This window comes from Henckelia pumila, chromosome 3, assembly GCF_033568475.1.
Source record: "Henckelia pumila isolate YLH828 chromosome 3, ASM3356847v2, whole genome shotgun sequence".
In the NCBI taxonomy this organism is placed as follows: Eukaryota; Viridiplantae; Streptophyta; class Magnoliopsida; order Lamiales; family Gesneriaceae; genus Henckelia; species Henckelia pumila.
In genome coordinates, this window is record NC_133122.1 from 137064769 (window position 1) to 137136857 (window position 72089).

Here is a 72089-nt window from a genome sequence, read left to right on the forward strand (position 1 = left end):
TGACACGTATTGTTTTTTTCCAATTAAAAAATCATATAAAAAAATGCCATTTGCATTGTGATTACACCGTTGAAATATTCAAGGTTGTTAGTTAATCACATATTCAATGGCTTCTTTTCGATTATGACTTTATGTCAAATTTTTATCTTGGTCTGTCAGTTTTTAACTTTATATTTTCTTTCAAGTTTTATTATTGTTTCGACTTAGCATTGATGTGGTGACAACATAGTGTTAACCCAACGACAACGTGACATTACATATAATCTAGTGACACAACATTACCTGCCACATAAAAAAAAAACTAAAATCGACAAAAATACAATGAGATGGAAATTTAATAACACAAAGTAAACATGTAAACATGCATGCATAACAAAAATATTGGCCAATTCTCCTTGAAATTACAAGTGACTTATCATTTCTTAATATAACAAAATGGTCAAAATTTATTAATTTGTGTTCATTATTAATAAAATTGTCTTTAATTTCATGGTGTATTAGACAACGTGGAGGAAGAAATTACATACCTTCCTGGAATTGAGGCCATAAACACAAAAGACTTGATGCCTTATTTAAAAGAATCTGAAAAAACAACAAAAGCCAACTTTGTTTCCATCAAGGCATATGAAGAGGTGAAGAAGGCGGATTTTATCTTATGCAACACAGTGCAAGAACTCGAATTTCAAGCCCTCTCAGCTCTCAACCTGAAACAACCAACTTATGCGGTTGGCCCTGTAAATTTCATCAGAGATTCTACAGTATCACCTCCAATCACCAAGAGTTTATGGGCCGAATCCGACTGCGGAAAATGGCTCGAATCGAAGCGTCCGGGCTCGGTTTTGTACGTCTCATTCGGCAGCCTGGCTCAGATAAGTGCGCAAGAGATTCAAGAAATAGCATACGGGCTTCTACTAAGTGAAGTAAACTTTATATGGATAGTGCGAGCGGATATTGTGAGCTTTGATAAAGCGCATGCTTTACCGGATGGATTCGAAGATGATGCTAAAGATAAAGGGTTGATTGTTCCATGGTGTGATCAAATTAAAGTTCTTTCGAATCCTGCAGTTGGGGTGTTCTTGACTCATTGTGGCTGGAATTCGATAGTCGAGAGTATTTGGTGCGGCGTTCCGATGATTTGTCTTCCGTTTATATATGATCAACCTACGAATAGGAAGTTGATAGTTGAAGATCTTAATGTTGGAATAAATCTTTTAGATGGAGTTTCAGTTCATAGGGAAGAAGTTGCGGAAAAGATCAAGAATTTGATGAGTGAACCTGTTGGAATGAGGCTGAGGCAGCAAGTGGATAAAGCAAAGATAATATTGCACAATGCAATAGAAGTGAATGGATCATCTGACAGAAATTTGGAGCAATTCATTCAGGATTTGAAGAACAAAATTGGTTCATGAAATAAGCTAAGGTGGCTATCTATTGGCAAGAGTCCAATTTTAATTTAAAAGTTAGGTGCTGCGTACAATTATTACAGATAAATTATGGACAAGTAATGTTGGTTATATTTACTAGCTGATTCTCAATTAAATTCTTGTTTTTAATCACAAGTGTAATATCAATCATTTGGGTGTGTTCATATGCTTTTCTTCATTTTTTAGGTTTTTCGAAACTAATAAATCTATTAGATTAGGCGCAAATATAATATATAACTAGCCACAAATGCGCATGTAAAATAAGGCACATGTAAAACTAATCACGAAGTTAATCTCATTAACTAAATCCGTTTGTAAAGTTTGTAGTTTGACTTCGATATTAATTTGGTTACGGTTCACATTTTTTTTACTATGAATTAAATTATAATTTAGCATTATTAAATAAATTCAAGATATATTATAAGACACGTTAATCATCTTCCGAGGATAGAGATTGTGCTTCTCCCACGGCATTTGGTGCTGTGGGAGTTATTTATGGACCTTTCTTGATTTTAGTCATTTAAAAAATTAATTATGTTAATTTACGTAATTTTAAATTCATGTTAAATTCAAATGTTAAATAATAATTATCTATTACTATTATTATGCAAGAAAACTTTAGTTGGTCTTTTGATATGTTAAAATATTTTAAAAAAACACACACACACACTATAACTGTTTCTCTTCACTATCTCTATTTTTTTATTTTTTATTTAAATATTTTTATTTAATATATAATACAATCATTTTATTTATCTATTTTCAAATTCCAAATTATTTGAAAAAAAACTAATGAAATAAAAAATACCTAATAGAAAAGATGATGTTTTAACTATTTAGGGTGACCATTCTTAACCAAAAATTATTTTTATTGCTATAAATTTATTAAATTTTTTATTGAAATTAAGTATAAAAAAAAATTTCGTCACACACTGTAGCGCAAAATTCTTTATTTCTTGAAATTAAGAAATAGAAAATTAATACAAAATGAATTTGAGATATTAAATAAAGATTAGTGGATGCAATCTCTAAATAATCCCTTGATTTTCCTCTTCAATGACAATTTCTTGATGTATTTGAATTTCTTGAGTATTTGATATTCTTTGGAGATGATTTGATGTCTTAAGATTTGATTTGATGTCTTGATAAAGTTAATTCGATGGGTTAACACCTTTATATCGAATTAAACTTCAAAATTTTGGAAGAACTCGATGAACTCCTTGAATCACGCCTTGAAATTTGTTATCTTGAATTTGATGAAGAACACGATCTTCTTGAATTTGATGAAGAACACGGTCTTCTTGAATTTGATTTATTTAATTAAAAACACGAACTTCTTGAATTCGATGAAGAACACGAACTTTTTGAATTTGATTTATTTGATGAAGAACACGAACTTCTTGAATTTGATGAAGAACACGAACTTCTTGAATTTGATGAAGAACACGATCTTTTTGAATTTGATTTATTTTATGAAGAACACGAACTTCTTGAATTTGATGAAAAACACGAACTTCTTGAATATGATTTGTTTGATGAAGAACAGGAACTTCTTGAATTGCGTCTTGAACTTCTTGAATATGACTTGAGAGAAAAACTCTTGAATTCTTCAACTCATTTGCTTCAGTTTTCTGTGTTATGTGTTTTTTGTTGGTCATCTGCCCCTATTTATAGCTGAAGAATGCAGATTCCTACCATTTTTATTTGATGAGGTTTCGCAATTTGATTGAATCCTCATGATTCATTTGGTGATTGATTATCTTCCATTAATCACAAGATTTGATTTTAAATACTAAAAATATTAGTATTTTCTTCTATTTGATGCAAGATTTGATCTCAAATACTAAAAATATTAGTATTCTCTTCCAATTTGTGCAAGATGCAATCTTGATTTAAAAATCTTGATTTGATCACAAAATATATTAAAATATCAATTAATTAACTATTTATTTTTTAGGAATTTAATATTCTCAAAAATAGCTAGTTATTTTATTGATATTTAATTATTTTGTACTTGCCATATTTGAAGGTTGACAAATTTAATTGTCTACAAATGACCCCTCGAGACTTATTCACAAATTAATGATTTTTTTGAGTGAATGAGTCACGATAATTTAGTTTTTGAAATTTGATATTTGAGATTGCACCAATCTTCAATCCAAAATTTAATTCTCTTTTAATTTTCTTTCATCCATATTTTCTTCTTCCGGCATCCAACCTCTGGTGATATTTGATGATGAGAGTCAACCTCCAAAATAAAAACAACACTATCTTGTTTGTTGATGAACTCGTAGCCGATCGTTATGAAAAGTCATGGCCGCGGTTGACAAATTCACTTTATACTTCTGTGATCTATCGAGACTTCTTTCGAAAAGACTTTCAAAGTTTGGGCTTCATCTTCCATAATTACAAGAGCATGTTCTATTATTATCGTTGGATCGACGGATCATTGAAGAGAAGGAAAAATGAGACAGTACACTTCAATTAATTGGCGAATTTCATTACATTAAATGATATTGAAAGTGAACTGAAGGCATTCTTTGCCGGGGTGGTCATAGGTTTCCAGCGGTGCAAATATACGACCCCGTGTATGCTTCATTATTCACATTCGATTGAGATTCCAATATTATGAAGGCATTTTGCGAGGCATGGTGTTCACTCAACAATAAACTATTAAATTTCACACTATGAACCATTTACATATTTGTATGATTTGCATTCTTTCTTGGGCCTTTTCATCGCCGGACATATATATGATGAAGTCGTTCATAGTGCCAAAGAACTCACCAGCATTGATGAAGCGGACATTTGAATTTTTTTCTCAATATTGCGATTGCACATCACATATTTCGAGATATTTTGAAATGTGGATCAATTTCAATCAACTCAAGATGGTGGAAGCGCATAATTTGAAGGACTTGGTGATTTGAAGAAGTGAAAAAAAATCTCATCCACTTTTTTGAAGAGACAATGAAAAATGTTTTACAGTGCTCCACTACTTCACAAGATTGAAGAAGAAAAATAAACTATGATTGAAAATATTTCTCTTATCGATGATGATGTTATCAAAAAATTTGAACACGTCAACGATCCATCTTGAAAGATTTTTTTTTTGGTGATATTTTGATTGTGTTTAACTTTCATTGAAAATATAAGGCATATTAATATTTCATGTGAAAAGAAAACAACAAATTCATGACTATACTCAGAATATATCTAAATTGTATACGTATCCAATACAGGGATCAAGTCATAACGTAGTTCAAAAATTTGATTGTTTGAGATGAGTGTGCCATGCACAGTTTATACTCATGCGGGCCAGGAGTATCTATTTCTTAACCACCCTAGAATAGGTGGAGATTTAATATTTTAACCACATAAAATACCATAAGTGGGAGAAATACAGTTTAACCACATGAATTCACTATTGGTGGGGACATAACAGTTTAACTACGTGTAATACCTTTGGTGGAGCATATAACATTTTAACCACATGCAATACCTTTGGTGGAGCACATAACAGTTTAACCACATGTAAGACTTTTGTGGATACCGTTCACAGTTTATACTCTTGTGGGTCAGGAGTATTGGTGAAATACTCATCCTCTTTCTGGGAAATTTCTGTTTCTCTTGCTCTATGATATTCTTGAGTTGGAGGCCCTTTCGCTCCACTTGTAGTTATGCTCAACTCCATGTCATGGGCTCGAGTAGCTAATTCTTCAAATGTCTTTGGCTGGATTCCTTGAAGGATATATCAAAGTCCCCAATGCATACCTTGGATGCACATCTCAATTGCAGAAGATTTGGACAATCGATCTTTGCAGTTAAGGCTCAAATTTCTCCATCGATTGATAAAGTCAATTACGGTTTCTTCTTTCCATTTTCATGAGTTTGTTAGCTCAATCGTCATGCTAACTACTCGTCGAGTACTGTAGAAGCGATTGAGAAATTCTTGTTCTAGTTGTTTCCAACTATCAATTGAGCATGGCTCCAGATCAGTGTACCAATCAAATGCGTTCCCTTTTAGTGAACGAACAAATTGCTTGACTAGGTAATTTTCGTATGTCCCAGCATTGTTACACGTTTCAATGAAATGAGCCACATGTTGCTTTGGGTTTCCTTTGCCATCAAATTGCTGAAACTTTGGAGGTTGAAAGTCATTTGACATTCTTAAGTTATCAATACTTTGTGAATATGGCTTGACATAGGTGAGAGATGGCTTAGAGCTTCCGTCAAGTTTTTCTTTGATAGTACCCATGATGAAGTCTTTTAACTAGTCCATGGAAACTGACCCATCAGATGAAAAATGTAAGTCTTTAGTTTGTTCATTTTGTTTTTTTCTTCAATGATGACTCAGTTCCTTCATTAGTTTCATCTTTTTTGTCCATGTAACTTGTATCAGTATGGTTTATCTTGTCCATCAACTTCATAATTTGGGAGTCCTGTTCTTGAACATGTCTTGAGAGTCCCTCAATGGCCTTTGTCAAATTTTTTATTCGATCTTCTAAAGTTGTGGCATTTGTCACCATCACGCTTTCTATATAAGAGTTTTGATGGGTCTCAAGAAAATAGGTTTGCTCAGAAGATTCTTGTAATTTCTTAGACATGCTTCTTGTGATGACTCCAAGACTTTCAGTTGACTTTGTAGTAAAAATCTTCATGTTAGTGATCTTTTCATTGGTGGACATGATGGCTTAAAAATTTTGATGAAGAGAAAAGATGAAGGGTAGAGATGGTCCCACTGGGCGTGCCAAAATTTGTAGCGCAAAATTCTTTATTTCTTGAAATTAAGAAATAGAAAATTAATACAAAGTGAATTTGAGAAATTAAATAAAGATTAGTGGATGAAATCTCTAAATAATCCCTTGATTTTCCTCTTTAATGACAATTTCTTGATGGATTTGAATTTCTTGAGTATTTGATATTCTTTGAAGATGATTTGATGTCTTGAGATTTGATTTGATGTCTTGATAAAGTTAATTCGATGGGTTAACATCTTGATATCGAATTAAACTTCAAAATTTGGGAAGAACGCGATGAACTCCTTGAATCACGCCTTGAAATTTGTTATCTTGAATTTGATGAAGAACACGATCTTCTTGAATTTGATGAAAAACACGATCTTTTTGAATTTGATTTATTTGATGAAGAACACGAACTTCTTGAATTTGATGAAGAACACGATCTTCTTAAATTTGATTTATTTGATGAAGAACAAGAACTTCTTGAATTGTGTCATGAACTTCTTGAATATGACTTGAGAGAAAAACTCTTGAATTCTTCTACTCATTTGCTTCAGTTTTCTGTGTTGTGTGTTTTTTGTTGGTCATCTTCCTCCTATTTATTGCTGAAGGATGCAAATTTCTACCATTTTTATTTGATGAGGTGTCGCAATTTGATTGGCTCCTCATGATTCATTTGGTGATTATCTTCCATTAATAACAAAATTTGATTTTAAATACTAAAAATATTAGTATTTTCTTCTATTTGATGCAAGATTTGATCTCAAATACTAAAAATATTAATATTCTCTTCCAATTTGTGCAATATGCAATCTTGATTTAAAAATCTTGACTTGATCACAAAATATATTAAAATATAAATTAATTAACTATTTATTTTTTAAGAATTTAATATTTCCAAAAATAGCTAATTGATTTATTGATATTTAATTATTTCGTACTTGTCATATTTGAAGGTTGACAAATTTAATTGTCTACACACACATCTATCGTGTGTGCAAATATGCTAATCGGTAAAGTTTTTAAATATATCAAATTATTTTTAACATAATTAATTTTCTAAATGACTAAAATAAAGAAAGGTCCATAAATAACGTCTCCCAACTATGTGGGAAGAGCACATTAGAGGATCTCTATACTTCACGGACAAAGTACAAACAGTAATTATTTCCTTACCATTCATTATAATTTCATTTACATGAAATTAAAGCCTTCACTATTACATATATATCTACTTAATTCTTATCATGCTCTCCAATCTTTGCCTTCAAATCTGTAATAAACTGATTCAAATTCACTTCCGAAGATCCATCGATTCCCATTGCATTCTCCAACAAGCTCTTCACCTTCTTCACTTGCTTCCGAACCGCCCCGGATTCATCTGCATGCATCAAATATTTTATCTTCTCAGAAACCCTATTTCTTGATAATTTCATGTTGTCATCACGTAGATTGAACCCGATCTTCAGATCGTCCACAGCCAACTTTCTGTTCGTGAATTGATCCGTCAGCAAAGGGTAACAAATCAACGGGACGCCGCAGTATAAGCTTTCCAGTATCGAGTTCCATCCACAGTGAGTCAAGAATCCTCCCACAGACCCATCTGTAAGGACCTGGATTTGATTGCACCACGGAACGATCAATCCCCGCCCCCGGATCCGGTCCTCGAACCCGTCCGGCAAGAAATCGGGTTCATCCGAGCTGACGATATCGGGCCGGAGCACCCAAATGAAGTCCACCCCACTAAGCATGAGGCCATGAGCAATCTCCTCGATGTCACGTTTGCTAGTGTGTGCATAGCTACCGAATGAGACGTACAGTACCGAGCCTGGCGGCTTCGTTCGGACCCATTGGCTGCAGTCCGACTCGGGCCACAGGCTGGTGGATATGTTGCCTTTGGCGAAACCCGGAGGGAAAACGGGCCCGATGGAAAAGAAAGGCTGCTTCTCTTGTAAAGCTGAGATGGTGTCTTGTTCGAGTTCTTGAATTGTGTTGCAGATTATGAAGTCTGCTTTTCTCACATCTTCGAAAGCTTTGTAAATGATTTGATGGATTGTGGTGTAAATGTCATCTTTGGCTTGTAAATAGGACATCAAATCCGCGGGGAAAATGGATTTTACTCCAGGAATGTAGTCGATTGCATCTGTCCTGTTCTCTGTTCAAGATTTCGGTGCATGACAACAAGTATAAATAGAATTAATTAAGTATATTGGTGTCAAAGTTATAAATAATGCATCCAATTTTTTTTAGTTGTTACAATAACGTCTACCTCGTCTCAAATTTGAAATCTTGATATTAGATGAGCTACAAGTAATCAAAATTAGATCTTAGTGCAATAACTTGACTCCTTTTATATTTTCAGGCCTTCATATGAAGAAATGCTGATATATATATATATGTTATGATAACAACATGGTACCAGATATAGCTCACTCAGAATGTTAGTTAAACAGTGACTATATTATTTCTCAAAGATTTAAAATTATGCCACAGACAAATTATCTACACACAATTAGTTCATTCACAAACAAAACATATAAATTTTAATTAGGATGGTTTTTAGCTACATAAAACACTTAAATTTCCAAATTCTTTCACTCATCATTCTATGAGATTATACCGCAAAATTAAAGAAAGTGATCATCTATCTGCAGCTCTCCCCTATTTTATCAACTTTGAAAACTGATCATATCCAAATTCCAAATTGCATGTCGTGCAAGTTTTCAACAAAAGATTTAAAATTAGGATCCAATTCCTTCTCAAGTTAAGAGTTAATATTAAAATCAGGGCACGTACAAATGAGTTGTCTCAACAAATGAATGTGGGCTAGCTACGCGGCCCTATATCGAAACAATTATATATATATAACTACAATATTCACAAAACAATTACATACTAAAATAACATGAATTGATTTCACTCCATAATACCATATATTAAATGTCTTTAATTACTATATTATAAAACATAAACCTCATAGAAAAACTATATTTGATTATTTTAATATATTTATAAATTTACCATTTATCATTCTTCTAAGATCTTTAATAATAAAGGTCCAAAAAATGTAAATATTTAAAAATTTCTCACATTTTGTTCCACTATCCATTATCCTAACTACTATAACATTATCCCAAAAAAAAATTATAATTAAATTCAAGTTTATAAAATAATATTTAATTTCAAATAAAATATATTTTATGCACATGCAACGCATGTGTTGCGTGTACTAATATATATTTGTTACTCGTATCCTAGAGTAGAGGGGAACCATGAATGTCAGATGAGCCGATGCCCAACTTGCAGGCTTGTATTTTATTTTTTAAAATTTCTTCTCGGATGTTTACGTGAAATCTGAAAACAATAAAACATTGCAAGTTGGACGCCAATTAATCTTACGCACAATTTGTTTTTCGTTTTTTTCATATTATAAAAAGGTTTTTTAATATCTTGAAAAAACTTTAAAAATATATATATAAAAAAAATTGCAACACAGACGCTGGCTGATGAATCCTTTATACTAAGGTAGTGTTTGAGAGAGCTTCTAAAAAGCACTTCTCAGCTTTTCGTTCACAAAATTTCAAATCATCAGCCGTTATACTGAGGTAGTGTACGTTTGGGAGAGCTTCTAAGAAGCACTTATCATCTTTTCGTTCACAAAATTTCAAATTTTTGTTAACTGAAAAACTGTGAAGTACATCTAAGGGCTTCTCCAACCGTTCGAAAATATGAAGAATTCCTCCAGTTTGGAGAATGACTTGAGCTCCAACCATGCTCCAAAGTCATCCTCGAAAATGGAGGATGCTACCGTGGTTCTCTAAATATGGAGAACCACCGTAGCTTTGTCAAATTATTTTTGAGGATGGCATTAATATTATTTTTGGTCCTTATTTCAAATTATTTTTTATTTCAATCCTTATATTAATTTATCTTTGATTGTTTACTCCACTTTTTATTAATTTGATTGTTTTATTTTAATTTATTGTAGTTGTAATATTTGGATCAAATCAAATACAAATAATAAACAATATCATTAAACCATATATTATATATTTTGATACGGAAACATCAAATTACTTAATTTAAGATCAAATATATAATGGTTAAATTGAGAATTTGGTATAATTTAGAGAATATGAGTTGAAGAAGATTTTTAAAATGAAGAATGTGGTTCTTTATTTTAGAGGATGGATAATGAAAATATGAAGAATGTGGGTTGGAGATGGCCTAAGAAGCTCTCACAAGCACTAACTGAATTGGCGCCCAGTGCACCCTGATGTGTCGAGAATAAATTTTGTATATTATATATAAACACGCATGCGAATGTAACCGAAAAATGATTGTGCATATATACAATGTTCATAACCCAAAAAAAAAGGGGAAACTCCAAATAAATCCATAACGACAATTTATAATTCAGTCCCCAAACTTAAAGTTAAATCAATGATCAGTTCCTGTTAGAAAATTTTTTGTTTAAACTCTCTGGGCCCACATATTTTGTTTCGGATGAAATTTGGTACAAAACATGAAAAATATGGTACAAGTACATGATATTTGAGTATCGACTATTTCAAATCTTGGTACTAATTTATGATTTTTGAGTACTCAAATATGTAAGCAAATATTGATATAATGACACATTTATTTATTTAGATGACCATCGGTACAAAATATTAGAAATAATGTACTAATATATGAGATTTTGAGTATCAAATGTGTTAAATCTGGTATAAATATGTGATTTTTGAGTACTAAGAAAATATTGATATTAATAACACATTTATCATATGTGATATTTGAGTACTCAATGTGTTAGATTTGATGCAAATATATGATTTTTGAGTACTCAAACGTATGTTGCAAGTTCACATTAATAAAGATGTTTAGATTTTATACTCAAAATCTTATTTTTTATACTCGATCTTGTACAATTAGTGCTCAAATATCATGTACTTGTACCATATTTTCAATGTTTTGTACTCAATTGTATCCAAGAAAAATAATGTGGGCCCAGTGAGTGCAAACAACTTTTTTCTGACAAGAGACTAATTTTTAATTTGACTTTTAGTTTAGGAACTGAACACCAATTCATCCAATCCCTAAAGCCTATTTTCAATTATGATTCAATCCCTACGTTAGATTTTTGTAGTTAGGGCTCTTTACTTTTCATGGTTTTTAGTCTCCACTCCCTAATCAAGCAAAATATCAAAAATAACCTCAGCTTACTCTCACATTCTCTCTCACAAAAAAATCAATCATGTTTCTCTTTTTTTTTTTTTTTTTTTTTTTTTTAGGAATCACGTTTCTGTTTTAAACAAGTACACTTGCATCACAAATTGATTTTTGCTCTTGATTCATAGATTTCCTTTTTTTAATTACTTGAAAATTTACCATCTATGTTTGTCAATCAAATATATGAAATCTATTATTGTTCTTATGAAATTTCTTCTTGTTCTTCTGGACCTTTCCTCCCAAAATCATAATTTATTTGATCAAAATATGATTCACATTTCCGTCAAGTTACGGTAAGAGTGTGTGTTTCATTTTCATCATCACAATGGATTTGTGAGTTGGAAGAGGCGTAGACAAAATAACAATATGAATTGAAGTTCTGAAATTTGAGACTTTTAAATTACAGTGGTTTATTGCTTTCACTTGTATTTTTTATGTGTGACATTGTGTAATTGAATCTTAAACTTCAATTAGGAAAATTTATTTTATTAATGGTCATTTGAATGAGAATTTGTATGTTTGAATTTGGTATTGTTATATGTTAAATGTGGATATCGTATTTTATGTTTCGGTACTTTTCTAGAATTTGGCTTTTAGGATATATTTAGGGATAATAATGTATTTTGAATTCAAGAGGAAGTTCAAACTAAAAAAATAGATGCAGTGGGGGCTGAATAAAGCTAAAACCTGAGACGGGACTGAACAATAATTGAAAGATGTGTTACTTTTCTTGAATTTGCCGAAAAAAAAGTGTAAAAAATAAAGAAAAATAAATTTCATTAAATTTTTAAAATAGAAAAAATAAATATTATTTAAAAATATAAATAATAACCAAAAAACTAATTAATATATATCTATTTTATATAAGCATGTATCATCAAATCACACACCAAAATTTGTTGTTAATACTCTTTTCTTATATAAAACATTATTTTTTGTAACAAAAATATAATAAATTTGGAAAAGAAAACATCAATTTTGTTTAATTAATATTAAAATTTTAACAATAGACACGTCCAGTTTATAATAGTTTATTTTATTAACTAGCTGACATATATGTTAACTCGCCCCCATATAAATTCTACACGTGGTAGTACAGCCTGCACAATTTTTAAATCACGTACACGTTGTGGTCCGACCTTGTCCCACGTGCATTCTTGTATTGGGAAACGTGTACCAATCCATGAGGAATAAATTGGAAGGTTATCGTCTAATTAATTTCATTACTTTTTTAATTTATTATATAAATTCGTAACATTAATAACCCAATCCAAATTCTGATGGGCCCAAATTTAATGGAATTTTATGTTTCAGAAATTGCGATTATTAGTTAAATTTTAACGATAAAAATATTTGGTTTAAGTAATTTTCTGTTCAACATATTTTGTTGTGATTCAGGTACAACGTAACCTATATCATGTGGCAAAATTAACATCTTAAATTTTGGTCATGATGATACAAATTCCAATTAGTCAAATTTGGTTTCATGTAGTAAGTTGGTCTTCTTTCAAACTTTTTTCTCGTCTTTTTTAATATGGAGTCAAACATCATCGGCGTCGCACCGAATATGACAAAACATATTAAATTAAAACTTATATAAAAGGAAAATTGTTTTTTTTTTTTTTTAGTTTTAGTTTATTATCTTTATTTTTTGACAATTTTAATCATTTTTTGATGTAACAGCAATGCAATATTGATGTGAAGTTGCCGTACGTTACGTTTTCGAAAAATAGACTGAAATTGCCAAAAATCAAAATATTCAAGACTAAAACTAAAATATTAAAACACAAAAAGCTGAAATCGCAAAAGAACAAACATAAATAATCAAAATTATAATTTTTCCCTTATACAAAATACAAAACTGACTGAAACTACATAAAACAAATAAAGTAACTTGTTGATTTTAAAAAATAACTTGCTGCTCTAAAAATTTCATGCATTTCCTATAAAATATGGTTGGGTAATTTCTCTGTCTCGGGCCATGACAAATCGATGCAACAAAAATTTATGTAACACGAACAATTTTGATGTGTTAAGTTTTTTATTTATTTTTTATCTATAAAATGCTAATTTTTCCGACAAAAAATTGGGTTTCATTATAGAAATGATATGATCAATCTGTCGCGTCCCACTAATATCATAAAAAAAACCTACTCTTAATTTAATTTTACAAACGAGATCTTCTCTGGATCAAAATTTTATGAAATACTATATTGGAATAAATAAAATTTTCTATGAAAGTTTTTTTTTTAAAAAAAAATAATTAATAATTAAGAAAAAGAAAAAGAAATAATTAAATAGAAATCAGCAGCTAGCTTACCCACACAAGCGAAATGGCCATGCTTCCTCAAGAGTTCCACATGATAATAGAGTGAAAGAACAAGCGCGGGTTCCGTGAAGAACGATATATTCACCAGCCTATACTTGTCGGCGATCATCGACGGCCACACGTAGAACGTGTCGACGATGAGGCTATTGACCGTCGGATCATCCCTCACCAGATTTCCGACAAGTTCATCCACCAGTGCGGGGAAGTCATGCATGATCCCTTCAAAGAACTGGTCGTGATTCAGGGAACGATCAAACCCTAATGGGAAACCGTCCGAAACGGTGACGTATCGGACGTCGAGGCCCGATTTAGCGAAGATGTCTGAAGCTTGGTGGGTTGTAGTTGTGGATTTGGTGATGTGGTGGTGGATGGAGTGGGTGTTGACGAAGGTGATCTTGAAGCCTTTAGAGGCGAGTTTGATGGCTAGGTTTACGAATGGGATCACATGGCCTTGGAGAGGATATGGGAACATTAGTGCATGAGGTTGCACTACTTTTTCTTCTTTGTTTGACATTTTTTTTAAAATTTTTAAAATGATGATATGATTTAATGGTTTACTTGTGATGTGCGTGCTTGGGAGATAGGATATATATATATATATATGAAGTGTGATATATATATTCGAATTAAAAAAATGATTTAGTGAGTTGATCAATATAATATTGGTTTCTAGTACTTATGAAAGATTGTATTTTTTCTAGTACAATTTCGGTCTTTCTTTTTCAAGTGACACAAAAAAATTAAATTAAAATTATAAAAATGTTAGAAAAATACATGATTATAAAGGTTTAAATTTAATAATATAAAAGATCAAAATAATAAAGAAATAAATATAGGGAACAAAGTATGAAATTTAATTTCCCTTGGTTTATGGTTCTGTAATTGGTTAAATATCGGTGTAATTTAATAACTTGACTTTTTTTTCAGTTATTTATTTATTCTCTATAAGAGATAGAGTTGTAAATGAATCGAGCCGATTCACAAGTTTTTCGAGTCAACTCGATAAATATTTGATTCGTATTTTAATTTATCGAACTCAAGCCGAATCCAAACATGTTCGAATTTTTTTTCGAGTCGAGCTCGAGCCAAAATTATTTTGTACGATAGTTCGCAAATAGTTCGCGAATCTTAATATTTTATTAATATAACATAATAAATATATACATATATCAAATCTTTTCGGATATTTCGAGTTTTTCAAACCATAATATCCGAGTAATAGTTCGAATGGTTCACATATTTCGAGCCAAACTCGAACTCGAACTGAACCGAGCTCAACCCAAAATATTTATAATTTTCGAGTTTTGAATCGAGCTCGAACTCGAATATATTTAAATCGAGCCGAATTCAAACCTTAAATTTTTATCATTATTCAACTCGATTTGATTCGTTTACATCCCTAATCAGTGGTATTGATGCGGTGCTGATTGGACATATTAATGCATGCCGACAATTCCTTAATAAAAAAAGATTAAAAAATGTTAAAGAAACTAAGGTACGTAGTGTTTGGGAGAGTTTTTTAGAAGCACTTCTCAGCTTTTTCGTTAACAAAAATTTGAAATTTTGTGAAATTTTATTAATGAAAATGTGAGAAGTTCTTAGAAGCTCTCCCAAACACAACTTAAGTGGAGCATATTCATTACCGGCTTCTATAGAATCCCACGTAATTGCCCCTAAGATTCAGTGTAGATTTAATTTGGAAGCTTTTTCCTATACATCTATAAAACAAAAATGTTATATATATCTATGAGAAATTTATAGTTTAATATCTTATATCTATAAATGCAAAGTGAGTACGTTAAAATAATTTTAATTAGCACCATTTTTCAAAATTGTTATTTTTCTAGCTATAATATATGCATAAGTTATATATTGTACTTGCCTTCAAATATATATATATAGCATATATATAATATATATATATTATACTTAGTTTAAGATTTGGAGTAATATTTAACTAATTATAAGATCGAAACACACCAATCTCGCAAATTTTCTGGTCATACGGTCTACGTTGTTTGATTCGTCATGTTACTGTGACAGAATCATTAAATTGAATGTGACTATATTGTTTGATTCCTCACCAATAAATTAAATTGAATGTGACTATATTGTTTGATTCCTCACCAATAATGTTGTTTGATTAATGTGCCGTTGGAACTAGGGGTGTAAACGAACCGAACCTGTTCGTGAGCTTTACAAGCCCGCTTGATAAATATTTGATTCGTATTCGAGCTTATCGAACTCGAGCCGAATTCGAACATGTTCGAACTTTTTTTCGAGCCGAGCTCGAGACGAAATTACTCTATTCGATAGTTCGCGAATAGTTCGCGAGTCTTAATATTTAATTAATATAATATAATTGTATAATAATATATATACATTTCGAGCTTTTGAACAATAATATCCGAATAGTTCACGAATATGTTCGAATATTTCGAACCGAACTCGAACTTCATTTCGAGCAGAACTCGAACCAAAATATTTGAAATTATCGAACTTCGAATCGAGCTCGAACTCGAATATACTCTTATCGAGCCGAATTCGAACCTTAAAATTTTACCATTATTCGGCTCGATTCGGTTCGTTTGCACCCCTAGTTGGAACTTGGAATAGAATTTAAGCCACAAGTTAATATTATATATTTTTTTATTTTCTTTATAAATCGTCGTTTAAATTATTTCTACATACAACAAATATTTATTATTTTATTTTCTTTATTCATTATTTAAATTAACTTTACATCAGTGACGCTAAGAACAATATTGAGATATAATAATTATCTTAGTCAGACTAGCCTGTTTTGTATGACAATCGAGTTGAAATGAATTGTATTATCACTATCGGCTCTAAATTACGGTAAAACTATAAGCGCTAGATTATACATACATATATAACATATGTCTTTTAACACATTGATATTTGAATTTTTAATGTATCACTGACACAAATTAAAAATTATTGGACAGATCAGCGACAGACAACATCAACCTAACAGTGACCAGATTCCCAATTATGCTTCTAGACAAACAAGGGGTATGTTTGTGGAGTGGAAAGTTTTATTATTTTTTTTAAAAAGAATTTTATTAATTTTGAAAATGTGCACACATGCGTTTTCTAGAAACAATTGGTGTTGTAACTTATCAAATTCTATTGGAATACTGTTACTCAAATATACATATTTACAATTTTCGTGGAAATTAAAAAAAATTACGAAAGCAACATCTTTTTTATTAAATAAAAATATTAAAAAGTGCATAAAATAATGAAATAAACTTTCATAAAGACTTTGCCAACATGGCCATCCAACATAGTAACGATGAAGGTATCGATATCCTCGTTACATGCATCATTCAAGTATAGTGAGTTTAAAGATTCAGCAACAATAATGTATAAAAAGAATTTTACTAAAACTTTAAATGAGAAAAACATCAACATAAACTTTCATGCCAAATTTAACATGAACGCATCTTGATGTAACCATAACATAAAATATTTGGGGGTGATGTAGTATGTGTATTGTGGTAATCGTTGTTAGATTATATTAGATTATATTATTATTATTAGGTTTTTCTATTTATTAGTTAATAAAGATAGAGTAGTCTTTTTATTGTTTTTGATATTTAACCTAACTATATAAACATCTTGTTGTGTAACTTTTACATACACTTTTAATGATATAGTAAAACCTAGTTTTTCTATCCTTCAATTTCTACATGGTATATCATAGCCTCCATCTCTATGGATTTCGATCGTTTGATTGAAGAACTGTTAATCTCGTCCACAGCTTTTGCGGATCCAACTTGGTTTTCTGTTTCCTGTTTGGTTGTTCGTGCTCACTATTTGTTGTCACCATGACTGGTCGTAAAGATGATTCGCTTCAATCAATTAGTGTCCAATTGGATGGAAAAAAATATTCGTATTGAAGCTATGTTATGAAAAATTTCTTGCGGGGAAAATCTATGTGGGTTTATGTTACTGGTGTGCATGTTAAACCTACTGACACAAAAGCTGCTGATTATGTAAAGTCATTGGATATTTAGGAGGCCGAAAATACGAAGACACAAAAGCTGCTGATTATGTAAAGTCGTTGGATATTTGGGAGGTCGATAATGCGAAGATTATAACGTGGATCAATAATTTTGTTACGCACTCCATTGTTGCTCAGCTGGCCAAGTATGAGACTGCTAAACAGGTTTGGGATCATCTGTCAAAATTGTACACACAGCCTAACTTTTCCAAACAATATCAATTGGAGGCAGATATCCGTGCACTTTGGAAAAAAGATATGGGCATCCAAGATTTTTATTCTGCCATGTCCGAACTATGGGACCAGTTGGCACTCAAAGAATCCTCTGAATTGCGAGCATTTTCCCGACTTACGTCACTCATAGAGAAGAAAAACGTTTGGTACAATTCTTGATTGCCCCTTGTGATGATTTTGAAGGATTGCATGGAACAATCTTGCATCGTAGCCCTATTACTTCAATTTATTCGGTGGTACATGAATTTCTTACTGAGGAGATTCACTTTAAGTCTCAAGATGATAAAGGAAACTCCTGTACCGTCTACGCCATCTGTTTTTGCCTCACCACAATGGCCTCTGCCTCATAACCAAAATCGGTCCAATTTGAAAGTTTCTACTTGCGAGTGTGCTTATTGCAAAGAAAAGGGACATTGGAAGTCACAATGTCCACTATTGTTTAACAGAGGTAAACCACAACAATAGCAACAGAAACTCCCACCGCAACAACGACCTCAGCAGATGTCCTTGCTGCCTCAGAATGCTTCATGAAAACCTGGTAATCAACCACAACAGTTTCCATATTAACCACCACATTCCAGTAATGCAGTGGCTGCCCCCCCTTTGGATCCGTATATGTTTGAGAAGTTTCAGCAGTTCCTTGCTTCACAGCCCTCTGCCCAGCCATTTTCCATGTAAGTCTCCTCTCATATAAGTTTGTCGTCATCTGCTCCTTCAGATATACCCTCATCTTTGTGGGTCTTGGATTCTGGTGTCTCCCATCACATGTCACCCCATTTGTCCTCTTTTGTATCTTTTTCTCTCAGTTCATCTATATCTGTTGTGACTGCTGATGGTACTGCTATGCCATTAGTAGGTGTTGGTTCAATTTTTAATTATTATTTGTCTCTTACAGATGTTTACAATATTCCTAATCTTGGTTTAATTCTTGTTTCTGTTAGTCAATTATGTGAGTCTGGATACTTCGTCTCCTTTTCTTCCTCCAATTTTTATGTTTAGAACCCACAATCTGAGAGGCTGATTGGGACAGGCCGTAGGCAAGGAGGACTCTATGTCTTGGATTATCTCAAAGTACCAGATGTTGCATCTTCGAGTGTGGATTTATCATCTTTTCGTTTGAGTCAGTCATCTTCTGATTATTATTTGTGGCATTTTGTTTAGGTCATGTTTCAGCATCTCGTTTGCAGTTTTTAGCCTCTACAGGAGTATTAGGACCTTTAAAAATTTATGATATTTTTTATTGTAGTGGTTGTAAACTGGAAATTTTTTTTGCATTACCGTTTAATAAAAGTATTTATTATTCTTCTGCTCCATTTGAACTTATTCATTTTGGTGTGTGAGGACCTTCTCCTGTTTCTACAAAAGGGGGGGAGGGGGGGGGGGGATTTCAAGATACTATGTTTTATTTATTGATGATTTCACTCGTTACTTTTGGGTTTATCTTATGAAACATCGGTCTGATTACCTTAATATTTTTAATAACTTTAGAGCTCTTGTGAAAACTCATCAAACCTCTTGTACGGATACTCCTAAACAGAATGGTGTCGCTGAAAAGAAACATAGACATCTTGTTGAAACAACCCGTTCATTTTTGTTGTCTGTTGGTGTTCTAATGCCTTTTGGGGGGAAACAGTCCTTACCGCTGCTTACGTGATAAATAAAATTCCAACCTCACACAATTCAGGATTGTCACATTTTGAAAAATTATATGGGCATGCTCCTGACTATTCCTCTTTGCATGTATGAGGATTTGGTGGACCGTTATCGCCAGGCTGAGGACAGTATTCGGAGGAACAGGGGACTTTACTCTTCTTCTTCCAGGTCAGCGAGTGCCAGTGCTTTGGGCCCTAGGGGTAAGTCTTTCAAGAAGCCAGGAGGTACTTCTTCTTCTTCCTCTGGATTTGGTGGAGTGCATAACTTTGGCGGTCAGAGGCCAAACCATTGTCGTCAGTGTAGATGCAGACATCCGCCAGGGCAGTGTGGTCGATCGACCAGTGCTTGTTTCCAGTGTGGCCAGGAGGGTCACATAAAGAGGGATTATCCTATGCTGATTGGGGCAGCGAGTGGTTCCGGAGGTTCTCAGGCATCTGTTCAGCCACCTCAGTATCAGCAGCCACCTTTCCAGCAGCAGTTTTCGCAGCAGCGCCAGCAGCCGCAGCAGTCTCAGCGACAGCCTACTCAGACTCCTTCTCGGGGTCATTTTTCTTTGAGGCCACGTGCCCAGGGTCAGTTCTTTGCGGTTAACCAGGAACATGCAGAGGCTGACAATGATCGGATGATTGTAGGTATCTGTAGTTTATGTGGTTTTCCTGCATATGTTTTAATTGATACCGGTGCATCGCATTCTTTCGTTTCAGCACGTTTTGCTAAGAAATATAAGTTGTCATATATTCCTCTAGATGTGTTATTAATGGTTTCTACTCCTATGGGTAGCGAGGTTTTAGCCAAGCGTCTAGTTGTGGGTTGTATTTTGGATTTCGAGGGGCATAAGCTTAGTGCTAACTTGATGGTTCTAGCGATGGAGGATTTCGATTGCATCATTGGGATAGATCTCTTGACTACCTACCGAGCGATAGTGGATTGCTATCAGAGGTTTGTTCAGTTCCGACCGAAGGATGACGAGTCATGGTATTTCTATGGTGAGGGAGCGCGACCCCCGATGCCACTGGTTTCTGCTCTGAAGGCCCGACGTCCTTTAGAGTCTGGCGGGGAAGGCTACCTTATCGACGCCATTGACGCATCCTTGGGAGAGCCAGATATCCAAGAGATACCAGTGGTTCGTGACTTTCCAGATGTATTTTCGGGGGAGATTCCAGGTTTGCCACCAGTGAGGAAGATCAAGTTTGGCATTGAGTTAGTGTTAGGGACTGCACCGATTTCCAGAACTCCTTATCGTTTAGCGCCATCAGAGATGAAAGAGCTGTAGAAGCAATTACAAGATCTTCTTGATAAGAGATATATTTGACCTAGTGTTTCGTTGTGGGGAGCCCCAGTGCTGTTTGTCAAGAAGAAGGATGGTTCAATGCGGTTGTGTATTGATTACCGTCAGTTGAATCAAGCGACAGTGAAGAATAAGTATCCTCTTCCGCGGATAGATGATCTCTTTGATCAGTTACAGGGTACTTCTGTCTATTCGAAGATTGATCTTCGGTCTGGGTATTATCAGTTGCGAGTTCGGCAGGAGGATGTTCCTAAGACAGCATTTCGTACACGGTATGGGCAATATGAGTTTCTAGTGATGCCGTTTGTTCTGACGAATGCTCCAGCTGTTTTTATGGATATGATGAACAGAGTTTTCCGCGATTTTCTGGATAAGTTCGTGGTAGTGTTCATCGATGATATTTTGGTGTATTCTCGCAGCATGGATGAGCATGCCTATCATCTCTATACTGTATTGCAGGTCTTGAGGGAGAGACAGTTGTACACGAAGTTGAGCAAGTGTGATTTTTGGATTGACCGAGTTGTGTTCCTTGGTCATGTCATTTCTCAGGAGGGCATATCTGTTGACCCTAGTAAGACAGAGGCTATTCTAAATTGGTCGCGTCCGACTACAGCTTCTGAGATTCATAGTTTCCTTGGTTTGGCAGGGTACTATCGAAGTTTTGTGGAGAACTTCTCTCAGATAGCTAAGCCTTTGACTCAGTTGACGAAGAAAGATGTTTCTTTCGTGTGGTCTGATGCTTGTGAAGACAGTTTCCGTGAGTTGAGACATCGTTTGACGACAGCTCCAGTTTTTGCTTTGCCGTCTGGATCAGGTGGTTTTGTAGTCTTCACCGATGCTTCTCTCCAGGGTTTGGGGTGCGTGTTGACTCAGAATGGTCATGTGATCGCTTATGCTTCTAGACAGCTGAAGACTCACGAGGAGAACTATCCCGTTCATGATCTAGAGCTTACAACCATTGTCTTTGCCTTGAAGATATGGCATCACTATTTGTACGGAGAACGATTTGAGATCTTCACCGATCATAAGAGTTTAAAATATCTGTTCACTCAAGCTGAGTTGAACATGCGGCAACGTCGTTGGATGGATCTGTTGAAAGATTATGACTGTAAGATTAAGTACCATCTAGTTTCTTCTAACCCCATTGCTGATGCGCTTAGTCGCAAGGTCTATGTGAGTTCCCTTCGTACCAGTTCAGTTTCGAAGGTAGTTGAGGAGTGTTGTTCTTTAGGATTCACATTCCGTCATAAGAAAGAACAGCAAGGGATTCGTGTTTCTTCTGTGCTTGCAGAGCCAGCGTTGTATCGACGAATCCACGAAACTCAGAGTTCTGATCTGAAGGCGCAGAAGTTGGCCCGTTTGGCTGAAGGTGATAATACTTCTGGTTTTCATCTACAAGGAGACGGTCTGTTGTGTCTTTCTGGTCAAGTTGTGGTACCCGAGGATTCTACTTTGAGGAATGAGATCTTATCGCAAGCTCATCGTAGTCGATTCTCTGTACATCCAGGCAGCATGAAGATGTATAAGGATCTTCGCACTTGATTTTGGTGGAAAGGAATGAAGCGCAGTGTTTATCAGTTCGTATCCCGATGCCTTGTGTGTCAGCAGGTCAAGGCAGAGTTTAGACGACCCGGAGGGTTACTTCACAGCTTAGAGATTCCTGAGTGGAAGTGGGAGCATGTGACGATGGACTTTTTCGCCCACTTGCCTATGTCTTCCAGGAATTATGACTCTATTTGGGTTGTCGTGGATCGATTATCGAAGTCAGCGCATTTTCTTCCCTATAACCGCGATTATACCTTTGATAGGATGGCACAATTGAATGTGCGGGAGATTGTTCGATTGCATGGGATTCCGTTGAGCATTTTCAGCGATAGAGATCCGAGATTTACCTCGAGATTTTGGGGTAGTTTCCAGCGAGCCCTTGGTACTAGTTTGAGCCTGAGTACGGCTTATCATCCAGAGAAGGATGGAAAATCCGAGCGTACTATTCGCACTTTAGAGGATATGCTTCGCGCGGCGGTGATGGATTTTAGCCCAGCGTGGTATGATCATTTACCCTTGGTGGAGTTCGCTTATAACAATAGTTTCCATCGCAGCATTGGCATGGCACCATTTGAGGCTCTTTATGGACGCCGCTGTCGTACACCTTTGTTTTGGGACGAGGTTGGCGAGCGTCAGGTTGAGGGTCCTCAGATGATTCAACAGATGACTAATGTAGTAGAGTTGATCCGACGCAGGATTACGGCGGCCCAGGATCGACAAGCTAGCTACGCAAACACTCACCGGAGACCGTTACACTTCGAGGTGGGAGAGCATGTGTTCTTGCGTGTGTCACCTTTTCGGAAGGTGATGAGATTTGGTTGCAAGGGTAAGCTGACACCGAGATTTATTGGTCCTTTTGAGATTCTCGAGAAGGTTGGGGATGTGGCTTATCATTTGGCCTTGCCACCTGATCTTTCGGAGATTCACGATGTGTTCCACGTGTCCTTGTTGAGGCAGTACGTGGCGGACGAGTCGCATATTTTGCATCCGACCGAGGTAAAGGTAGATCGGGATCTATCATATATGGAGAAACCCCTGCGGATTCTAGACAGGAAGGACAAGGTACTTTGTAACAAGCGTATACTGTTGGTGATGGTACAGTGACAGCGCAGAGGTACAGAGGAAGCTACTTGGGAGTTGGAGAGTCGGATGTTAGCCGAGCACCCCGAGTTATTTTGAGATTTTATACTTCCTTGTGTAGAGTTTGTACTTGTTCAATTGTAATAAAGAACATTCGTGTTAAGTTTCGTACTTTTTACCTGACTCTAATTTCGAGAACGAAATTTTTTAAGTGGGGGAGAATGTAGTAACCCGCATCTCGAATTAGCAATTAATGAGTAATTAATCTCATGATCATGTTCTTGATTGTTAATACATGATTAGGGAATTCCTCTTGGACTAACGGACTCCAGAAATAGATCCAGGATACTCGAAATGGTGGGCATGGCTCGGGAGGTTCGGACGCTCCGAACTGGTGTTCGGAGGACCCGAACGTGATCGGAGTCATGATTGGAGGCCCGAGGAGTTCGGACGATCCGAAGAGGGGTTCGGAGGATCCAAACCAGGATCGGAGGCTCCGTCGGTGGAATCGGAGGACCCGAACAGGGTTAGGCTTATGTCATCAATTACGTCAGCAAGGTTACGTCATGGATGACATCACTGATGGGACTTCGGAGGACCCGAAGTTAGGATCGGATGATCCGATCGTGTTCGGACGATCCGAAGTCATGATCGGAGGATCCGAACCAGTTCGGAGGGTCCGAAGCCGAGTTCGGACGGCCCGAACTTCGTCTATAAATAGGGGAGCCGAGGTTCATTTGTGACTCGCTTATTTCCTCTCTTCTCTCTCTATTCCTAAACCTTCTAACTCAGATCTAGGGAAATCTAGGTGTTCTACGGGAAATCCGGAAGTGGCTTAGTGATCTAGACGTCGTCGCGGAGCTGTGGCCTAGTTTTGAGGCTATCTACAGCAAAGGGCTAACGACGAACGTAGGTATAGCTTTGGCATCCTAAAAATATTTAGGAGTATGCATTAGCTTAGTTAAGGCTTTTAGAACTTTATTGTTGATGCATGGATATTTGCATTGTAGTAGCAGTAGACTGGACTATAGGCTTGGAGTATAGGCCAGTGGAGCTAGGTTTGACCAGCAGTGTTAGAGGTACGTAAGTACTGACCGAGATAGCCGGCATGATATATTTGTATGTATGTTGCATGAGTATGTGCTATATGTCTTATCATGTTTTAGCATGTTTTACCGTCTTAGCACATACATGATTTTACGTGTGACTGCATCCGAAGAGATGTGAGTCATTGACAGTCTCCATAGGGAACAGTGATCTCATATTGGACTCGAGTCAGGTATGACAGTTTCCATATGAGACTTGTATCCTATTTTGGATTCGGGTCAGGATGGGGTTGGCTCAGCCCTGATATGGAATATACGAGTACCCCGCGGAGTAGCTCTCTAGCCGGTACTGTATATTCTCGGCGCCATGAGCAAGTGTTTTCACTTGAGTTTTAAATCATATTGTGTGCGCATATTTGTATTTATATCATTGCTTTCGTATTGAGCGTTGTCGCTCACGCCCCTGTGTTTGGGTATCGTGGTGTAACTTGTGGCGGGACAGGTTTGAGGCTGGATGGTCCAAGCGGCTCTCAACAGGATTGATCTTTGGAGAGTGCGAGGTTGTAGAGGGTAGTGATTTGTTTACCCTGAACCTTCGATTTGGTTGTATAATAATATTTATACATGATTGTTATCATCGGTTGTATTCTGCCGATTGAATTTGTTGTATTTTAATTATCTGCTCTTTACGCTTTAAGTTTTAATTGCATGCACTTTTATCGTAACTCTGATTAGTTAGTGGATCCGGGTTGGGTCGCTACAGATAGTCTGATATTACAAAAGTATATGAAACAGTTGAATGTTCTAGCACAAATGTGATCCTCAACGATCAAATATCTAACTTGAATACGTGTGTTTTTGAATTGTCTAGATTATGAGACTTTGAAAAGTCGACTGAAATCTTGATCACAATATTAGCTTTTTGAGTTCCAAGTGTTCGAGAGGCCTTCTCAACTGATATCCATCCTTATTTATAAGAACGATTTGCAATGGTCAAAATTACATACAAATTATCTGTTCCTCACATTAAATTCTGTTGCTTGAGTTGTAAGTCTTAGAGACAATTTCTGATGAATAGTATAACCCCCGCACCAAAGCTGTTCAGAGTCTGTTTTGTTTTTTTGTATCTTAGTCTTCAAAAATGTTCTGCTCTCGTTTAAGTCTTTAGATTAGTTGTATAAAATATACAATAAGCTCAATGTTGAAAGTGTTTATGTCAATTTGCCCGTTTATTACTTGGATAGGGCCTAACACATTGGGCTAACAACTAAAGTGATTGGGCCAAGTTACAAAGTTTGAGCCAAGATAGAAATCAAATCTATCGGGTTATGTTTCTGTAGTGACCCGCACCGTAATCACCTACTAATCAAGAGCTTACGCATTCATTTAACTTAATTAAATAATAATCAGAATTAAACAGCGGAAAACATAACCAGATACAATTCCAAATAAAATAATCTGTAAATACTTAAGTTATACAACCATATTGAGGTAATGTATAAACCCAAATAACATAAATACTGAAAGCTTAGACAGAATCACAAACATCTTCAACTGTTGTCAACCTGCAACCTAAGCTCTCCTGGAACCACCCGCCTCATCCAGTCGCAAACCTGCCTCATGGAATAGGGTGTCCCAAAAACAGTACAAAGACGTGAGCATAAAACTCTCAATACGAAAGTATGAGTATACAATATTGTTGGAACCTAATTTTGGGGGGGGGGGGGAGGGAAATTAGGTTCTATTGGCAACTTTAGCAATTTAGAATAATTTTGTAAAAACGCAAGCAGAAGACTTAAGCAATCAAAAATAAATGCGGAAATTAAATGACGTAAAGTAAATAAAGCAGTAAAAGAGTAGGATATGTTTATGAAAGTTCGACGATAAATCATTTACATCTCTCCTTCTTGGTTAAGATCGATTAACCAAGGTATCACTAGCACTCCTTTTTGGCGTTGGTGGCTCCAAGTAACCGATACAACAATAATATGATTGTCGTGTCTCTTAGCCTTGAGGGCTCCAAGGATAGCCTTACAACTCGAAACAACTTGGCCTTAAGGGATCCAAGGATAGCCGCAACAATACGAACAACTCGAGCTTCACACTCGACTTTACAACTACAATTTTTCAAGCACTTATACAACTCGATATATAAATATATTTGAGGGACTTTGAATTGGGCTTGAATGCTTGAAAAATTGCTTGAATATTGTTGTAGTGACCCATACCGTGATCACCTACTAATCAAAATTTAAGCATGCAATTAAAACATTAAAAAATCTTAATCAGAGTAAAAGCAGAACTTAAAATAAGTCAAATACCAGGTGAGTATAAACTTAGTGGTCAACCCTGCCATCCGGCCTTGGTCACCACCAATCCTCCCTATCCTTAGGGAAACCATCTAAAAGTGCCCCATGGAATAGGGCATCCAGCCAACAGAAAACAACCGGAAGTGAGCCTAACATGCTCAGTACGAGAGTATGAGTATACACTATTATATGTGTATGTATGAACATGAACTGGGTACCAAGACACTCAGGTCAACAACAAGCTCATATACTGGGCCCAGGGTATATAGCACGTTGCGTCGTCGCATCAGGAGGTGGCTCATATACCCAGTGGATAATGGTGATCTGATACTAGTACAAGTGTCCAACCATTATGGTGACCTGACACAAGACTTACGAATCCAACTATCCACAAACTCGTAGGGTAAGCGCCCTACTACAGGATACCTCTAAGGTAAGGCTCAATATTCTCATCTATGCAACATACAGTCATGACATGTTGTACTGATAAAGCATATAAAACATGCAATCACATAAAACATGCAAACACATAATACATGACACTCAATCTGGATATCTCAAATAATACTTTTGTACCTTACTAAGGCAGATCCTAGAAGCTCCCCCTAGGTCCAAGCCTACCATGCAACACTACAATACATAAATACCATGAATTATCTAGCATGCCAAACATTACCCATCATTCTCTAAAATCCTTAATTAAACTATAGCCTACCCCCTATTTACTATAGGAAACTAGAGCCATACTTTTGGCCGTCGTCAGCCCGCTGATGATGCATGCCCCAGAGACTGGGCATAGCCTAGCTATGATCCCTAGATGCCTCGCCAGAGCTCTGCCGTCTGGCTACTACTGCGGACACTGTACACTATAAAAATACTATTTCCTACTTCTCTTAAATAAAGAGTGTTGAAGCCCTTGAAATAAAGGCATAACGGGAGAGAAGAGGAATCGAACGCTTTTAAAATGAGCCATCATCGGCCCTATTTATAGGCCTCGATCGGACGGTCCGATCCCCGGTTCGGATGGTCCGATCTATGCATGGTGTACATGTTGCATTCATGCATCTTCGGACGGTCCGACCCCCTCTTCGGATTGTCCGATCCCACTCGTCCGAAACACTTGTAAATTCCCCCTTGCCAGTTGTTCTGGTGACAAATCGGACGATCCAATCCTCCACATTGGATCGCCCGATCCGGCTATGTGATGTCAGCAATGAAGTCACTTCATACCCGAGATTCAGACATCTGTCATTGGGTGAGTTTGGACCGTCCGATCTCACTTCGACTCCGAACCCAAACGTGCCTCCAAAGGGGTCCGAACCCAGTTCGGATCCTCCAAACTTCTCGAGCCCAATAAGCCTTTTTATGCATTTTTCGGAATTCTGGACCCAATTCCTTGGCCCGTTTGATCTTATTAAAATATCTTTTAATCATATTTTATTAACTCTTAAACGTGATTAGAAACTTAATCTTGTAAAGTGGACCGGATTACTACAATTTCTTTGAGAAGATGAAAGACTTGGATGAATGAATTGTATCTCAAATGGTCTTGGAATTCCTCTATTTATATAGTGTTGCAAGGCAGAGGTCGGAGCGTCCGTTCCGTAGCAATTCAAATTCAAAAATATTTGGCTCCAACACTGTTCGGAGCGTCTGTTCGACGTGTTGTTGGCAACAATTTGTCCGACACATCTTGTCATCATCGCAGCAGATCGGACCTTCTGAAGTCCTCATCTGAGTTTCCAACTTCACTTTGAGCTATCTTGAATTTTCAACTTGATTTCAAATGTTTTTAGTCCGTGAATTTAGTCCATCAACTTGAATTTTCTTACTAAATGTAAAATATGCAATTCTTTCAATTTAAACCATTAGTAACAATTTAACCTAGTTTCGTAATTATCAAAACAAGATAAGTTATCGCATTAAAAAAAATTAATCTCATTTAAGAGATTTGTATGCGTTTAAAGCATAAAAATCTTCCTCTTTTTGATAATAACAAAACTTGTTTAATAAGAGGGATTGATAAAACAGTTGATAAAAGAAATTAAAACTCCCCCTCAATTAAGCGACAAAATTAAAAATTTATTGTTTATTATTTAACCAATTTAATTCTTTTTTTTTTTGCGATGATAAAAAATAATAAACAACACAATGTAAATAGACATTTCATTAATAAACTAAAATTACACAAGATATTTAAATACAACAAATATGACTAAGAGTCATTATCCACGTCACAAAATCGGGACTCTAAATCATTGATCCTAGAGTGCACAAAGCTAAAGGACTCATTCATTTGAGTAGAAAAGTTAGCAATAGACACATTGATGTTTGCAAAATTGCGATCCATATTTTGTTCGAGACGATGAAAATACTCTGTAAACTGATCAGAAGGATTGGATGGAGTTGTAGGAACCTCTAAGTCGAAAAAGGAAGATATCCTATATTAAAAGGCTCGGAAGTCTGAGGGCCAGAGGAAAAAGAAGAAGAAATATCCGGATTAGTATAATCGGTAGGAAATATTTCTATCTAAACTTTCGAGGGATGTTCTGAAAAAGAAATATGAAAATCTAAGACTGGGTGAAACTGAGAAAAAATATGACTCGAATCATGCACCCATCTAGAAAAAAATAGGATTCCATGATAACTCCATTTTAAAGATGGAGGAATAGTCAAAAGTATGAGATGAAGAGATGGGATGCATTTCCAAGTCATAAAAAACAATGTCGAAATGGCTTAAAATACGATTAATAAAACGAGCAAACATAAGAGTTACTCATTTTGTGGATTTAGCAATATTATGCATAACTTGCATAACAAAGCTAGGAAGATTAAAAGGACGAAAGTAAATGATATAGTAAAGAACATATAAATCCAAATACTTGCAAGGGGAGTAGTCCCCACTGAGCGGAACGATGGAAGAAGTGATAAGTTTTTGAATAATTTGAAAATCAGGATAAAGCATTTTGAGAGTTGGTCGATCACCACCAGAAGTAGCTGGACGACAAAAAATAAGAGAAAGTGCCTCATCCCAATCAAAATTGGGATAGTTCGTAGGCCAACACTGACCAAAGAAAATATTTGACCCATTCTTGGGAAGGTTAAACCAGACAGAAAGATCAGTAGAAAAAAATCTATTATGCCGAGCATGAACGATTGTGGCAACATGGATATCGTCGTTGCCCAATTACAGTTCAAGATTGACATAAATCTCATGGATAAGAGAGGAAAAGATAAAATCTGGGGCAGAAGGCTGGAAAAAAGAATCCCAATTTTGAAAATCAATAAAATTCAACAATTTAAGATTTGATTTTTATAAATATTCCCCATTGAAAATTCGACCGGGAAGAATTGGTCGAGAAAGATAATCATGGGGAATAGGCCTAGATATGACGGGTAAGGTAGGATCGTGGGAGACAACTTGGGATTGATTTTGACTAGAACCGACTAGATCCCTACGGCGTTTTGGAGGCATTTTGGAACAGATTTTTTGATTCAAAAGAGAGAAAGAAAGGATTTTCGGTGTGAGAAAAAAATGAAGGGGCTCGGCCTATATTTATACGCGCCAGGGATCGGACTGTCCGATCCGGTTTTGACAGGAATAAAACGAGCGGGATTTTAAAAGTTTGAAATTTGAGCTTGGAGGGAATTGAGATTGGACATTGCGATCCGAATTTTGGCAGGATATTTCAAAAACTTTGGAATGATTTTGGCGGGAAGAAGATCGAACGTTCCGATGTACGATCGGACGTTCCGATCCAAGAGAGGTCCGAATTTGCAGATTTTTGACTCTTTAGCTAATATAAATTTCATTTAGGTCCTAAACAAATAACTCAAATAAAATTTAATCTTATAATATTTAATAAATACAATTAATTTGTATTATACAATATTAAGTTGCTCAAATTTTCTATTAAGCTCCCCATTAATTGACATTAAATTTATTTTTATGTCTAAAAGTGATTACAATTCAATCATGTCAAGTTCACCACGCAAACGACTAAAAGTGTTTTCATCTAGTGGTTTTGTAAAGAGTACTCACCTTTTGAGAACTGTCACATATATTATGTTAATAAAAAATCATATAACAATAACTTTGAAAATTTAAAACAATTTAGTTGTAATTATTTGAGTTAAGAAAGATTACTATTGATCGTAGTGAAACGTTCTCGATATTCTCAATTTCTTGAATAATTTGTCTCATATATCTCATCACATAAAGATCACATTGTTTTGCATCTGGCTGCCGAGAACCCTATGGTAGTAGAGAAAAATTTTTGGTGACAAATTTAGATATTTAAACATAATATATTAAACATAAATTATGCATACCTGTACTACTACCCACATATCATTCTTTCTACCCTTCCTTCCTTTGTTTGAGTTAAATAATCACAAGGCCCTTCAATATACTTGATATATGAGTTTTTGAATGAGTGAAACAAATATTTGATAAAAATAAATAAATATGAACTCACATTTCCACTACATATTTTCAATCATCATCACGAATGCGGTGACTTAAGGAATCCAACACATAAATAACATCCTTGTATGGTTGAATAATGGTGAGAATCCAATGATAGCTACGCAAAAAAAAAACATAATTAGTGCTTATAATTCATATGTGATTATCGAAATAAAGCAACCAAATTGATATTTAAATTTTTACTTACCCGATATTACATGGCGCCAAAACTAGTTGATCAACCGATGCACCACTCATTCTATTTGCTAAAGCACTCGCCCTTTGGTTCAACCTTTCAATCTTACTCTTTTTGTCGTGTGTAGTTTCTCCCATATCCGAGATTCTGTGTGGATTCACAAATTTGAATTTTCCTTCCTTGTTATCTCCCAACATTTTTGTGTAAAGGTACCTTTCATTGTAAATATAATAAAATAAACATGAATGTAAGCAAAAATATGAAGTTGCTGTATTACTTAGCTTAAAACCAAAAAACTTACCATATATAGGCAATTACACAATTTCCTGATATTGGCCCAACATGATACAAACCATCAATGTCCTCACAGTGCAAAAGAATTACACAATCATCATCGAACACCCCACGATCTAAACGCAGTGATATAAATCTTCCTTCACCCAAAGCATGCTTGCTATAACAATACATCATATGTAGTGACATTGGGACAGAAGGTGACACAACATGTTTCTCTTTGGGTGGTGCCAAATCCTTCTTTCGAGGCTTCTATTAATTGTAAATACATACAAGTTAGATAGGTTGAAGAATGAAAAAATTTACAATATCACATATACCTTATCTTGCTCCACTATCAAGTGTTGTGGCCAAGCCACATGGGTTCCAAGAGTATCACCCACTACTTCACATTCATTTGTAATAGGAAATGGCAAAGGCGCTGATTTATCAACTACTACATCAATAGAGACTCGGTAGCAATTCTTTGGTAATGGAACCCCATGAAGCAACTTTTGAGGATCAACACAAATAATTGTACCATAAGCAACAATATTTGTGCTAGATTCCAAAGTTAATGCAATTGATTTACCCTAAAAAAGACAAATAGACATGTCAATAAGTTTTATTACCTCTATTTAATATGACTAAAACTACTTTCATACCTGTAAAGCATCGGCTTTGCTCAAAATCTGCACGTCTTCATAATGATTGTCTTCCATCTTGGCTTGGTTAACTTGATTTTTCACTGAGCAACTACCTTTGTCATCAATTAAAACGTCGTGTGCACCCATGTTATACATCATTTTCTCAAGTCTTTGTAAACGTGCACCTTATTCTGAAATTATTCTATTTGCTTCTATCAACTTCCTTTCATGCTCCTTGATTACATCTGTGGGAACTCCAACGCTCTTCAATGTTCTGCCAGCATTGAAATATAAGGTTGGAGTGACATGACCTCCAATCCCCCTCACACGCCCATCATATTCTTTGGTCTCAAGTGCTTTTGTAAGGATATCCTCTTTTGTCCCTTCAATTCTCAGCACACCATCTCGTTTTTGTTGGATATAATCATCCTGTCATGCAAATTAAAAGAATAATTACTAAAACAATTGTCATTTCAAAAAGCATGCTGATTTTCTGAAATGTGAATTCACTTACAATCTTTTGTACTCTTTGCATCAAATCCTCCCCTTTAAAGTCTCCTGCTTTGTTGGCTCGTCCTTTCTTCCACATAATAGCCCTGTTAATGTCATCATCGTCACATAATTCATCCGCCTACAAGCAAGAAAAATACAATAACATATGTGAATAAATTGTATTGAAAATTTTTGATGGTTTGTAAAGAAATACTTACTATTTCAGACGCAAATCGTGCATATCCCTTGCGTGAAAGCCGATGAGGATATACGTTTTGTTTTCTTCTATATTTTTGTTGCTCACTTAGTTTCTAGTCATTTCAAATATGCGACAAATCAAATTTGAATAATAGTTAAAGAATGACTTTTGGTTGATTATGTACAAATTATAAATAATAAAAAATCTTACAATGAAGTCTCCAGACATACGACTGATGACAAACGCACTCCAATCATCTTTTGGTATACCATGACCAATAGGTGGCTCATACAACTCCTCAGGTTTATCAAGCTTGCCTAAAATAAACGTCTGAGTAAGATGGGCTTTGTATTGACGCCACTTACTGTTTGCTGATCTCAAACAGCCCTTCTTCCACTTTGCGTCAACATTATATAACAACTACAAATAACAAAAGCGAAAATACATTAGAAAGATTTAATAACATAATATTAAATATATAATAGATTTTAATGCATGATAAATTACTTACATTAACCGAATCCCATATCAATTCTTTAACATCTCCTGGAACTTGCTTCCATGTGTTGTAAGAAATCTTGACCTTTTCCCGTGCAACCACGCCAATGTAACTCTGCATTCCAATAGCAGCTTCTCCAACTGGCTGTCCAAGTTTATTGAATGCAACATTCTTTTTAATTCCTTTAACTCTTTGTATTGCAAGACTATCCATTTTTGTGCGACCTCTAGGAGTTCTAGTGGTGTCGGTGTCAGCAGAATCCAACCCAGTGTTACCACACCAACTCTCTCTAGTGGCAGCATATTCTACTTTTTCTTTACCCTTGGCCGTCTTTGCGTCTTCTCTAGTGGCAGCATATTCTACTTTTTCTTTACCCTTTCCCATTTTTGCTTCTTTCACTAATATTTATTGCTTGTAATTGTAGAGGGCAGAACCAACTTCACTTTGTCATATAAACCCCTGCATGGAAGAGTAAATTTAATAACAACATAATTAAAGGTGAACAATATTTCAAATAATAATAAATCATCAAAAACGCCAAAATTAATCCAATTTCGTTTTTTTGGGGTCCAAAATATTATTGGAATGATTCCAAATCCAACCCTTTATGATTGATTTCTGGAAAAAATTTAATCTGATTCTGGAAAAAATTTAATCTGCCATGAGCCTTACGATGAATTCAAATACGTAATTATTGTTGCAGTCTATTGAGAGGTTTCCTCCATTGCTTTGATACCCTACACGTCTAATTATACACTTCTAATTTATTGGAGCAAATAACAAGTCTTTTAGCAAAGTGAGTGATTCTAACAAAAAGTTTTAACAATACTGAAGTTAATAGAATCTATGAGACGAATGGCACAAAACAGATAGATTTAACATCAATATAAGATGAAAAAGTTCAGCACAGAATAACGAACAAAATGTATTTGTAAGCTTTACAGTTCAAACCAGATTTAGTCTATGATTTTTTTGGAGAAAAGGTGGTATAATTGGGTGAATCTGTTGCCCAGAGACGTAAAAGCTTTCTTGTGATAATAATTTCAAGATCTGTCAAAGATTGGCCTACAAATGAACGAGTGTTGTTATTTATTAAAGAATTTCCCTGTTTTTGCACTTGTTTTCTTCCGATTAACTGAAAAGTAAGAGACATCTAAGCTCGAGAAACATCGGTACCGCACTGAAGTAAATATGAATCAAAACCATTATATTCCATCTTCTGATAAGATTCAACAGATCAAAGAATCTGAAGTTTTGATCTAGAAAACAAGAACAAACACATTTGACACTAAAAACCAACAGAATATCTGAGTCTAAAGCAAACTTTTACAGGAATCTCAAGCCTTACCAGGCCACTAAAATAAAAAAAGGGATCATTTTTAACAGGCAAGAAAAAGCACCCAAAAAAAATGGGAGAAAGAAAGAGCAGAAGCCACTCACAAAGCCCAAAAAAAGCAGAAAAAACCTTGAAACAGCAGACGCTAATCAGGAACAGTAATGAGTAACATGTAGGTAATTGCATTCCAGACAAAGAATTCAAAATCTTTCTTTTCTCATCTTTTGTAAGTGTATAACATGCTGCTGGCAGAAAAGATTTCTTCTCCCCCATCACTGGAGCCAAATCTATCCTCAAATTCATTTCAGCAAGGTCTAATCTAGCTGCAATTCCATCCTTTGTTTTTCCCGGAATGTCAAGCAACATACCGAGAAGACTTTCACAGACGTTCTTTTCTATATGCATCACATCAAGAACATGTCTAACATATAGATGTTTCCAATACTCAAGTTCAAAGAAAATTGATTTCTTTTTGAAGGATGATTTTACATCATCCTTTGTGGAGTGAATCTTCTTTCTCATTTTTCCCCAATGACAATGAATTCCATCAACTTTTTTTAACACTTCATCGCCACTCAATGGTTTGGGTGCAGGGTTGAACTCTTGGTCCCCATTAAATGCCTTTCTTTGCCTTCGATAAGGATGATTTGCAGGTAGAAACCTTCTATGGCCTGTGTACGACATTTTTCTGCTATGTTTCAACCTTGTTGAATATGTTTTTTCACCACAAATCGGACATGCGTGATATCCTTTCACAATACATCCTGACATGTTTCCATATGCAGGAAAGTCATTGATGGTCCACAGAAAGACAACTCTAAGCGAGAAGGTTTCTTGTCTATATGCATCATATGCTTCAACACCTGTATCCCATAGGAATTTCAAGTCATCGATTAGAGGTGCTAAGTAAACATCGATATCATTTCCTGGTTCTTTGGGACTAGAAATCAACATTGTGAGCATCATAAATTTTCTCTTCATAAACAACCACGGGGAAAGATTGTAAGTGATCATTAAAACTGGCCAACAACTATATGTAGAACTCATCAAACCATGGGGATTGATCCCGTCAGCTGAAATGGCCAATCTAAGATTTCTTGCATCAGCTGCAAAATTTGGCCACTTGTGATCTACTAATTTCCAAGAAGGTGCATCAGCTGGATGGCGTAAGTATCCATCATGAAGTCTTTTATCAGCATGCCAAGTCATCTCCTTGGAAAACTCTTTATTCCGAAGCATTCGTACAAATCTCGGAATTGGAGGGAAGTACCATAGAACCTTTGCAGGAACTCCTTCCTTTATCGTATCTTTTTGGTTTATCTTCCACCTTGACATCCCACAAGTAGGACAACTGTTAAAATCCTCATACTCCTTCCGATATAAGATGCAATCATTAGGGCAAGCATGGATTTTCTTATAAGTAATCCCTAATGCACACAAGCTTTTCTTTGCATCGTAGAAAGATAAAGGCAATTTGTTGTCATCTGGAAGCATTTCTCCTAACAAATTGAGTAGGTCGGTGCAACTTTTGTCACTCCAACTATATTTGGCTTTCAAGTTGAATAATTTTACAACTGCAGATAACCTTGTAAATTTACTGCATCCAGGATATAAAGGTTTCTCAGCATCTTCAAGTAGATTTTTGAATGTGGTTGGATTCTCAGCATAACTATCAAATGCAGCATGTACCATATCTATTGGTTCCTCGGCGTCAAACTTTGGTTCATCTTCCCTTTCTTGATCACGGTCATTCTTTGAGTTCTTCATCGCAGACCTTTCACCATGCCATATCCAAGTATGATATGTCAAATCTATACCATTAGAATACATGTGTGCCCTTATAGTCTCTACCTTTTTCTTTTTCAGATTACCACATTTTGTACATGGACAAGATATTGCTTCCCGATCTTCGGCATTTTTTATTGCAAATTTCAAGAAAGACTCTACTCTATGCTCATATTCACTTGATAACCGAGACTTTGACATCCATTCTTTGTCCATTCTTTTAGTAAGTAACACTATAGAGAATAAAATATATAATTTTAATATGTATATTTTCAAGCTGATGATAATCAACAGCTTGACAAATCACAACTGGTAAAGTAATGTATATCGAGAAAATTCTCTGTTAAATCCAAGCAAACCATTAACTAATATGCAGTGACCAGCCTCGAAACTTGAACGTAAGAATTTAACTTTGTGGAAATCATTTAACATTATCCATGCTTTGAGAAAACTATGCACAATGCACTTACCAATCAGTGATCACTGAGGATGACTGGACCCTTGAACTACTAAACACATAAGTTAGAGCTAGACTTGTTTTTAAAGCAAGGAAGACACTATAAAAAATTATCTGAATTAATACTTTATGAATAAATAAATAAACCAAAATTTTCCTTCCAGATGCACAGCCAAAAGCATAAATTACACTGGACAACCTTTCCTATTCAGATCCCTTGAATTTGTTTTCTAAAGTGATAAAATCTCATTCAAGATGCGATAACATGTAAGTAAGGTGTACAAGTTTTGAGTTAACCTCCAGAAAATTTTGAGAAGGAGACGAAGATAAATTATATATATTTTGAATAAATCAGTTTATTTATGTCACTTAACAGAATAATATAAACTTAGAACAAATTTAAGTTAAATAAATGGATTAATGTAGTTTTTGAAAAGTGATATATCTAACGTTAATAGTATATAGTTTAATTATTTAAGTAGGCGGACACATTCATTAAACTAGTATGCTGCACCCGGTGTTCCGTTCACTTAGAGTACATTTTTTTCCTATATTTATGTGACACAAACATAATTTTAAATATTTTTTTTTTGTTTTTCTTTTAATTTGTTTCAATACTTTTATGTTTTTTTAAACCAATTTTATTTGCTTGGTCAAACAGTAAAATCGAAACACCCGGGGAAAAAAATATTATTCATCAAACAGTAAAACTATACCACGAAACATACTACACGAGGCGAGCAATTCTTATTTTGAGAATAAAATAGCCTAAGGAAAGACATCATACAACGTAAACCCAACATCATGTTAACAAATACATCTTATGTTGTAAAGTCAAGAAATCCGAGTCTTAGATTTAATTCAGACGAAAAAAAAAGAAAATAAGTAGGGAGTAACCAGCAACACATCAAACCAGTGCAAGACAGTAAAATCAAACTCTTAACAAAAATGGTTCCACGATTAAAAAGATTCCGACACCATATATATATCGAGAACACAACAAATACTGAAAAAGGGAAATATAGGAAGGGGAAGCCTAGACTTTGAGCCCTTTAATGAACGGAATCACACAACAAGCACACCACAGTAGTTCAAAAGTAAAAATTAAACCAAATCTTAGAACCTAATTAAGAAATCCAAATCAGAAAAAAAAATTTGAACTTGGAGGGGGAGAAAAGAAAGAAAAAGTTTGGGTTACCAGCAAAAGAAGGCAAGCAAGACTTTTGAGTAGCCAAGATAGCTTGAAGCGCTCTAACCTCAGCGAATCTGCATACTTCGAATAGGAAAGGTTCCAATATTTCCCTAGAATGAAAGAGATTTTGTTAGCACAGGCTGTGATTAGACACACTAATTAAAGATTGTAATTAGATTTATGGATTTTATAGAACAATGGTGCTGTGCAGGGATTGGACCTAACTGATGATTGATGAATTAAACGATGGACCTAAGATTGTAATCCAACGATGGTGCTGTGCAGAATAACGAATCCAAAACCATAAATCTCGTTTTCATGCAAAAAAATATTTAATTAGAAGGAAGGTGCAAAACCTAACTGATGAGTGATGAAATTAAAGATGAATCTCCGATAATGAAATTATGTTCACCGGCCATTGGCTATCGAAATAATATCGATATCAAGAAAAAGTACAAATCGGATGAAGAATTGGAGTTAATAAAAACTCAAGAAATCTTATGAATACCTTAAAAATCAAATTAAACTGATCTCAAGGATGAACCCAAATCTGAATTCCAAGCCATTTGACCCTTCACCCTTTCTAATTCGAAGGATTAGTCAATCAAACAGTGTTCTAACATTCATAGCCAAAACACCCACCAATACGCTTTTTGTGGTACAGTTATATTCATGCACATATATAAAAAGTTATTCTACAAATAGTGTCATCTGGCAAGCAAATATACATGATCATATATTTAAAGCAACTTGAGAGTTTAAAATACTTTACGAGGTTGTACAAAAATTAAGGAAGAAAATATACATGATCACATATTTATCATAAACTAAATATGATATGTTTTACTTATATTGTTATAATTTTGAGATAATTTCATGCATAGACAAATTAAACACATAGATACAAAGAAAATCTGTGGGCAAGTCGGCTGTAAGTGCAAATTTTAAACACAAATAGAATTTATCTCACTGCTTTGCAAGGGTGATTTACGCCAGAGACTTTTATGATTTAACCAATAATTAAAAAGCACAAGATGTCTTCATGAATTTTAAACAAGATATCCGTAGATCTTGTGTGCCAAATACTAAGAATTTCATCCACAAATAAAAGGTAATAGAGGGTTGGGGCTCAGTAAACTTCTGAGTTCTGTGATGAAAATATTACAGGCAGAATAGTAAGTTTAAGCCAAGGATCTATGACTCGAAATCTGTTAATTCAACAGCCAAAATCTTGATTCTTGCAGCTTTATTTAGTTAAGCCCACTCAAGATAGCAGCTCATTTCCCTTAAAATAGTGAGTGTCGCATATTGAAGTTAAAATTATTGTAACCAATTTTAATACCACACGGACATGAGCAAATACATACAATTACTCGCACAACGTTGAGGAAAAAAGATGTTTTACTGATAATTGAGAAATGAAGAGAGGATGGTGAGATGTAGCGATCATATGGATGAGAAAAACATATACTCTTACCCTTGTTCGAATGCAAGCCCTTGTTCGTTGATGCGTCCTTTATTCTGCCCAAGTATTGAAACTGAACAGTGGTCAATTTTTTAATTTAGAAAGGACTCACCCTCTGAGCAAAATGCATAGCATTTTCCTTTCGATTTTCAAGAGGTGACACTAGTGGAAGATACTCAACCTACAATAATAATTTCAAAAATGATGAAACCGCATTAGAATAGCATGCAACATTACAGGTATCAGTTCAACAAGCCCTATGAATGTCGATGGATCAATCGAATAGAAAAGCTCTCTCTTGTGACTTTTAGCAGATATGTCACACCCCAATTAAATATTAGTTTCTTCTCCACTTTGTTATCGTACAAGTAGTTCCATAGATGCTCAGGGCAAATTTGGATACATAAACACTTGGAATATAAAAGTGAGAACCAACCACCCACCTCCCCCCCCAAAAAAAAAAAAAACTTTCTGATTGTTTTAAAGAGATGCGGAGGCAGATAACTAAAAGCTGCATTTTTTTCATTTTCCACTTTTACATTTTTATGCCTTTCTGAAGAAGTAAACCAGATTTTGTTTCAGAGAGTCTCAAAACAGGAAATTTGCAACGAAGCTCAGCATGTAAGTGCACAAAAAGCAAGAACAGCCCCACCTTGTATATAGCATATCTCATATTGTATAAGAAGTTTGAATAAATGAAGAGGGTACAGAGGGACACTCTTCAAGCATACCTCCATGAAATTGTGGAACTTCATAAACATTCTGAACATTAATTTTGCAAGTGTAATATTTCCCCTGAACAAAAATGAAACATCTTGTTCATGTATGGACTGTGAGAAACAAGACATAACCAGAGAATGATACTGCAAAAGGACAAGGAATAGTAATACCAGGACTGATCAAAGTGTACATGGGGATAACGGACTACGACTGGTTGCACAGTAAAACTCGGGATGAATGCACCAAGTTGGAAGGAAATTAGAGCTCTTCCACTGGTGGTTGTTCCCTCAGGAAATAAAAGCAGCCGAGGAAATCGATTGCTAGAAGCTTTTCTCTGTATTCAAGTCCTAGAAAGCATATTTCTGTATCAAATACATTATATATTGTTCTAAACTCCCGACGGACGGCCCGAGTGAGAACAGCGTTTCGAGGAAGGAAGGGTAGGAAGAAGCTCTTGGAGAAGGCTTGTTGGAGATCACTTCAAAATTCGTCTGAATAATCGAGCAAAAATCGACATGGGATTTTCAATTGAAAGAGAGAAAAAGGAGAAAGGCTAGGGATCAGATTGGAGAAGAGAAGTAATCGGGAAGGGTCTGATTTGGGGATCTGGGTAATATTATTTACTTTATGATTTATTTTAAATAAAAATAATAGATTTTCTACAACACTATTTAAAAAGTGTTGTGATACATGGGAAAAAAACGCTAATAGACAACACTTTTAAAAGCGTTGTCTTTGACCCCAAAAAAAGCATATTCTACAACGCTTTGTAAATAAAGCGTTTTCTTTCATAAATAAAAAACATATAACGACAACGCTTTTCACTAAAAGCGTTGTCTTTCAAAAAATTACAACACTTTTCACTAAAAGTGTTGTCTTTTAAGTGTTGTGTTACTGTATTTTTCTTGTAGTAATGAAAAACTACTTTTCTCAACAAGTTGAGAAAATAAAAAACATCCTAAAAACTAGTAGAAACTAGAATAAAAAACCAATAGGATGTTTCCACCAGTGTGCCGAGAACAAAAAGAACCAAAGATCCACTTTCAGAACAACACTTCACTCGCGTGTCCTTCAGTGTCTCCAACACTCCTCGGCAACACTGTATTACGGCTAAGAGTACTGCAGGACTTCTTCAATAATCTTCGATCTTCATAGCTCCAAAATTCCTTCAGATTTTCTTTCTGCACTCTACGCTCTCTGTACTCTGCCGCTCAACATTTGTGTAGGATTGTTATCTTAAATAGATCTTCAATCTTTTTGGAAATCCTACCCAAAATTCAAAACACAAATTTGTTAGGATAAAATATGTTATCAATGATTTAGTTAAGATATAACTGATCTCTTTAAACATAATATAAGATATTAAAAGCATATCAGTTAAGATAAACAAGATAAGATCATTTTAACAATATGTCAAGGAAAGGCAAAATTCTAAAATTCTCAATTAGAGAATAACGTGATATCCACGTTCTTTCAAACTCCCCTTTTTTGTCTTTCTGGACAAAATATACACAAGTGAAAATAACTCCCCCTGAGTTAGATAACTACTGCTCCCCCTAAATTTTATCACGTCAGCACTAAGTGTTGTGAATTAGTATTGGCAACACTTACTCTCAACACTCAACAGATCAGAGAAGCAAGTAGCAGAAAAGCATATCTAAGAACTTGTGCAACTTATCATGTAAGCAAATAAGACTTCAGATCAAAACACTTATATAAATAATCAGAGCAAACAAGAAAACCAATAAGAGAAAGTAAGATTAAAAAACAAATCCAGCTTCCGATTATTGTAGTCTGTTTCATCAACTTCATATGCTCCAGAAGTACTTGCAGTCTATTTCATCAACTGCATATGCTCCAAAAGTACTTGCGGTATTTTTCTTTGTCACTACTCCCCTTTTTTTTTTTTCCAGAAATGTTCAGTCCAAATAACAAACAATACTCAGCCAGTAAGGCTTCATAGTACAAAGAGTGAACTGTAAAAAATTAATGACAGGAGCAGTGTAGCACGAAGCTTCACTAGTGTTGACATATCGTGTTGGCAACACACGACTCAACACCAAATGCAGACCAAGTTAGGTCTATATTCCTCTTTCATTTCTGCAAAATATAAGCAACCTTCAATTCTTCACCGACCAGAGACAAAGACTCATAATGTCTCAAGTAAAACCATGTGATTCCAGAATCCCATAGACGAAGGTAGGAACCTTTCGATGCTATAACACAATGAGAAACATCATCAATGCGTCCAGTAAAAAAAAATTGAGCAGGGAATTAGAGAGAAAATTGAACAGCACAAAACAATGAATGTTAATCAAATTTGTGCAAAATATGAGGTGAACAAATCATACATTGAACAATACAAAAAATTCTACAATCAACCCTTCACCTTCCAAAAAACCTATGCAGAAACACTTTGCAATGAGAAAAAAAAATCAATGGGTAAATTTTTGAATTAAAGAGATAAAATTCAACCCAATTATGGCAATAATTCGAGATTAATAGCAGCCAAATATTCCCATGAATAACTCCACATCGGCTCAACTCCACTCAATCATTGTCAATCACAAAAATTCAATTTTCAGTAAATAGAGTATTTCACCAAATTTTGTTTGTTTAGAACCTCAAACACTAAACAGAAAATATTCACAATTTTGAATGCATATGCATGTCTTATTTTATGCCTAAAAATAGAATGTAACATAAAAATAAAATGCAACCACATGCACATGATATGTTCACAAATTTAGTGTTGTCTCTCGTGTTGACAGCATCATCAACAACACCATAGTTTTTCAAAAAGTATTTGAGATTTACACACTTGATTACCCTTGATTTCAGAAAATTTCCAGAAGTGGTAGCCTGCACACTAAAAAAACAGTTTTCATTGGACTCAATTAGGTAGCTTTTTCCATTTTTTTCTGATGATTTACAAAGTTTTTATATATGACATTGGCCATCAAACTTATTAAAAAGCTGAACACTGAATTTGTGAAACCACCTTTCACATGGGACAAGAACATGGAATACACGTACATCCCTCAACTACTTCGTGGTTTAGTCAGAGTTCGATTTGCAAGGGCCAGTGTGTTTCAATAAAAATTTTGTTGAAAAACTTGGCATTAGTCGAATCACTATAACAGAGATTAAAACACTACACATCACAAAGTGAATGTAGAATGCCTAAAATCCTAAACATGCATGAAAAAGAAAACAACAGTGTTGTTTATGATATTGTAACACAGGCAACAACACCAACAAATGATTATAATGCACACATGTTGAGAGACCTCCAAATATTTGAGAATCTCTCTAAATCTAAAATATTTGTGAATATAACTGCCAGTTGGCAATTAGTTCCAACAAAATCCATTCGCATCACGCCTTTCTCTACTAAATCTTGAATCAAGTGATTTCCAATGTCAATGTGTTTTGTGCGAGAGTGTCAAGATGGGTTCTTTGAAATGTCAATTTCTCTCGAATTATCACAATAAAAACTTGCACATAAACACATACTGAGCATAACATCAAGATGACTAACATTCAAACACAAAATACAACCAGTAATCTTGTAGTATCCAGTGTTGTCAACACAACCTACAACACTGTCCTCACAAATTTTTTCATTCGAATCCATATGTGTTTTATTTGGCACAATATTACAGATGAAATAGGAGTGACTTACCTATGAGTACACATAACTCATGCATACTAACCCAATCATCTTTCGATAGTCAACTTTCTCTTTGGTGAGCTAGCAAGAAATATCCTCTCCAAGTTGATAACAATTGCCCGATGATCTGGTGCCTGTCAAAATACAAGAATTATTCTTATCAAAAACTTCACAAAGAATTTTATTGAATTTAACATAAAGATCATCATCACAAAGTTGAATAATGCTAATAAGATTAGCATTCAATCCTTCAACATGTAGAACATTGTGAAACTTGGGCAGTCCTTCTACGTTCAATGTGCCTCTACTAACAATCTTTCCGTTAGCTCCTCCTCTATATGTCACTTTTCCTTTATCTTATTCAACATAATCAGCAAGATACTTCTTCGATCCTGTCATGTGACGAGAACTCCCACTGTAAAAATAACAATAACCTGCAACATTAGTTTTCAAGGAAGCATAAACAACATTACAGTTAGATTTAGCTTTTGGAACCCAAACATTTTTCTCAGTATTTTTCTTCCTAGCAGTGTTCTGGTGCAGTATTGGCAACACTGGTGACAACACTTGCCTGATATTCCAGTACATACAATCATATCTGAGCTTAAAACAGTAAGGCTTTATGTGACCTGATTTGTGACAGTAGTGATAGATGAACCGACGCTTCCTTTGCTTGGTCCTCTGAGCAGGAACTTGTGCTTTCAATGGAATTGGTTTTGGATTAGGAGATTCACTTGGAATACTAGCAGATTTACTGTTCTCCTTGACAAACACAGTTTTCGATGACTCTCCCACTTCAAACTTGATGTTCTCAAATCCTAGTCCATTTCCATCATTCTGTTCCATCACTAGCATTGATTCCAGTTTGGCTTTGCTTGAGTTGAACTTGGCAAGTGTAGCTGTAGCTTTTTCAAGTTCCTCATTTATTCTGTACGACTCAAAATCTTTCTTGCTCAGAATAATTTCAAGTCTAGCCACTGCTGGTTTCAGTTTACTGTTCTCCTTTGATAGAGCAGAATTTGACTTGTTCCTTGTCACCCAATCAGCAAACAATTCTTCATACATCTTCTGGACATTTTCTAGAGAAAACTCATCCTCATCAGCATCTTGATTATTCAAGTCTTCAGTTACCGATGCATTCCAGCACTTCTGTCTTCTGTGAGTGTTGTGGCTAAGTGTTGCAACACTAGCAACAGCACTGCTTTTATTTTGCATCAGAACAGTTCGTGCATTGTGAGTTTCTTATTCTCCTGGTTCTATACCCTCTTCAACTTCATCATCGCTTAAGGAAGCATTCATTCCTCTTTGAAGTCTGGTTGGACACTCATTCGCATAGTGACCAAAACCTGTGCATTCATGACACTTCACAGAATCAATCCTCTTTGATATAGCCAGCTTTTTTCCTTCACTGTGTGTTCAAAATTGACTCTTAGATGGGGTGGTGTTCTCTTTTGGTCCACCAATTCTTAAGGGTCTTCCAACAGCAGGAGTGATTGGAGCTTTAGATTTCTGTCCAGGTTTCTTTGAGTCGCTCATCCTCTTTAAGTAGTTACCAAATTGTTTGTTAAGCAAGTCAATGGATTCATCTCCTAAGTCAGACTCATATACTTCCTGCGTCAGATCAACAAAATCATTGTATGAGTCGTTATAAACTTGTAGAACAATAGACTTACCTTTTTCCTTTCTTCCCATATTCATATCTAACTCATACGTTTGCAGTGAACTCATCAGTTCATCCAAACTCAGAATTGATGTATCCTTAGATTCATCAATAACACATATCTTCATTTGAAATCTTTCGGGCAGTGATCGCAGCACTTTGCTTACAAGACGTTCATTTGATATAGCATCTCCTAGATCGATTGCCTCATTTTCAATCTTCCTCAAGCGACGTTCATATTCATCAATTGTCTCACTTTCCTCCATTCTCAAATTTTCAAACTGAGTAGTGAAAATCCTTCTTTTAGTTCGGCGCACACTTTCAGATCCTTCACAATGCATTTTGAATTTTTTATCATGCCTGTTTAGCACAAACACAGTTAGTCACCAGTGCAAACATGTTAGAATCAAGAGAAGTAAATATAGCATTAAGGGCTTTGTTATTAATGTTTGAAGCAGCTGTTTCGTCAGCATTCCACTCTATTTCTGGTTTAAGTGGAAAGTCTCCTTCTCCATCAGTTCTCCTGGGTGGACTCCAGCCTTGTAGCACTCGTTGCCAAGCTTTTTCATCAATGGATTTGATGTAGACTCGCATCCTAACTTTCCAAATAGCATAATTGGATCCATCCAAGGTTGGTGGTCGTTGAGTAGTGCCGTAATATGGTATTTCCATAATAAACTCTGTCAAACACAAAAAACTAGAATCTCACTTAGTATCGTCAAGTGTTGGTCTCTGATTCCACTTAAAAGGTTTTGAGTCTCAATTACAGAAATACCAGAAATAAATTTCAGAATAAGTGTTGTCTCTTCAATACTTCAAAACACACTACGCAGCGGAATAATTAAACATAAAATAAATAACACAGATATTTATGCACAAGTAATTAATACTTGTGCGGTGCCTCAGGGCAAAATAATCACTAGAAACAAAATCAGTTTACACAAAAACCAACTAGTGATTGTATATGAAAAACTACTTTCCACAACAAGTTGAGAAAATAAAAAACATCCTAAAAACTAGTACAAACTAGAATAAAAAACCAATAGGATGTTTTCACCAGTGTGCCGAGAACAAAAAAAACCAAAGATCCACTTTCAGAACAACACTTCACTCGCGTATCCTTCAGTGTCTCCAACACTCCTCGGCGACACTGTATTACGGCTAAGAGTACTGCAGGACTTCTTCAATAATCTTCGATCTTCATAGCTCCAGAATTCCTTCAGATTTTCTTTCTGCACTCTACGCTCTCTGTACTCTGCCGCTCAACATTTGTGTAGGATTTTCTTCTTAAATAGATCTTCAATCTTTTTGGAAATCCTACCCAAAATTCAAAACACAAATTTGTTAGGATAAAATATGTTATCAATGATTTAGTTAAGATATAACTGATCTCTTTAAACATGAGATAAGATATTAAAAGCATATCAGTTAAGATAAACAAGATAAGATCAATTTAACAATATGTCAAGGAAAGGCGAAATTCTAAAATTCTCAATTAGAGAATAACGTGATATACACGTTCTTTCAATCACTTTGACCATTTTTTTTATTTATTATTTTTTATTATTATTTTGAAATCGAGTCAAAAAATATTCGATTTATAATTTATTTATAGTTATAAAGTATTAACTACCCCTTGATTGTTAGAACACCATGAGAAAATATTTTCCCCTGTACTACAAACGGGAAGGATGAAAGCAAATTGGTATACTAATTCCTCGTCTGCAAATCAGCCCTTCCCGTTCGTAGGTTATTTTCTCAACGAATAAGTAATTGTAGGAGTGAAATCTTGATCTAATTTGAAAAAGAAAACGACAAATGCACGACAATAAAATAGGAAAAATATATTTTTTCTATTTCTAAAATTAAACAAAAGGATTCGCAAATAAAAGTGCTAATGCTACAACCAATCCATAAATTGTTAAAGCTTCCATAAAAGCTAAACTAAGCAATAGAGTACCTCGTATCTTTCGCTCTGCCTTAGGCTGTCTCGCGATACCCTCTACGGCTTGACCCACAGCAGTCCCTTGACAAACTCCATGTCCGATAGAAGCAAGCCCTACAGCTAATCCAGCAGCAATAACGGAAGCAGCAGAAATCACTGGATTCATGATAAGTTCCTCGTACCAACAAAAATAAATGGTTAATGATACAATCAACCAATGAATTATGACTTAATTATTCCATCAATAGGATTAATCTAGTAGAAGTAACTAAGAACTTCGAATTTAAGTAATAGTAATAATATTATTGAATTATCAGAACTACTTCGATATATCCTTTTTCGTTTATATCCACAGAGTCTTCGCGAATCCATAGAATTCTCGTTTTTCCATTTCTTGGTTCAAAACAGTTATTTCACAATTCTTTCCTCTTTTCTTGATTTCATCTGTTTATTCAGGAAAGTCACAGCCGAAACTAAACGAAAATACTTCTGTTAGAACCCCCCTACAGTTGTAGGGAAATGAAATATATCTTTAGTTCATATATAACTAGTCAATATCTAATATCACATATACACGCTTTTCTTCCACAACGTAAACCATTAAATTCAACCAGATTCGAGAATCAATCTATTTTTTTAGGAATCCCATTTTTGTTTTGTAAATTTTTTTATTCCTTCCGTTTTCGTTATCAGCATTCCAACCGAATATAATATAATATAATATAAATGGTCAAATAAAATTGAAATTGATTAAGGCCCATGTATTGGATAGAAATATCATTATTTGATTGATCTAAGTTCATGAAATTATTTATTAATATTTTCTTTTGGTCAATTGTTGAATAAATTGTAAGGTAGAATCGTTTCTCCGGTTTTTTATTTACTCACACGTCGTAAACATATATCTTATTGAAATTATGATTTAATGAATTAAGAAGATTGGCGGACCAATATAATATTAATATATAGTAAATATTCCTTGAATAAAAATATTCCTTGCTTCACAGTTTGCCTATTCCTGAGTGGAAATGGGAGCTTATCAGGATGGATTTTGTGACCCATTTGCCGGTATCCTCGAGGAATTGTGATGCTATCTGGGTTGTGGTGGACCGACTCACCAATTCAGCGCATTTCATTGCCTATAGCCGAGAGTACTCTGCAGATCGTATGGCTCGGTTGTACATTCAGGAGATCGTTCGACTTCATGGAGTGCCTGTGAGCATTGTCAGCGATCGAGACCTCAGGTTTACTTCTAGGTTCTGGGGGAGTGTTCAACGTGCGATGGGCACAACTCTCAGTTTGAGTAATACCTATCATCCACAGACACATGGACAGTCAGAGCGTACTATCCTTACTTTGGAGGATATGCTTTGAGCTTGCACTATGGATTTTGGTTCAGCCTGGCAGGATCATTTGACATTGATTGAGTTCGCGTACAACAGCATCTATCATAGTAGCATTGGGATGGCACCTTTTGAGTCATTATACGGGAGATGTTGTCGTACTCCACTCTTCTGGGAAGAAGTGGGGGAGAGACAGGATGAGGGACCGGAGTTAGTCCAGCAGGCAGCAGATGTTGTTGATCAGATCAAGAAACGGATTAAGACTGCACAAGATCGTCAGGCCGGCTATGCTAATACTAAGCGTAGACCATTGCAGTTTGATGTTGGGGAGAAAGTGTTTCTGAGAGTTTCACCTTTCCGCAGGATTCTCAGATTTGGCCTCAAGGGCAAGTTGTCTCCTAGGTTTATCGGTCCGTTTGAGATCTTGGAGAGCATTGGAGATTTAGCGTATCAGCTAGCTTTGCCACCGTATCTGTCTAGTATTCACGACGTGTTCCATGTATCTCTGTTGCGACGGTATGTGGCAGATCAGTCTCATATTCTGCAGCCGTCTGAATTTCAGATGGATACGGATTTGACTTATGTAGAGAGACCTATTCGTATCCTGGATCGTAAGGAAAAAGTCTTGCGTAACAAATTTATTCCTCTGGTTTTAGTTCAGTGGCAGAACAAAGCCACTGAAGAAGCCACTTGGGAGCTTGAGAGCAGGATGCGTTTAGAACATCCTGAGTTATTTTGATTTTGGTTTTCGAGTTGTATCCAGTTGTGAACTCTGTAAACGTTTAATTTGAATAAAGATGTTTCTTCATGTTGTTTCACTTTCAGTACATAAGATCTGATTTTGAGGACAAAATATCTTAAGTGGGGGAGAATGTAGTAGCCCGTAACCAAATCAAGAGATTAAAGAACTAATCACAATTAGGAACCTTGAGTTCGGACGCTCCGAAGGGAAGATTGGAGGCTCCGAACGTGATCGGATGATCCAAAGCCAGGATCGGAGGCTCCGAACGTGTTCGGACGCTCCGTCGGCAGGTTCGGACGGTCCGATCGGAGTTCAGTATTACGGAATTGCTTACGTCAGCAAGATGACATCATTGCTGACGCATTGATGGGACTTCGGACTGTCCGAACGTGTTCGAGGCTCCGAAGCCAGTTCAGATGGCCCGAACTCCGTCTATAAATAGGGGTTCCGAGATTCATTTTCAAACGCACCAATCACCTCTCTTCTCTCGATTCCTTAGTCTTCCAGCTTAGATCTAGGGCGTTCTAAGCGTCCCATTGGGAATCTGGAAGTGGCATAGCGATCCAGGCGTCGTAGCAGAGCTGTGGCCTAATTTTTAGGCAAGCGACAGCAACGGGCTGACGATGGACGCAGGTATAGCTTTTGCTTCCTAAAAATATTTAGGAGTATGCAATAGCTTAGTTAAGACTTTTAGAGCACTATAATGATATTAGTATCATTTGACAGTGTAGTGCGGATTATAGGCGTGGACCTAGAGCTGGTAGAGCTTGCCTAGTATTTGAGGTACGAAAGTACTGTTCGAAATATCCTGACTGAGTATGCATGTATTATGTGACTGCATGATTTATATGACATGATTATATGCTGCATACATTTGCATCTTGAGCTATCTTTTTTGAGATGCCTGTTAGTAGGGTTTTACCCTATCCTGTTAGTGGATGGACTTTCATCGATTTGGGTACGGAGTATCCACTGGTTTTCGGTATGGGAGCCACCTACTTAAGCGACGGCACAACGTGCTACATACCAGAGCCCGGTCTGTCTTTGTTATCCGATTCTTGACCTCTAGTCAGTAGATGGTACACTTGTATGCATGTATACTCATACTCTCATGCTGAGCGTTTTATGCTCACGTCTCGTACTTTGTGTATCTGGACACCCTATTCCATGGGGCAGTTGCGATTGGATGAGGCGGGTGGATCCAAGAGGGGCTAGGCAGTAGATGGCCAGCTGGAGCTTTGCCTAGGGATTTATTGTATTGGGTTTTTGATTGTATAACTATTTGGGTATTTGCAGATTCCTTTTCTTGGGATTGTATAATATTTATTGCTTCCGCAGTTTAATTCTGGTTATTGTTTAATTAAGTTAATTGCATGCTTAAGTTTTTGATTAGTAGGTGATCTCGGTAAGGGTCACTACAGGTTCACCTCTGTGTTGCTAGAAAAATATCCTCTCTATTGATTCGTCACGGGCATTCGCAAGTTGACCAATTTGTATTTCAAGACTTTTCATAGAAGCACCCACACTAGTCAAGTGAGTCTCCATATTATCAAGTCTATTCTCAGTCCTCTCAAATCTTTTTGTTGACTCATATATAAAATTACCAACCAAATCCTTCAAAAATGGTCTACCCTCACTTTTTTATTATAGAACCCGGTGGAAGATTCAACACATTATTATTATTTTCATGTGAAAATTTTCATGATTGCTCAAACTAGGTTGATATTTATTTGGTATAGGATTACCTTGATAGCCAATAAAATTAAAGTTGTTCAAATAATGAGCTTGCTCCACACATTGAAATCCACCACTAGGATAAACTGAAGTCGCCAATGATGCCGACTCAGTTGAAACTTGATTCCCTTGCTCATTGCAGCCAACCGTGTAGAAATAGCAGCCATTTGAGCAGTCATGGCCGTGAATGCGTCAACTTCATGAAATCCAGCATGCTTCCTCATCACAGATCTCTCACTCAGCCATTGATATAAATTGATAGTCATCTGTTCAAGAATCTTATAAGTCTTTGCAGGAAATTTAGAAAATATTGATCCTCCAGCAGCAGCATCCACAGAAATCCGAGTTAGCCCATTCAAACCATTGTAAAATAATTCAATCTGCAACCAATCTGCAAAATTATGGTTTGGGCACTTTCGTAGTAATTATTTGTAGCGCTCCCAAGCTTCATATAATTGCTAAAAATCTTGTTTTCTGAATGTAGTGATCTCAATTTTCAGTTGGGAGGACTTGACAGGAGGAAAATACTTAGCAAAAAAATTAGAAGTCATGTCAACCCATGTTGTAATACTCCCAAGAGGCAGGGATTGTAACCAACTAGGAGCATTGTCCCTAAGAGAAAACGACAACAACTGTAGTCTGATGGTGTCCTCAGTAACACCATGAATCTTCACCGTTTCAGCAATCTCCAGAAAAGTGCGCAGATGAAAATTTGGATCTTCAGTAGTAGCACCCTTAAACTGATTCTGTTGCGTCATATTAATCAATGTTGGCTTTCAACTCAAAATTATTGACAGTGATATTTTGCTGCGAAATCCAGAATAATGGTTGTTTATCACCGGTCTAAAGTAATCTATGATTGGCACCGGACCCATATTTTCACATATTTCTCTCTCTTGAGCCATTTGCTTCAACTCTTATCTTCTAGGTTTTCTCAAGACTTTCACAGTTTTCTCAATTTCCGGATCGAAGAGCGGTAAGTCGTAACTTAGGTTTTTTTGCATAAACAGAGGAAAAAAATTTTAAATTAGAACCAATAAAATAAAAATAAATGCTCTAAATCAAAATTAAGACTAATTAGCGCAATTTAATATAAATAAAATAAAATTCATTCCCCAACAACGGCGCCAAAAACTTGTTGAGTGTTTTTCGCTCGCAATAGTACGATGTCAAGTTATAATATAGGAATTAAGACCAGGTCGATCCCACAGAGAATGAATAAAATTATATTATATTAAATATTTGCAACTAATAAAATCTTAATCCTATCTAGAGATACGATGATGGTTTGAGTTTAAATAAGGGAAAATTAGTTTTTTGGTCCATTAACTTGTCCATATTTTGGTTTTGGTCCATTAACTTTTTCGATGTGGGTTTTGGTATACTAACTTTGCATTTTAAGTGATTTTTTGGTCCAACTGCATACGTGTCAACTTCTGATTGGTCCAAAATGATGGCGTGGACCAATCAAAAGCTGACACGTATGCAGTTGGACCAAAAAACACTGTAAATGCAAAGTTAGTGTACCAAAACCCATATCGAAAAAGTTAATGGACCAAAACCCAAAGAGAGTAAAGTTACTGGATTAAAAAACTTATTTTCACTTTAAATAAATAAAAATTGCAATGATTAAAATTAATTAACGATGAGTTTGCAAGATGAAAGTTCAATGAGATATAAATTCTAGTGGTTCGACACTTGACTATTCACTAGTTTAATTCCTAAAAAAATATATCTCATAAATTCTTTTAGTTTACTAACCAAAAATTATCAATGTTTCTACTCCATTTCTCACGTGACAAGTAGAAATTTGTATCTAATATTAAATTCAATATTTATATCAAAGTTTAGATATCAAATCCGATAAACAACACAATAATTCTTACGATGGCTTCAATGAAGTTATAGGCTTCTCGAACTCTATAAACACCAACAATGTATTTTCCTATGGTACTATTCAAAATCGCCTCGATCGAGTGCTAGATTTCAAATAAATATAACAATTCAACTAATGTTCAGTTAATTTAACACAATCAATTCAGAAAAATACAAATAAACCGAATGAAGAATTCTAATATATCAAACAAAACATAAAAAACATGGTCTCAAGTCAAGTTACATCGTCTCTCTAGACAAAGGAATTGGTTCATAACGAAATTAAAAATCCAACAAAGCATGTTCTTGAACATCATTCAAAAATTAGGAGAAAGAATGAAAGAAAAACGAAGGTAGACGATGCTTCTCCGTCTCCGAAAAGTTGCTTTGTCCGTCTTCGTGCAAAGAATGCTTCTTCTCCCTTCTCCCTGATCTCTAGCCGTCTCTAGACTTCAAAAAAACTCATGCAAACCCTCCATTCCCTTTGATATATGCCGAAGAGTCTTTTTTAAAATTCGATAATAGAAGTTTCCAAAAATACGACAAGTCACGAACGGGTGCGCCGCGGTTTTTTGATCCCAGGTGCGGGTGCGCTGATAGGAGGGTGCGGGGGCGCTGATCGGCGTCATATTTTTCAGAAATTAGAGGCTACAGGGCGCGGGTGCGCCGTTGTTCGGGCACAGGGGCGCTCTGCATTGTTCTTTCTTGTACGGAGTTATTGAAAAAAATCATATCTTGAGTTCTAGCCGTTGGATTAAGCCGAAATTTGGATAGCAGTTTTAAAACATCGCATAAAATGCAATTCACAAGGTCGGTCTTAGTGTTATTTGATGGAAATATCCATGTGAGTTATGAGGATTCAAGGATAAAACTAGTCTTGTGTATCTGCTCGGGTTTTGGGTGATTAGACTGTCAATTGAATTCTTCCATGCGACTAGAAAATTTGATGATTGTGTTTGTTGGCTTGACCAACGATGATTATAACTCGAACTGTGGGAGGTGCTAGAGTTTTAAATCAGTTAGGAGACACTAGTGTAATGCCAGATATACTATATTCAACTACTCGGTAGTATAATAAGGTAGATTCACTACAAGAAATAAGGTAGATTCACTATAATCCGTTGTCGTAGGGGTCGAAAAACTGTTGTACTTTTAGGCGTTGTCGAAAGTATAACATACGACAACGGTTTATAACCGTTGTGGATTTCAACATATGACAACGGATATGCAACAGTAAATATCTGTTGTCGTACACACTATTTGACCACGGTTTATAACCGTTGTCTTAAGTTGTCTTTTACGACAGTTATAAACCGTTGTCTATGTTGGCATACGACAACAGATTTTATCCGTTGTCGTTTCCCATATAAAAAAACAAAAAAATAATAATATAAAAATTTCTATATTATAAATAAACCAAAATTTAAAATTTCAAAAATAAAATTTAATATACAATTTTGTAGTATTAAAAATCACTCGAAATTAAATTCTAATGCAATGCAATTACAAATTTTTGGCATCCATTGTTTACAAATCTTTTGTAGGAGGCTACAAAGGGTGCATGAGACCAATCAGTTTTGACTCTCCACCTTATGTATTCCAATCATCAGCATTCCATATCGAACTGTACACCCCCATTGGTTGGTCTTTTGGAAATGGTATGCCTTTGTGCTCTAAGTTAGAGTGTACATCACACTGGAGTTTCGTCCACTGAGAATCTGCAAAAGTGTTGATATTTCGTGAGCAAACTGTGCTGAGCAAAGAGAAGCATTGTTTAATGAGTTACGAAAAGGTTTCAAAAGAGTGCCTTCACCAAGAGAACCAAGAATCAACAAGAGCAGACTTTTCTGCACAGAAAATTGAGCAAAGAGATGCATAGTCAAGAAAGTGATGATCAAGAAACATCACGACAAATGATCAAGAAAGTGCATAATTATTTGTCGTCCTCAATCAAAACAAAAAATCATCACTTTCGATTAACACATACTCGTAAAACAGAGAAAAAGGCTAAAATCAAGAACCTAGAAATTGAAACTCGTTGAGAACTAAATCTACATTGAAGCCAACAAAAATGATTCGAGTGCAAGCAAAAATACCCTTTCAACAAATTATATGAAAAAATTCTCAACAGATAACATACCATAGAGATCTTCAGGTAAGCACGTCTAATTTCTTCGTCTGAAGAATAGGAGCAAACACCAATAACTCGATGAAGTGAAGGTGACCCTCCTCTGAACTCCCTATCAGAAACCAAACCCAACAAGTGGAAACTCTTTGATTCACGGAATGGAAAGAGTAATACACCCAAATTACACTTAATTCAAGATTTTGCAACTGGGTTTCATTCATGATGCTCCACACAGGAGTATCATTCATATGCTCAGAAAGCAGCTATTGTTTTAGCTTCATATTCAAGAATTTTTAAAAAAACTCACCTGAAAATTTATCGCAACCATCGCCAGTCAAATTACTTCTACTGAGATTCAAAAACAACAAGGCACCACGAGCTGCAGGAACACAAAATCATTTGATAAAAATTGAACAGCAAACTGGCAAGTATAAGTAGAAAACAAACACAAAATATACCTGCAAGTGACTCGAGACATAGAGCCGTGACGGGACAACCCTCAATATTTAAAAGAGCAAGTTTCTTCAACGCTGCAATTCAAATATCATTAAACAACATCCAAACACAAATCACTTGCCAAGGCAAATAAAAAAATGATCCAAATGCTTCACTTCCCCAATTTGATCCTTTGTATGCCACCCAAACCTCGGAGCACAAATAATCCATATGTATAAATATAATGGTTTCTACAATATTAAACCATACACATGGATATATAATCATTTTTATTAAGAAAATTAAATTTGTGTGGACAATAAAATCTCACGAAGTAAAAAATTCTTGGCAAAATGGAGATCCGTCAATTGCAATAGTGTAAATCAATGTTCCCAGCATAAGACAACCCAAAACACTAAAAAGAACCCTAGCTCCGACAACAGAAAGTTTGCCCTTTGATCATGTTCCATCCCTAAGAGTTGATTGGACAATCAGTAAACAATTTAGGAAAAGAAAAAAATAAGATACGATAGAATACAGAGGATTTATATTTGTTACTAACTTTTTTCTGGTTCTGAGCAAAAAAAAGTAAATAGAATCTTTCATTGATTCCTGTGGAGTTAGCTTGAAGAACTGCAAAACAATGTATCCACATGTCGTAATGCTGCAAAGGCAAAAACAGACATTTTTACCATTCACTGGTATGCAAGCTCTACGTATCCATGTTAGAAAATATATGAGAGGATTATGACAATTTAACCATTTGGCAAGAAAAGACAGCTACAGGAATTATATATGACATGAAAAATGAAAGTTGAAATCAGGAGAATCAATAAAAACATACATTATATAAGAGTAGGGCCATCCGATGGTTCCATAAAAGCAGATAAATATTCGTACAAGGAGGATCCATGTTCTTATCATTCTGCCAAGCTTCAGGAATCATCATCATTATAGCTTCCGGGAGACTTCTACCAGCTCGAACCAAAATTGTAGCAGTATGACACAGGCACTTTGGTTCAGTGAATCGTGAAAATCCATATTATAGTGGCCTAAAGGATTTGAGTGCCCCTGATTTACTACAAAGGATTGGATATTTCCTGATTAGTACATATTGCATATGGATTGTTTTTTCTTATTGGGACGCACACCAAGTCACCAACCCTTCCTCAAATATATTTTTACTTGATAAATAAATAAATAAATAAATAATATCATTTATATTAATACAACTAATTAATTACTGAAATAATAAATTCAATAATAGTCTATACACGGTTATAATACAAGATGATGACATAGTAATCGTTTTGGTTATTTTACAAAACATCCCTATTACATTTTTCACATGAACATCCATCCATCCATCCATCCATCCATCCATCCATCTATCTATCTATCTATCTTGTTTAGTAACATGCTTCATTATCAGATCGACTAAAATTACACTCAAACAGACCAATAATCACTCAAAACAATTCCTTGAAGAATTGTAACTAAATGCATCCAATGGAAGGGCAAACAAATGCACTAATAAAACTAGATATCTATAAATCACACTTAACCCCAACAAAAAGAATCACAAAATTCAGTGTAATTGCATACTGATGAAAAATTACCTAAAAAAAGGAAAAAGAACTCTACAAAGCTCAGGCGACAATGGAATTTCAAAAACAAAAGCATCACAAATTAAAAAATACCTTTTAAAAAATCACAATTCTCCGCCTCTTTCCTCACCACATCGAGCACTGAATCGAGCAACTCGGCTCCCTTAGTATAATTACCCTTCGCCAAGTTGTCCCCTGCCCCAGCCTATTCGAAAACAATAATCATCCTCTTATTATACATCATTTGTTATAATCTGGTGTAGTGTCTAACAAAATCAGATGGGAGAAATTTGCAACAATTATCTGCAAATTAAAGTTTAAATGCGTTCTTAGTCACATAAATTTTGTAAAATTAATCTCATATAATCGACTAATCTAGACAATAATGAAAATGAAAAATAATTATCTGCAAACATAAACCATCCATAACAGAATAATATTAAGCAGCCATTAAGTGAAGTTTGAAGCAAGAAACCTATGTTGGACAGTGCTGGAAATTGATTTGTAATTTGGTGAGGAGACGAGAAGCCGAGCAGGGCTGGAGGCGTGAGCGAGTTCGAGGAACTCGCTAAATCCATGAGCACGGCGCTAGCTAAAAGGAGGTCGGACGAACTGATTTCAGTGATCGAACGGTGGCTAGGGCGCCGGAGCTGAGCTAGATCGAAGGGGAGACGGGTTGGGGCTAGGGTTTGGGTTTTCTCTTTTCTTTCCTAATTTCCACTCTTCACGCGAGTAGGTGTATATAGGTTATGTGTGTATGGGTGGGTACATTTATATTTTCTAAAAACATAAATATATATATTTCCTAAAATCATTAAAAAAAAAAATTAAAAACAACGGTTTACAAAAAGTGTTGTCTTAGACTACATAAAGCAATGCAAAAAGACAACGGTTAAAAAAAACCGTTGTTGTAGAGCTCCAAAAACACGCATATAGACAACGGTTAATTAAAACCATTGTCGTAGGCCATAAAAAACCCGCTCATAAACAACGGTTTTAAAAAACTGTTGTCTTTTACATATAAAAGACAACGATTTTTTAACAACCGTTGTCGTTTTTAATTAAAATACGGCCAACGACAACGGTTTTCGTAAAAACCGTTGTGAAAGACCAAAAAATAACAGTTTGTGTATAAAATCGTTGTCTTTTTAGTGTAGTTAATTAACATATTTGTTGTAGTGATTCAACGATAGAAAGAGGGATTTTGTATCTAAGGTCGGGCATGGGATTTTGGGGTAACTTGTCCGCTAGTTTGAACTACACATTTTTCAGAGTATCGTGAAATTTCAGTCAATAGATTCTTGATTGGAGAAGGATTACAACACCAGTTTTGATAATATGATAGAAGTGTGTTAGGATGGAACTAGATTAAGATTTAAGTTCAATTATTGAGTACAACTATAATCCAGCTGGGATGAATCGTGTTTGTTTCCGACAGGACATTTTGGATTAATAAAATCTAGACTTTCTTATGGTTTAGATCTAGGATATATCAACGGTTTGAGGAATCTTGTTGAGAATACATTCTTAGGGTTGATCAAGACCTAATTTCGAGAAAGAAATCTGTTAAGGTGGGGAGAATGTAGTAACTCGATTTCTATTCTAGTAATTATAAAGACTAAGCATGTTTAGAATGGATATAACATGATTGAGGAATTTTCTAATTAGTCTAAGGAGTTGAAAAATGGATTTAGAACACTCAAACGGCCCGGATCGCACCATTTCCTCTACTCTCTTATTTTAGCTCGTTTTTAGGGGCTTTTAGGTGTTATTTTCGAAGACCAGGAGGCGACGGAGCGCTGCTGAAGTTGTAGCAGAGTTTTGCCCAAGTTTTTGAGGCTATCGTCATTAGTGAGCTAACGATGTACGCAGGTATAGTTCAAGGTCCTTAAAAATATTAGAGAGTATCTATTAGTTTAGTTAAAACTTTTAGAGCATTATTAGTGATGCATGGTTATCTTGGTTTGTAGTATTGAACTTGAGTACTCGGGTGGCTAGGTTGCTTTAGTTACATGATTTGAGGTACAGATGCACTATCCAAGATACTCTGGTTGAGCATGCAGATGTGTTTGCATGTTTTATGTGGCATTGATTATATGGGCATTTATTACGCCACAAATATTATGATGTATGCATTAGCACGTGGCGCCTGTTTCCATTGATAATACCTGTAGAGGGGTCGCTCAGCCCCATCATACTTTGTGGGTGGATTCCATGACTTTGGATCCGATAATAAGGCCACATGTTTATGGTATGAGAGTCACCTCTTGATGCGACGACCGAACGTGCTTCATATCATGATGCATTTGACTGAACAGTTTTTTGGATAGGCTTCCATTACCCATTCATATGCATTTGTATTTTCATTCATAGCATGTTTATACTTATACTTATGTGCTGAGTGTTATTTGCTCACGTCCGTATATTTTTCTAGACACCCCATTCGATGAGACAGTTGCAGGTTTCCCAGGTTTGGGGACCAGGAATTAGTTAGGAATCGGAGAGTTGGGAACTCAGTTAGTTCCAGTAGTATTTAGATAAACTTAACCCTTTTGTATTAGATTGTAGATTAGGTTGGGTTTCAATGATTTTACCGGTTGTATTTTTTTGGGTTAGTATTTGATATAAGTTTACGCGGTTTTTCTCTGATTTTTGTTGTTTAAGTATAATTGCATGCTTATTTTTTGTTTACTTAGTGATTCCGGATTGAGTCACTACACTAACTCAAGATAAATCGATGCAAGTCCACATGATGGTATTGTATGGAAAAGCCCACCAGTCAATCACCTCAAATGCAATGTTGATGCAACCATATTTTCAAACAGTCCACATATTCGTTATGGATGTATATTGAGGAATTATCAAGGCCAATTGATTGATGCTATCTATGGCAGAATATGTGGCATCAATAATCAAACAGTAGCTGAAGGGCTGGGAATTAGAGAAGCTTTTAGCTGGCTCAAGAATTTGCATATCTCAAAAGTTATAATCGAATCCGATGCTTTGCTGGTGATTGATGCTTTAAATAATCCAAAACTTGACCACTCCAACTTAGGTTTGTTTATTGAAGATTGTAGAGTCCTAGCTAAAGACATATCATCTTGTACTTTTGTGTTTGTACGTAGATCAGTGAATCAGGCTACCCACACTCTAGCAAGGATGAATGTTTCCTTGCCTGATCTTATAGGAAGGATCAGCTCCCTCTTATAGTTATTTCTGATGTACTTCTTCCAAACATTGCTTAATGTTAATTTCATGTTCTATTCAAAGAAAAAAAAAAGTATTTTACTTGAATCCACTTCAAATAAAAACATCAATTTTTTTTCTCAGATTAAATAAACAAATAAAGTTAAATCGAACATTTTATTTATAATGAAAAAAATTAGTACTACAAATCTAAACTTGACATCTTAGAATTGAATTAAGACCCTTATTTGTTTTCTTAAAAATAACCTATGTATATGGGCTTTTTCCTGATTAATTTTTGGTCTTTCTTCTTGGTTCTCCCCTTAAGTAAATGCGGATGCAGTCATAGGCTGTATATGTTCAAACTCACTCTCATTTATGATCTTCACTAGGATTATTTGAAGTTGTGACTCTCGTATTATCTTTCGAATACTCCACACATAAAGCAATTTAAAACTATTTAATTGTACATAAGATTGTCTTTATTAGTTTAATCTTTTGCATAAAAAATATTGCAGGCCTCGTTAATTCTTAGGTCATCAGTACTGTGTAAATTTCACAATTTTATAGAATTTATCCAGCCGAGTGCCGGCTGGTTGATTTGCTTCCATTGTTCAATTAATTTATCTCTTGTAAATATGTTTTTATTCTGTGTGATATTTAATTGGTGTGATCTTTTTTAATTATACATGTTTGCGTAATTTTCAATATAATGTTTATAGTTTTTAATATTGATTTTAGGTATCTCAAATTTAATAGTAATTGGGAATAAGTGATATGCAATTTCTATTTACACGTGTTTGAATCCGCGTTAAAACATAAACTCAATTCTGGATCACTAATGTCTAATATGCATTCAGCTTGAATTGTACATTCTAAAATTTTTTATTGCGACTAGGATTTTTCTTAAATAAAATATCTTAATAACTAATAACTAAAAACTAATTTTAGCCATAAAATTATAAATATTTTATGAAATAAAATATTATGTCTATATAGAAAAAATTATCTCCACAAAATTATATATATTTTATACGTACAAAATAATATTCTGAAATTTTTCATATTTAAAATTGATAATATGCAAATTAAATCATGTTACCAAACAAATATGTAGAATAGGTAATCAACAATTGACAGTTATTTTTTAAAAGGCAAACACTTGTATGCAACCGTTGCACGGGTCATATTCGTGTGACGGGTCTCTTATATGGGTTATCCATTAAAAAGTATTACATTTTATGTCAAAAGTATTACTTATTATTATAAATATGGATAGGATTGACCCGTCTCACGAATGAGACCGTTGCACAGGAGTGTTACTCTTTTTAAAAAGGGGAGAGAGATTCCTCGTCGATGGATACAGCCATCTCATAAATAATAAAACCTTTTCAATTTTTTTTCTTAAATCTAATCATTACAACTTTTTTATATTAATAACTCTTTTACTCTCTGAAGCATTTCTTCTAGGTTGAAATCGAGAAGATCTGTCGGGAGATGGTCACGTAGATCATGATTAATGAAATGAATCAATCCTACTTATAGTTAATTTATAATCAAAAGTAATAATTTTGGCATAGAAAATAATATTTTTTTATGGATGAACCAAATAAAAGTCATCTCACAAAATTGATCTGTGAGACCGTTTCACGAGACCCTTTTTGTGAAATTATAGGGCATTAATCCAGTCATGTTTACTAAATTTTTTTTTTTTTAAACGTAGATATAATCCAATCATGTTTACTAATGCCCTTCTTTCTCTAGTTAAAGAGTAAAATTAAATTGTTATTTTTTTATTTAATAAAAAATCTTAATCAATTGAAGTAAGTATTATTATTATTATTATTATTATTATTATTATTATTATTATTATTATTATTATTATTATCCATAACAAATCTACATTTTCATAAGGAAAATATTTTTTTTAATCTATTAACTTGTTCAAATTTGGATTTACTTCCATTTTGTCAAAGTTTGATTTTGATACATTAATTTTTAATTTTCAGCTATTTTGATTTAATTGTTGACGTTTTGTTGGTATTTGTAGTGTCACAATATTTTCCATAATTATACAAGCAATTGAACCAAAATAATCGAAATTAAAAGTTAAAAGGTATCAAAATCAATATTTAAAAACTTAGCACATCCAAGATCAGATAAGGCCCCGTTTGGATTTGGTAGACATTTTTTTAAAAAAAGCACTTTTTTAAGCTATAATTTTTTGCTTTTGAAAAAGCTCTAATTTTGACTTAAAAATGCTTATTTAAGCACTTTTCTGGTCAACCAAACACTTTATTAAATGAAAAACACTTAAAAAAGTGCTTTTTTGATCTGGCTTTTGAAACCAAACGGGGCCTAAGTAAGTGAACAAAAAACTATTTCCCCTTATTATAATAATCACCCTATAATTAAATGATCTCTTCACAATTCTCTCTCAAACTTAAACATAACCTTAGAGGTTAAATTATCAAACATATTATTATTGATTATCGCCATTTAATTTAAGAAAGCAACTTATACTCGTAAACTATATTTTAAACATTCATTTCATACAAAAAATGTAGTTGACAATATATTTTAAACATTCATTTCATACAAAAAATGTAGTTGACAACCCACAAGGGCCGGCACGGCGGCATCCCCGTAATAATATTCCATTCTTTTTTTCATTCCTATTAATGCTTTCTTTGATTCCAATTCAAAAAACCCACATTCTTTGTCTTTTCCAAAATTTTCAACATCGTAATTCTCGTACCTCTTTGGATTATATAATGTATTTCCTAAAAAAAATAAAAAAATTTACTTTATACAACTCCGGAATTTGCATGTTTCCAGGGAGAGAGTCATGAAGATAAAAAATGAATCTCTAATTCTGATTCTATTGTCCCTTTCACTGGCATTTGCTGATGACTCCCCTTCCAATTTTACTGTCCCCGGAAAATCTTTCAGCCAAGGATCCAATATAGCGAAACCTGGCTGCGAAACAAAGTGCGGAGATGTAACTGTTCCATTCCCTTTTGGCATTGGAAACAACTCAGGCTGCTCCATTGACCCCTGGTTTTATATAAACTGTGATAAATCCGTCAACCCGCCGAAACTCACCATTACACCGTCTAAACTTGAAGTTTTGAACATATCTGAAAGTGAAATACGTATAAAAAACTCGGTTGCTGCGAGATGCTACACAGAGACGGGCATTACCACCCGCCAAAACTTGACAGGAATCGACCTGACAGGATCTCCCTACAGCTTTTCTGAGCTCAACAAGTTTACCGTAGTGGGCTGCGACGATTTGGCTTTGATTGTTGGTACCAGCGGAAGGAACTTTACGAGCGGATGTTTGTCACTTTGCTCACAGCAGAGTGATTTACTAGATGGATATTGTACTGGCATTGGTTGCTGCCAGACACCGATTCCCAAAGGTTTAAAGAATTTTGCGACGGCTCTCGCGAGTCTCAATAACCATACTAATGTTTGGAGTTTTGATGCTTGTGGGTACGCTTTTATCGGGGATCAGGACGTGTTTAAGTTTCGGGTCTCGGATTTTTCAGACGAGAATTTTCAGAACAACACCATTCAGGAAGTTCCTATTGTAATTGATTGGGCTCTTGAGAGTGAGAGTTGTGAGGAAGCTGAGAAATCTGCTGATTTTGCTTGTAGAAAAAATAGTGTTTGTGTCGATTCAAGCACCGGTCTTGGAGGATACCGATGCAATTGCACCGCAGGATACGAAGGAAATCCGTATCTTAGTCCAGGCTGCACAGGTTAGTTTATGTTTCTCAAATTGTTGGCTCTCTGTTTCAGTGTAAAATTATGAGCTTATTGTACCTAACAGACCTTCTTTGTGACAGATATAAATGAATGTGATAGCAATCCATGCGATGCAAATGGTATTTGTACAAACACTCGAGGTAGTTTTACTTGTGCTTGCAAAAAAGGATTCTCTGGCGATGGAAGAAAGGATGGACATGGTTGTATTGCTGTAGATCAGTTTCCAGTACTAAAATTGTCCATAGGTAATTTATTTACCAAGTTCGTGCCAATAATACAAATCATATTTTGGAGTATATATGATGCGTAAAAGTATTATCAAGTAATTTAATTAGTGTCAATTTTGGTATTCCAGGTTTGAGTATTGGTTTGCTGTCCATTTTTACTGGAATCACATGGCTATATTTTGGAATCAAGAAAAGAAAGCTCGTCAAAATGAGAGAAAAGTTCTTCTACCAAAATGGTGGGCTCCTTCTGAAACAACAGGCTTCATCTCTCGAGTCGAGTAAGATCTTCTCAGGTGAAGAGCTAGAGAAGGCCACTAATAACTACTCTGAAGACCGTATCCTTGGCAGGGGAGGTTATGGCACGGTCTACAGAGGAATCCTTCCCGATCAACGAGTGGTCGCCATTAAGAAATCCAGAATCATGGACCAGAACCAAATCGAGCAATTTATAAACGAGGTGATTATTTTGACTCAAGTGAACCATCGAAATGTCGTCAAGCTATTGGGATGTTGCTTGGAGAGCGAAGTTCCTTTATTGGTTTACGAGTATATATCAAACGGTACACTCTTTCATCACATACAAAACAGTGTCGAGGCGACTTGGTTTTCTTGGAGCAACCGTTTAAGAATTGCTGCTGAATCTGCTGGTGCACTTGCCTATCTCCACTCGGCAACTTCGATGCCTATTATCCACAGAGACGTCAAGTCCAGCAACATACTCCTAGACGACTCGTATACTACAAAAATATCGGATTTCGGAGCATCAAGACTGGTCCCTTTAAACCAAACACAAGTGACAACTCTTGTTCAGGGGACTTTAGGCTATTTGGACCCGGAGTACTTCCAAACGAGCCAGTTAACAGAAAAAAGCGATGTTTATAGCTTCGGGGTCGTTCTTGCCGAGCTAATGACTGGGAAAAAGCCCCTTTCTCCCACAAAATCAGAAGTAGAGAGGAACTTAGCCACATATTTCATCATGTCTGTTAAAGAAAACCGCATGTTTCAAATTGTCGAGCCTAGAATCTTGAAAGAAGCTAGTTTCGAGCAGCTGCAACAAATCGGTGAGCTTGTGAAGAGATGTCTGAGTTTGAAAAGTGATGAAAGGCCAACAATGAAAGAAGTGGCATTGGAGCTTGAAGGGATAAGGAAATCAACTCAACATCCATGGATTGATCAACAACAAGATAGAGAAGAAAATGATGCTCTTTTAGGCCAAGAATCGGCCGGACCCGAAGCAGATTTATATGCAATCAATTTTGTCCCAAAAATTAGTTCATCAGAAGCAGATTTTATCCAAGATACTATGGACAGTCCTATGATACATCCCATTCCCCGTTAGTTGTTCGTTAGATGGTACCAAAAATTGAGTTTCATTTTTATAATTTGAATTGTTTTATCAAACACTTTGTAAGAAAGATTTTGATATTTTAGAGAACACAAAATGCTTTAACAAACTATCTCAAAACAGTAGCTATAAGTAAATGCAATGAAATTAAAAACACGAATTTGTTTATGAAATCTCGAAGGCCAAATTCTTTTATATTTCCTCTTCTTCCGTAGCCTGAAGAATTTCATTTGAAGACTTTGAATTATACAAATTTCTTGTATTAGGAATGAATCTAGAAATTAGTGTTTGGATGAGTTTCAACTTAATGTAATAAATCGAATCTAACATATTACCATGGAGATAATTAGCAAAATGATATTCGTCAATATAAATTTTGTTCTTTGAAAAAAAAACACACACACACTAATGATCTCAGTTGTATTTGAATCACTTCAAATGCATTATGAACTTGGGAGGATTACTTTTCTAAAACAAAATTAACCAAGATCAATTTTCTAAATTTTCCTATTAATTAAATTGATATGTAACTCTTGCAATGTAGCAATAAGTTTCACTTTTTTAAACTATTTTTTTTAATAGAAAATTTTAAATGTACTTTCAAAATAAATTTTTATTAAATAAAATATTTGATAAAATAGAACGATAGTGTTTTTCTATTAATTTGTTAGAAGATCATATTACATTTATGAAAGCCATACAAATTAATATATTTCCAAGACACTTTACGTACTAAAAAGATTAATAATTTAATTTGGTATTATAAAATGTATTTAGGATAAAGAATAGATAGATAGACACAAAGTCAAACGCTTTGAGGTTTGAAAATGTTTTGACACAAAAGTGGAGGGCCGTGGGGGAAAAACAAAAATTAATTATAAATAACCAAGGTTAAATTTGAGGCAAATTATTTTAAACTTCCCACTACCAAACTTCTCTTTAACTTAACTCTCTACCCACCCATTTCTTTATTTTCACTCCCTAATGGTCCCTATATTTGAATTAAAATATAATTAAAACTAATCCTTTGTACGTGGCTTTGTTATACCTATCGAACCAGTCCCGGCCATGCAAGACTATTAGTTACGCAAGGTTTCCAGCCGATATACTCCAGATTAGGGTCCAACATGCTTCCGTAAGATGAATTAAATTTAAATACCTTTTTGACCATAATGTCGTCGGGTCATATCTGCCGAGTTTTACGAAGTGCTCTTCACACTCCAACCACGCAGTCGCAACAGATGGTTTCTGCACAAGCTCCTTCAACGACATCCAGCACAACCTTAATTCATTTTCTACCTTAAGGCGTATGGTATATAAATTTAATTATAAAATATGAACATGAAAGAACGAGAGATTTAGGAAATTTATTCAGACATAATATTATTACATAAATCAACTCCTTTGAAGAGGAGAAGACAACTTTTAGCTACTCATAGTAGCCTTGTTCTTGAAAGACATAAAAGAAAACTTAATACAAAGAGAGAGAAATATTACAACAATTTATTTGTAAGAAAACTGAAGGGAATGATCGATCTCTTCAGCTTTCTCAAATGTCTGTATTTATAGCTGCAGTTCCACTCGTTTCACCGAGAACTTCCGAAAATCTCACAGCTGTCTTGTATTTATTTATGCCATTATTGATGGCATCTTTTACTAGTGGAGGAGGCAGCTGTCTTGAATTTTTTATGTCATTATTGATGGCATTTTTTACTAGTGGAGGAATCACATGCCTGCCACTTTCTTTTGGCTTTATTCTTCTCACATGCCTGCTTTATTATTGTCGGGGCATCTTTTGCTTTTGAAGTAGGCCCCTGTAAAAACGCATCTTCGGTGGTCCTTGTCCACCTTTGCTTGTCTCGAAAAAGTCCTTTCGATCCGTTCAGGGTCTAAAGGTTTTTCCAAATTCTGGCTCCTTCTGATTTGGGCATTCTGGGCAGATATTCTCTGACCATCGTCCAATATGAGCCATGTTACAGAATTTTCGGCAAGTTTCTTTACTCCCCGGCAGCTTGTTGTTCCACAAAAGATTTCTCTTCTTTTCGAAGAGTTCTTCCGCAAATGCTATAGTTTTTCCTGTCATTCTGTTTAGCAGGAACGATCCATTCACAGAATTATGATAAAATTTGAATGGAAACTTGACTTTATCCATCTCAGTAAGACAGACCCAAATACCCCATGCCCTTCTGGTTGAAATCTCATTTTCTCCGAATGTGGACACCAAGGGTATTTTTTCAGTTTTAGGATCTTTGATAAATTTATGAGTGTTTATATCAGGTTTCCTCAGCTTGATAAAATGAAAGGGTTCGTGTGATCCTTTCACTGTTGGTTATGGAGCTGCACTGAAAAAGTATAACTCAAGCACATCTCCTCTGGCCAAATGATCATTATTTGCCCATGTTTCTTGGACTGCTTCCTGGATCCATTTTGGTAACTGTGATATCTCCGGGAAGCTTGGTGATGTTGTATAAATTGAAGCCAAAGCCCCAAATTCATATCAGAGTTTTACATCTTTAGGATTGACATTGTTTTTTAGCCAAACCCTTGGATATATTCCTGCAACATCAACCCTGCAAGTGTTCGGGTTGATTTCACTCCTTATATTCAATTTCTTCCACCTTTGTTGATAAACCTGGAATGGAGAAATAATAGATGGATTAGTATCAATCTTAGATTTGCTCTTGCCAGTGTTGGGCCTAAGATTTATCTCTTCCTCTTTTACCCCAGAGGCGGAGGGTTGACTTGATGAGTTATTCTCATCAATTGTTGCTTCATCCAGATCATCAAAGGCTGATGATAGATTAGCACTTGTTTCTTGAGTTTTAGATTCCTCAACATCTTGTTTCACAACCGGTGGTTGTATTTCTTGTTCTTGTAATCCAATGGTTTTAGCATATCTTGTTTATGAGAAACCAATGGTTTTTCTATAGCCTTCATAATTGGCCCTTGAATAGCAGCCCATAGTTGTGTTTGAGCTTGCATACATCCTGTAATTCGATTAGATACTTTGATCCGATCAGCTTGTTGTAACCTGCCGGCCATTTCAGCATTAATGGCTAACTGGTTGAACTCGTTTTGAAGCAACCCAAGGTGTTTCCTGAGATGCCTCTGCATTTTCATGATGAAATCCACGTCACTGCCTTCCATCTCTTGTTAAGAAATCTGCAAGAATATTTTCATGAGATTTAATCATAACAATATCAAAAATATAATTTTGACATAATGCTTGCCATCTTAATAACCTAGTTTTCTCAGGTTTAGATTCAATCTTATTTTTTTAGGAAAGCTTTTATCTGGGTGTTATCAACCTTCAGAGTGAATTTTTTAGCAAGTAAAAATAATGGCCATTTTTCAAAAGCCCTTTTAACTGCATAAAATTCCTTCTCGTTGATATGCCATCTAATGGCCTCAGATTCTGAAAAAAAAACCGCTACAATATCTGCATGTTATTTCCCCATCTGGAGTGATCTTGGTAAGGACTGCTGCCCACCAATCGTCACTGACATCCGTAAATAATACCAGATCATCTTCATCTACGGGTATAGCCATTTTTGGGAGATTCTTACATATCTCTTTTAATTGGTTTACCCCTTTAGTATGGTCATCGGTCCATATAAACCTAGCATCCTTTTTTAACAAAGGACTGAACACCTTTCTGTACATTGCTAGATTGTTAATGAACATCCCTGCAAAATTAACTACTCCAAGAAAACTCTGGAGTTGTTTTACATCTTTGAGTTTATCTGGAAAATTATTTACCTTTTCCACAATATGGGGTTGTAGAATTATTCCAGTTTCATCAATCTCAATACCGAGGAATTCAATTTTCCTCGTTGCTATGACTGCTTTCTTTTCAGATAAAACCAGTCCTTCTTGTTTACAAATTTTAGAAAAAATCTCTAAGTGTTTAACGTGTTCGTCTATATTTTTTGATGCTATAAGAATATCATCAATATAAACAAACATAAAGTTGAAATAATCTTTAAAAAGGTTATCCATCTTTCTTTGAAATATCTGGGGTGCATTAGCTAATCCCATAGGCATAACTTCCCAAATATAGTGTCCTTGTGGAGTAGAGAAGGCTCTGAATTTCTTACTTCCTTCTTCCATTCGAATCTGGTAAAATCCAGACTTACAATCAAATTTTGAGAACACTCTAGCATTTCGTACATAGCTAATTAGGTGTTCTCTACTTGGTATAAAGTATCCATCAAACTCCAGGATTTTATTAATACCTTGGTAGTTAATAACTAGCCTGAGTTTCCCTCTTTTTATTTCACCATGATTTCTAACCAGAAAACCTGGGCTGCTATATGGTGAAACTCCTTCTTTGATTAAACCAAGGTCCAAATGTTCCTTGATAATCATTCTCATATCCCTTTGATCTGTTATGTTTATCGGGATAGGCTTATATCTGACGAATTCATACTCTTTGCCTTCCTTTAGAGTAAGACTGGCTTTGAGTTGATTTCTATCCCACCATGCCAAAGGATGCTAGTTGTAACTTTCTTTGAACCTCTTTTTGACATCTTCAAGGGATACTTTATTCTCTAACTCTATATCTCTGTGATTTAGAGTTACCTTGAGAAGCTCCATATCCTCTGTTTGGAGTTCTTGTTCTGTTGTTATTTTCAACATGGTTTCTCCAAACCTTCTTGGATCTTTCATTTTTGGGTGAAAAAGTTGTCCTTTATCACTACGCTGGCTGCGAAATATTATCGGCAATTGTCGTTAAAAAGAAACCTTGAGTCTTTGAACGATAATTTTATGATCACAAATTGTAGTGAACATAAGTCTTCTTGACTCATTGTCTTGTGTGTACTTCTTAAACATTTGTAAGAAGTTATTTCCTAACAGGATATCAGCTCCTGTATCATGGAAATAGATTGGTGGTGTTTTTAACTTGTACCAAGGTGTTTGACCTGCACCTCCCATAAGGATCTCTGCTTGTTTTATTCCTTTGAAAAGAATTAAAATTCTTCGAGAGAAATCTCGTCCAGCAATTTTTGGCAATTCCTCTTCACATTCTTCAGGAAAGACTCCTCTTTTTGCTATACAAATTCCTGCTCCCGAGTCAATATAAGCTGCAAAAAACTCAGCCTTATATTGTTCATATAACATCCCTATCGGAATGTATATGGAGAAAGGACTTGTTGTCATTTTTTAAAGGGATTACAAAATGGCCCCGCCATTTTTAACAGACTGTGTTGTAACTCAGTAATCCGATTAAGACTATTTACCTTTAGTTTCCCTATGGCCTCAGAAGGTAGAGTATGGTTACTCCTTTCTACTTCTTCAATGCGTTCTAGTAAATCATGTTCATGACTTACTAATTTCAACTGTTGCTTCTTCCTCTTTCTGTGAACAGAGTTCTCGAATCTGATTAAGGGACTGTCCCTTATCCAATTCTCTTGGTTTTCCATTTCGTAGAATTCTTATTGAATCCTCCAAGTCTTTTCTTTTGTCATGAACTCTATTCCTTTTTCAAGGCGTTTCCATGGTTTATGGTCCTCCAGGAATTCTAGACAAAGAATGAGTTGATCAATTTCTTTTCCTGGAATTCCCCAGATTTGAACTTCCAATTCTCCAATATTTATCACTCCTTGGTAAGTTCCTTTTTCCTGTTTTTCCAAATAGTAAATCGAGTTACAAAGGAACAAGTTCCGATGACTTGTAATTTCGAATACTATTTTCACTTCTTTCCATCCTTCTGGAGATCTAAGTTTTCCTATTATAGAAAACTTTTTTTTTTTTCTAGTGAAATTTCTTGAATA

The 72089-nt window shown here is 35.2% G+C and overlaps 5 protein-coding genes and 1 long non-coding RNA gene across 9 annotated transcripts in view; 2 read left to right on the top strand and 4 right to left on the bottom strand.

Moving 5' to 3' along the window:
- The window catches only part of LOC140891844 (UDP-glycosyltransferase 86A1-like), a 3900-nt gene extending 2298 nt beyond the window's left edge, over positions 1-1602 (top strand). Inside the window, exon 2 of the mRNA XM_073300506.1 lies at positions 502-1602. Within this exon, the coding sequence (XP_073156607.1) occupies positions 502-1409 (908 nt within the window). The 3' untranslated portion in view covers positions 1410-1602. The remainder of the gene's footprint in view (positions 1-501) is intronic.
- A 5658-nt stretch (positions 1603-7260) lies between these two features.
- Positions 7261-14272, bottom strand: LOC140891121 (UDP-glycosyltransferase 86A1-like). Its single transcript, XM_073299433.1, has 2 exons — positions 13719-14272; positions 7261-8321 (listed from the first exon to the last, which is right to left on the bottom strand). The coding sequence occupies exons 1-2, from the start codon at positions 14239-14241 to the stop codon at positions 7402-7404; spliced, it is 1443 nt and encodes a 480-aa protein (XP_073155534.1). The 5' UTR covers positions 14242-14272; the 3' UTR covers positions 7261-7401.
- Positions 14273-31407: 17135 nt separating this feature from the next.
- LOC140889576 (uncharacterized) lies at positions 31408-32643 on the bottom strand. Its single transcript, XM_073297291.1, has 5 exons — positions 32515-32643; positions 32191-32442; positions 31878-32122; positions 31589-31789; positions 31408-31498 (listed from the first exon to the last, which is right to left on the bottom strand). The coding sequence occupies exons 1-5, from the start codon at positions 32641-32643 to the stop codon at positions 31408-31410; spliced, it is 918 nt and encodes a 305-aa protein (XP_073153392.1).
- Positions 32644-34974: 2331 nt separating this feature from the next.
- LOC140889577 (uncharacterized) lies at positions 34975-37023 on the bottom strand. Its single transcript, XM_073297292.1, has one exon. It carries the CDS (start codon positions 37021-37023, stop codon positions 34975-34977), a length of 2049 nt encoding a protein of 682 aa, XP_073153393.1.
- Positions 37024-55029: 18006 nt separating this feature from the next.
- On the bottom strand, positions 55030-58498 carry LOC140892052 (uncharacterized). 4 transcript variants are annotated; one of them, XR_012152716.1, is made up of 8 exons: positions 58259-58498; positions 57877-57988; positions 57021-57255; positions 56739-56840; positions 56200-56648; positions 56049-56120; positions 55754-55853; positions 55030-55331 (listed from the first exon to the last, which is right to left on the bottom strand). It is a non-coding gene; the product is annotated as an uncharacterized lncRNA (long non-coding RNA). The 4 variants fall into 4 exon arrangements; XR_012152714.1 differs by having other exon boundaries at positions 56200-56840; XR_012152715.1 differs by having other exon boundaries at positions 56200-56840; positions 57877-58086.
- A 5319-nt stretch (positions 58499-63817) lies between these two features.
- LOC140889578 (wall-associated receptor kinase 2-like) lies at positions 63818-66309 on the top strand. The gene is made up of 3 exons (XM_073297293.1): positions 63818-64736; positions 64824-64988; positions 65099-66309. Exons 1-3 carry the CDS (start codon positions 63818-63820, stop codon positions 66307-66309), a joined length of 2295 nt encoding a protein of 764 aa, XP_073153394.1.
- Positions 66310-72089: the final 5780 nt, after the last annotated feature.

Coding starts and splice junctions, on each gene's coding strand:
- LOC140889577 (XM_073297292.1), bottom strand. CDS start 37,023: ATGGACAAAGAATGGATGTCAAAGTCTCGGTTATCAAGTGAATATGAG.
- LOC140889578 (XM_073297293.1), top strand. CDS start 63,818: ATGAAGATAAAAAATGAATCTCTAATTCTGATTCTATTGTCCCTTTCA. Junction 64,737..64,823: donor TCTTAGTCCAGGCTGCACAG/GTTAGTTTATGT, acceptor TCTTTGTGACAG/ATATAAATGAATGTGATAGC. Junction 64,989..65,098: donor AGTACTAAAATTGTCCATAG/GTAATTTATTTA, acceptor TTGGTATTCCAG/GTTTGAGTATTGGTTTGCTG.
- LOC140891121 (XM_073299433.1), bottom strand. CDS start 14,241: ATGTCAAACAAAGAAGAAAAAGTAGTGCAACCTCATGCACTAATGTTC. Junction 8,322..13,718: donor TGGCCATTTCGCTTGTGTGG/GTAAGCTAGCTG, acceptor AATCTTGAACAG/AGAACAGGACAGATGCAATC.
- LOC140889576 (XM_073297291.1), bottom strand. CDS start 32,643: ATGGGTGCACACGACGTTTTAATTGATGACAAAGGTAGTTGCTCAGTG. Junction 32,443..32,514: donor GCAAAGCCGATGCTTTACAG/GTATGAAAGTAG, acceptor TGTCTTTTTTAG/GGTAAATCAATTGCATTAAC. Junction 31,499..31,588: donor TTGGCGCCATGTAATATCGG/GTAAGTAAAAAT, acceptor TTTTTTGCGTAG/CTATCATTGGATTCTCACCA.